The 60948-nt window shown below is 52.7% G+C and overlaps 21 protein-coding genes across 21 annotated transcripts; 6 read left to right on the plus strand and 15 right to left on the minus strand.

The window, feature by feature from the left end:
• Nucleotides 1-361: 361 nt before the first annotated feature.
• VFPPC_06056 (fungal transcriptional regulatory protein) lies at nt 362-3071 on the plus strand (the record flags this gene model as incomplete). The annotated part of the gene is made up of 2 exons (XM_018285155.1): nt 362-1289; nt 1342-3071. 2 exons carry the CDS (start codon nt 362-364, stop codon nt 3069-3071), a joined length of 2658 nt encoding a protein of 885 aa, XP_018142158.1.
• Nucleotides 3072-10558: 7487 nt separating this feature from the next.
• Nucleotides 10559-11326, minus strand: VFPPC_17943 (hypothetical protein; the record flags this gene model as incomplete). Its single annotated transcript, XM_022429611.1, has 1 exon — nt 10559-11326. One exon carries the CDS (start codon nt 11324-11326, stop codon nt 10559-10561), a length of 768 nt encoding a protein of 255 aa, XP_022285335.1.
• Nucleotides 11327-11371: 45 nt separating this feature from the next.
• VFPPC_17942 (hypothetical protein) lies at nt 11372-12047 on the minus strand (the record flags this gene model as incomplete). The annotated part of the gene is made up of 2 exons (XM_022429610.1): nt 11372-11763; nt 11804-12047. 2 exons carry the CDS (start codon nt 12045-12047, stop codon nt 11372-11374), a joined length of 636 nt encoding a protein of 211 aa, XP_022285336.1.
• Nucleotides 12048-12389: 342 nt separating this feature from the next.
• VFPPC_17941 (glutamine amidotransferases class-II domain-containing protein) lies at nt 12390-13932 on the minus strand (the record flags this gene model as incomplete). The annotated part of the gene is made up of 4 exons (XM_022429609.1): nt 12390-12703; nt 12779-13523; nt 13584-13679; nt 13735-13932. The coding sequence occupies 4 exons, from the start codon at nt 13930-13932 to the stop codon at nt 12390-12392; spliced, it is 1353 nt and encodes a 450-aa protein (XP_022285337.1).
• Nucleotides 13933-14747: 815 nt separating this feature from the next.
• Nucleotides 14748-17086, plus strand: VFPPC_06064 (WD domain-containing protein; the record flags this gene model as incomplete). Its single annotated transcript, XM_018285160.1, has 3 exons — nt 14748-15284; nt 15339-15443; nt 15518-17086. The coding sequence occupies 3 exons, from the start codon at nt 14748-14750 to the stop codon at nt 17084-17086; spliced, it is 2211 nt and encodes a 736-aa protein (XP_018142163.1).
• A 533-nt stretch (nt 17087-17619) lies between these two features.
• VFPPC_06065 (HEM oxygenase-like, multi-helical) lies at nt 17620-19056 on the minus strand (the record flags this gene model as incomplete). Its single annotated transcript, XM_018285161.1, has 1 exon — nt 17620-19056. One exon carries the CDS (start codon nt 19054-19056, stop codon nt 17620-17622), a length of 1437 nt encoding a protein of 478 aa, XP_018142164.1.
• Nucleotides 19057-20509: 1453 nt separating this feature from the next.
• Nucleotides 20510-22053, minus strand: VFPPC_06066 (thiamine-repressible mitochondrial transport protein THI74; the record flags this gene model as incomplete). Its single annotated transcript, XM_018285162.1, has 4 exons — nt 20510-20773; nt 20828-20869; nt 20955-21716; nt 21772-22053. The coding sequence occupies 4 exons, from the start codon at nt 22051-22053 to the stop codon at nt 20510-20512; spliced, it is 1350 nt and encodes a 449-aa protein (XP_018142165.1).
• Nucleotides 22054-22787: 734 nt separating this feature from the next.
• Nucleotides 22788-23728, minus strand: VFPPC_13952 (periplasmic binding protein-like II; the record flags this gene model as incomplete). The annotated part of the gene is made up of 2 exons (XM_018291724.1): nt 22788-23410; nt 23467-23728. The coding sequence occupies 2 exons, from the start codon at nt 23726-23728 to the stop codon at nt 22788-22790; spliced, it is 885 nt and encodes a 294-aa protein (XP_018142166.1).
• A 790-nt stretch (nt 23729-24518) lies between these two features.
• Nucleotides 24519-26253, plus strand: VFPPC_06067 (major facilitator superfamily domain-containing protein; the record flags this gene model as incomplete). Its single annotated transcript, XM_018285163.1, has 3 exons — nt 24519-24924; nt 24981-25236; nt 25293-26253. The coding sequence occupies 3 exons, from the start codon at nt 24519-24521 to the stop codon at nt 26251-26253; spliced, it is 1623 nt and encodes a 540-aa protein (XP_018142167.1).
• A 5977-nt stretch (nt 26254-32230) lies between these two features.
• VFPPC_16265 (hypothetical protein) lies at nt 32231-32694 on the minus strand (the record flags this gene model as incomplete). Its single annotated transcript, XM_018294018.1, has 3 exons — nt 32231-32421; nt 32471-32582; nt 32635-32694. The coding sequence occupies 3 exons, from the start codon at nt 32692-32694 to the stop codon at nt 32231-32233; spliced, it is 363 nt and encodes a 120-aa protein (XP_018142169.1).
• Nucleotides 32695-34124: 1430 nt separating this feature from the next.
• On the minus strand, nt 34125-35561 carry VFPPC_13953 (hypothetical protein; the record flags this gene model as incomplete). Its single annotated transcript, XM_018291725.1, has 1 exon — nt 34125-35561. One exon carries the CDS (start codon nt 35559-35561, stop codon nt 34125-34127), a length of 1437 nt encoding a protein of 478 aa, XP_018142170.1.
• A 1120-nt stretch (nt 35562-36681) lies between these two features.
• On the minus strand, nt 36682-38445 carry VFPPC_06069 (MFS multidrug transporter; the record flags this gene model as incomplete). The annotated part of the gene is made up of 2 exons (XM_018285165.1): nt 36682-36992; nt 37047-38445. 2 exons carry the CDS (start codon nt 38443-38445, stop codon nt 36682-36684), a joined length of 1710 nt encoding a protein of 569 aa, XP_018142171.1.
• A 3298-nt stretch (nt 38446-41743) lies between these two features.
• Nucleotides 41744-43955, plus strand: VFPPC_06070 (hypothetical protein; the record flags this gene model as incomplete). Its single annotated transcript, XM_022428491.1, has 2 exons — nt 41744-43872; nt 43949-43955. The coding sequence occupies 2 exons, from the start codon at nt 41744-41746 to the stop codon at nt 43953-43955; spliced, it is 2136 nt and encodes a 711-aa protein (XP_022284298.1).
• A 174-nt stretch (nt 43956-44129) lies between these two features.
• VFPPC_13954 (hypothetical protein) lies at nt 44130-44504 on the minus strand (the record flags this gene model as incomplete). The annotated part of the gene is made up of 1 exon (XM_018291726.1): nt 44130-44504. One exon carries the CDS (start codon nt 44502-44504, stop codon nt 44130-44132), a length of 375 nt encoding a protein of 124 aa, XP_018142173.1.
• Nucleotides 44505-44989: 485 nt separating this feature from the next.
• Nucleotides 44990-45940, minus strand: VFPPC_06071 (L-threo-3-deoxy-hexulosonate aldolase; the record flags this gene model as incomplete). The annotated part of the gene is made up of 1 exon (XM_018285167.1): nt 44990-45940. The coding sequence occupies one exon, from the start codon at nt 45938-45940 to the stop codon at nt 44990-44992; it is 951 nt and encodes a 316-aa protein (XP_018142174.1).
• A 1101-nt stretch (nt 45941-47041) lies between these two features.
• VFPPC_06072 (NAD binding Rossmann fold oxidoreductase) lies at nt 47042-48396 on the plus strand (the record flags this gene model as incomplete). Its single annotated transcript, XM_018285168.1, has 3 exons — nt 47042-47065; nt 47114-47276; nt 47333-48396. 3 exons carry the CDS (start codon nt 47042-47044, stop codon nt 48394-48396), a joined length of 1251 nt encoding a protein of 416 aa, XP_018142175.1.
• Nucleotides 48397-48628: 232 nt separating this feature from the next.
• VFPPC_17940 (initiator tRNA phosphate transferase RIT1) lies at nt 48629-50036 on the plus strand (the record flags this gene model as incomplete). Its single annotated transcript, XM_022429608.1, has 3 exons — nt 48629-48948; nt 48995-49029; nt 49075-50036. The coding sequence occupies 3 exons, from the start codon at nt 48629-48631 to the stop codon at nt 50034-50036; spliced, it is 1317 nt and encodes a 438-aa protein (XP_022285338.1).
• A 251-nt stretch (nt 50037-50287) lies between these two features.
• Nucleotides 50288-51090, minus strand: VFPPC_06073 (HAD superfamily hydrolase; the record flags this gene model as incomplete). Its single annotated transcript, XM_018285169.1, has 2 exons — nt 50288-51028; nt 51082-51090. 2 exons carry the CDS (start codon nt 51088-51090, stop codon nt 50288-50290), a joined length of 750 nt encoding a protein of 249 aa, XP_018142176.1.
• Nucleotides 51091-52165: 1075 nt separating this feature from the next.
• VFPPC_13955 (dnaJ heat shock family protein) lies at nt 52166-53546 on the minus strand (the record flags this gene model as incomplete). The annotated part of the gene is made up of 3 exons (XM_018291727.1): nt 52166-52459; nt 52542-53283; nt 53467-53546. The coding sequence occupies 3 exons, from the start codon at nt 53544-53546 to the stop codon at nt 52166-52168; spliced, it is 1116 nt and encodes a 371-aa protein (XP_018142177.1).
• Nucleotides 53547-54519: 973 nt separating this feature from the next.
• Nucleotides 54520-57426, minus strand: VFPPC_13956 (ubiquitin interaction domain-containing protein; the record flags this gene model as incomplete). The annotated part of the gene is made up of 7 exons (XM_022428898.1): nt 54520-55008; nt 55061-55326; nt 55387-56709; nt 56782-56940; nt 57011-57086; nt 57145-57201; nt 57325-57426. The coding sequence occupies 7 exons, from the start codon at nt 57424-57426 to the stop codon at nt 54520-54522; spliced, it is 2472 nt and encodes an 823-aa protein (XP_022284299.1).
• A 701-nt stretch (nt 57427-58127) lies between these two features.
• VFPPC_13957 (hypothetical protein) lies at nt 58128-58758 on the minus strand (the record flags this gene model as incomplete). The annotated part of the gene is made up of 4 exons (XM_018291729.1): nt 58128-58244; nt 58408-58424; nt 58488-58613; nt 58668-58758. 4 exons carry the CDS (start codon nt 58756-58758, stop codon nt 58128-58130), a joined length of 351 nt encoding a protein of 116 aa, XP_018142179.1.
• Nucleotides 58759-60948: the final 2190 nt, after the last annotated feature.

Below are 60948 nucleotides of genomic sequence, written 5' to 3' on the forward strand. Positions count from 1 at the left end.
GCCTCTTTTCAATATACATAACCGCGTTACCACCCGTCTTCTTCCCTCTGCATAAGCCTTCTGCATCAGACGGTTCACCTCGTTTATAAGTGGCAGATTTGGACGCTCTATTCTTGCAAACCATTCCTGACCAAATCATCCTCGCCCTCTCTTCTACATCCTGACTTCACTCATCACCGCTACATCATCAACCTCAACCCTTCTCTTACACACTGCTTCTTGTGGAGTGTTCACTCTAAACGTGAACTCTTGTCACCTTTGAGTGTTGGTTGTTCAGATTACCTCGTACCTCGTACTGTTGTATATACAGGATCCGCCAAGACAGCAAAGGAGTGCAGATTCTCGGCCTGTGTGTGTGATCATGACAGCCCCTCTCTCGCAACAAACGGTGTCAGTCAAAGACGCAGCCGCCGTCCGCAAGCGCAGAAGACGTGCTCCTGCTGGGGGTGCCGCAGATGACTGCTTCACTTGCTCAAAAAGAAACGTCAAGTGTGACCGCCGGCGGCCGTACTGCTCTCAGTGCCTGGAAATTGGAAACGAATGCTCAGGATACAAGACGCAGCTCACCTGGGGAGTTGGCGTTGCCAGCCGCGGCAAGCTTCGTGGGCTCTCTCTTCCCATTGCCAAGGCTCCTCCTGTGTCCAGGGAACCGAAGAAGTCGCCTGTTGCCCGTGGACGTGCCAACTCGACTGCCGCTGTCATGGCCGCACACTGGGTAGAGCAGGAGGAGGCCCGGAGACAACATCGCGGCCCAATCGATATACCCTCAGTGGCCCATCACTCCGCCTCGACTCCGGCAAACTCATACCCAGGACCCGGTTACGACTATCTCTCCATGTCACACCCTGAAGGAAGCGGCGCAGCAAGTCTTCCTCACCATGGCTGGGGTGGTCTTCACTATCCTCCCAGCGGCCTTGTGCACTCGCCAGATGCCACACCGAAGTACTCCAAGTTTCCTCTTCCTCTCATCACCGACGGCCTCTCTTCGTCCGTCGACTCTGTCAGCGACGTCGACTATCTCTCACCCCTCAGCCAGACGTACTCGCGCGATGAGATGCCCTTTGGCAGTGGGTCGTCCGTCATGTACGATGGATACGCTGGCAACCAGCATTCTCCCGTGTCCCAAAGTCCTCCCTCGGGACTCGTCCTAGAACACCACGCTCGTGTGCCAACGTCGTGTCCCGGCTTGGTGTACGCCGCATCAGAACACGGCTCGAGTCTCAACTCGCACTTGGACCCCTTCGATGCGCACCTGAGCCACAAGCTGATGCGGGAGTGTGACAGCCTCAGTGAGCATCACATGGCGCCTTGTCCAGCCTTCCCATTCTAATGAGGCAGCAGGTGTTCCGCGAGTCGACGTATACCATTCAAGTTGCAGCTCTGCCGGCGGCAGCTGGACATCACCATCACAGCATCCTCGTGAAGACGAACTGCAGTCGCCGCAATCCGAGCATGCATCGCACAGGTGGCCAACGACACTCCGAGAACCAGAACCAATCCGCGTCAGCCCAGACCTCGTCGCCAGGATGCCATTCTTTATGGACTACTACAAAAACACAATTGCTCCTTCCATGGTGTATATTGATGGCCCGCAGAACCCCTTTCGCGACCACATCCTTCAGCTCGCTGGCCACAGCCAGAGCCTCCAACACGCCATTTGTGCCCTGTCTGCCTGCAACTTGCGGATGAAGAGAAAGCTGAGCCTCGGACAAGACACGCGGGAGCTGTTTGAGAAGCTCACTTTGGAGAAGAGCGCCCTCGAAAGCTTGGGCGACAGCCAGCCAGAAGATCCGGCCCTGGCTGAAGAGTTTCAACACAGGAACTTGGCAGTCAGCCTCCTCAATGAACAGCTCAACGACCCTGTCAAGTCCACGTACGACTCTGTGCTCGCCACCATCCTGCTGCTCTGCCACTATCGCATGGTGGAATCTGGTGTGGCCAAGTTTCACACCCAGTTTGCCGGCGTAAAGAAGATTTTGTCCATGCGGACAGAACAGTACGGCCCATCGAGGGGCTCGGCGTGGATCGAAGCACTCTTTACCTATTTTGACGCCATTTCAGCCAGCATCAATGACCGCGAGGCACAGCTTGCTTCTGCCGTGGATGACGCATCACCACTCTTGCCTCTTGGGGCGGAGAACCTCGTGGGATGTGACAGGGAACTGTTCAAGACGATCAGTAAGCTCGGCAGGCTGAACCTGCTCTCGCAGCATCGCCCGGTTCAAAACATGGCCTCCTCGCCTCGTCAGAGCGCGGATACCCCGCCACCTCATCAGATGGTCGGATCACCGATTGGGCACTCGTACGGTGCTAGCGTTGGCAGCGTTCACATGCAGCATGGCCAACAGCAGCAGCAGCAACAGCAGCAACAACAGTCTCAACAGCAGCTTGGTGATTTGTACGCCATGCCCGGACACCGCTTTGACGGCAACGGGTTTGGCACCACACTGGATGACGATGAGATACTCGCCTCAGCCATGTGCACGTCTGCCGCATTTGACGACAGGCGATCACTCTTCTGGCGCGAGTGGAAGGACGCACGGTTGGCACTGCAGAACTGGCAGTTTGACGCCTCCATGGTCGCGGCGTCACTGCCGGGATCTCCAAGCCCTTCGCAGATTCGAGATCTTGGATCCCTGTCGGAGGCTTTTCGATATGCTGCTCTCCTCTACACCGAGCGCCTGGCGGGTCCGAGCACGCCATCCAGCCACACCAACTTCCAGAACCTAGTCAGTCAAGTGGTCTACTACGCCACTAGCCTTGACGCAGGCAGCACGGCCGAGAAGTTTCTCCTCTGGCCGCTGTTTGTCGCCGGCTCCGAGTGCGTCAATGAATTACAACAAAACATTGTGCGGACCAAGTGCCGCGACATTATGAGCAGGTCTGGTTACATGAACAACCTCTCTGCTCTCGACATTCTAGAGAAGCTCTGGGCCGGTGACTTCAACTCCACCGCCGACTTGCGCGGCCACAGATCAGGCGCTGTCAAGATGGCTGGCTGCCGTGGTCCCTTCAACTGGGCCAAGTGCTTTGGCGGACCTGGCGCCGAGGCCGAATGGATCATGTTTTGATTTTCATCTTCCACTGCCTCGGTACCGCTTTGTACACACTTGACGTGTACCACATCTATACGTTCTACTACACACATGATCAAACATGAAAACACAAAAAGGAGGCCCACACAGAAGGACGGGCGAAAAGGAAGAATACGAATCACTTGGAAGAAACACTGCATATGGAAGGATACCCAACCGCACCTTGGCGGCATCGGAAAACTTGTTTATATTGGGACACATTTTACATAACAACACGAAGGGACAAACTCCTTTTTGGATGAGAGACGAAACAAGCATTTTGCAGGTAACACGCACGTACCAACAAAAGCTTAGGATGATGGCGCTGTGTACATGGATTAGGCTTATTTAGCGAAATGTTTGCATCTTGATTTTCTTTTTTTCAATTTCTTCATGGCATTACTCTACGGTGGCGGCTAGGAAAAGGGAACACGGCAAGCAAATACGTGCATTGGTCTGGTTGGGTGGACTTGTCCGCCATCTGTATCATTAGGGGATCGAACACATGGGCATTTTCGTTGTTTTCTTTTTACGTGTCATGATAGGCGAGAGCAATCAAAGCGTTCAATTGAAACTTATCACTTTGCGACTCCCTTCCATGGAGATGTCTGTACGATCAATCCACCTCATGACTTACTTTCGCAAGCCACGCACCTTGGTGGCGCTACTTGTGAGGTTGGCTTTGGATTGGGGCATCCCGTCTGGTGTCTCACATCCATCCGACGTCTTGGCGTCAAAGGTTGGGATGGAGATGAATCAGGAACATGTCCTCGGCAAACCTTCGCCGCCGCCGTGCCGCCATGTTGGAACGCAATGGCAACATGATTTCATCATAATCCTTCTAATCGTCAAATCTCGCTTCCGACCTCTGGGTTCATTCACAGGCCACTCCGTGTTGGCGGATATGGCCGAAACGAGTGGGCCCTTTATCATACAGGGACCATGCAGTGTGACGAGCTGTAATGTAATGTTATTGTCATGTCTTACGCGAGCCGTACACTTGCCCACTGACGATGAACAATCAGATGGATGGGGAGTGTGTGCTTCATGCCTCAAGGTGATGATAGTATTTACCACAACGGCCCTTATCTTCATTGATCCGCAGCAAGGCAGTGCCATGCGGCCGAGCTGGGGTGGGCTTTTTGTTCTTGAAGATGACGTGCTTCCTGCATTGAACAGTGGACTCGAGGAGTTGTATTTGGGTCCCCAGCATACGGAGTTTTAACCTTGCTGAGCCGAGAGATAATAGGAAGAGTAGTGGCATCGCATGCAGACCCTCAGAGACCGCACCTGCATGGCTATCAATCACGGGTGGTTAAGATTTTGGACGGTGCCCAACACAGCAACATTCTAGTCGTATACCAGAGATTTCGGCAGTCATCCGGCGTGCATGATTTGTAGTATTAGTGTCCATCAGATGGTACAGTGATTCCGGCCGCCTTGTCCAAGATCCTGCCCGCGTTGATACCCTCGTCAAACGTCAGTAGGCATCACGAGACGGACGCAGGGTCGAGTGGCTCAACGATCATGACCATGAATGCCTGCATCGGGGTGGAGGTATGTCTGTTCAGTGTCAGTGGTGGGGACTTGGAGTCCCTGATCTCCGTCTTGATTTCCCCGTCTGCGTGCGTATGGGCTCTCGCGCCGGAACTCCATGTCGCTACTTCAGGCTTACACCCCTCTGGGGCAAGATACGTGGCACAAGGTGAACAATGTCAGAAGCGTCCAAGGAGGATTTCGATATTACTAGGGAATGCACCGTTTCGCGTACGGCGCGACATGCCAAACAGCGGTAGCTCCGCCCAAGAAGCCACGGGCAAATTTTTCCAGAATCTGGTTCTTGCACTGGCCACCTGCGAATACCAATTGCCAGCACATCTGGCGAGGCGGAGCGCGTTTCCCGGTCAAGCTGAAGACAATGTGCTGCGGAGCCAGAATACCGAAAGGCGATTTAATCACCAAAGTGGTTGAAGAGTTTAGAGAAATGAATCAGCAGGGAGGGAGCACGACGGGCGGAGTACACACCTGCAATAACGCTTGTTATCTGCAAAGGTGGCAAACTGGACTCGACTTGGTTGATGGTTTGGAGGAGGCTTCAGGAACGGCGCACGCACCCCAAGACTTGGCGTGACCGGGGTTTCGGTGGAGGCGTTTTCCAGAACCACTCCATTGAGACCTCTTACCTCTGCGATCGGTCACTTTGCCCCGACAGTTCGATGGCCTGATTGCTCATTGGCTAACAATATGGGGTGTTCTCTGGCTGTGGCGGCAGCCTTTTCCCTCCTCCACGATGAGGTTCAAGAAAGGAGACAGACGGGCGCGTGTCGGTGGACAGAAGCGTGAGGAACAAGAGGCTATCGGGGAACCCAATACGCGACTTTTCGTTTGACAAGCTGACGGTTTCGCAAGCAAAGGGGCAAAAACTAATAAGGGAAAAACAGAAATAGAGAAACCATTACGAAGCCACAAATCCTTTGTAAGAAACGCCACGCCATTGGTTCGGATGAGGAGCAAAGACCTCAAATAAGAGAGGCAGATTCCAGCAGCGTAGTCACAGACAAATGCTTCGTGAGTGGCGCCATGCCCCCAAAGACTTTGGGCATTCATCAGCGTGCGACTATTTCGGCAGCGACTGGTTTCCCGACATGACCAGATTTTGTCCTGTGTGCACAGAGCACAAGGACCTCCTGTTGAATCAACTCCCATTCAATCATCAAAGTGGCTCCTGTCATTAACCAAACTTGATTGGTGCTCTTCAAGCAGCGCCTCTTGGCGACAAGTGATACGTACTCGAGGTGGGGGGGTGTAAAGTGATCGAGTGCTTTGGTGGAAAAACTCACGATTCGCCAAAGCTGTGGTCACCACAGTCAGCGTACGGACGAATGTACGGAGCATGCGGGTGAACGGTGCGGAACCTGGAGCTTACCAGCATATTTCTTACAACCACATCAGCTGGCAAACAAGATCGATGTATTGGGTGGCCAAGGTAAACCACTCCGACCTGCAATGTGGGTTCCCAGGGTTCAGTAATCATGGCTCAACTTGGGAGGCAAACGGAACGGTTTGGTCCGACTGGTGAACCCCGCGACGAAACTCTGCCAAACTATGTATTATTCCGTACGGGCTAGCATAGCATGCATTAGAAGAGGTCCTCCGTAATACCAGAAGAGGGCCTAGAGAGTACTTATTAGCTGAGCTTGGTGAGCGGCCATCTAATAGACGGCAAAGCCATTGGCGGAACACCGGGGGGGGGGGGGGGGGCATCAAGCCAGAGTCGACTAAGCAGACGACGATTCGGTGGGGTGGTCTGTGTGAAGCTGTCAATGTTGTTGGCTGCACGTTATCAAGGCAACGTTCGACACGGAGGATCAATGTCTTCCGCCACAACAAACAACTTACTATATGGCTGCCCTAGGAGAGGGCAGTGTTGGGGACCACATGAGTCTGAACTCAGGCTACTAGAAGAGGGGGGCGAGTTGCTCGTTTCCGATGTGGCTGATGGCTTCGCAGGTCGGTGAGCAAGGAGCAAGCGGCGCTGATGTTGCTGACTTGGGTTTATGAAAATTCCCAAGATTGCTGGCACACAATCGAAATGGCTGCGAGGTTGGTTTGGAGATAGTGAGTTTTGCGTTTGTGGCGTCACGGGAAAGAGCATTGGAGCAACTAAGCTTTATTTGCCAAGCAGGGAAAGAGCAACCTGAGACAACGCGTTACCGATCACTTTTTGGCCGATTGGCGACGTCTGGCTCTTTTCTTCTTTTCAACTCTCTACTGTTAGCAAATCCTTCCACGGCATATGTGCCATCGTGAGTGAGTCGAGATGTCATTGATGCCATTGATGGTGTTTGGTTCTGCGTGGACACGGTCTGTATCCCACATCATCCCTCTTCGGCTGATGTTGCTTCCCCTGCTGACCACGCAAGAGCATCCTTCCACCGAGCCACTGGGACATGGCACAGGAACACACCGATACTTGTCGAGCTGGGGGGGATATCGTTGAATGCTTGGCAGCAGACCATCCCAGACTCTCTGGCGTCTTTGTCTGGTCATCAATTGATCCGTCCTCGCGAGCCCCCAAAACGCCGCCCGATTGGTACCTTCTGCAGTGTTCATGCACCTCTCGTTCACATAGACTCACGCCCAGGGTTGCTCGTCGGTCATTTGTCGACTGGACTCACCCCCTTTCTCCACCAAACTAGCTACACGCTAGTTGGCAATCACACCTGGTCCGTGTTATGAACAGGGTCGCTTCTCCAACAATCTACACACCCCTCCCGTTCATGGGCAAACAGCCGCCCTCAGACAACGGAACTGTTTGACGGCTTCCAGCTGTGACAACCAATGATTGGATCATGGAGACATCTCTATTGGCTGTATCGTACGCATCGCCGCCGACAACAGACTGACAGGACCTATACCGTTTCGCTCCTCAGTAAACTGTCACAAAAGGGAGCCGGGCAAGCCTCCAACTTGCCCACAAGACACCCAGTCCAGAGACCCTGGATAATGATCGGCGGAGGGTTTCCTCAACAGCGAGATGTCTTCAACAAAGAATCCCAGCCTTGTTGGTCTGTTTTTTCGGATCCCTAGACTACCACTAATCAATGCTTCGGTGCGCTGTCACCAGCCAAGAGCCAAGTCACGTTGCCCCGGAGTGTCCCCCGTTTTTAATTCTTCACTGGGACTGGGAAGGAGAATCGGCAAACCCGCAATGACCATTTTGTGGCCATGGTCAGGCGGTGCGGCAATAGGAGAGTCGAATATGACTATACAATATCGCATTTACATACTCCGTCCGGAGTACTTGAAATGTGGATTCGGGAAAAAACGATGACGCCATGTGGATCTTGAGGGTCTTTTATCTCCATCATGAAATTTGTTCTTCCCGGATACTGTGAATGATGCTTGATTGCGTCTCATACACTGGCAAACTGGCAATCTGGCAAGCGGGAGATGCCGGTCGAGTCGGCTATCCCTCTGTGGTGATCCGGCCGTTCACCGAGATTGAGACAGTTCCTGCAGCGATTCTGCGGGGGGAACACTATGCGATTTTTTGCGAGTCAAAAATGATCCATGGACATTTCAACAACACTGGATTGGCGATTGATTGGCCTTCTTTTCTCCGCATGTCAAGCACCGGTGGGACTAGTTTCTCCGGCCGGCTCTCGTTCCCCCAGCACGCGTGGCAAACAGCACAAGGCACTCATTTCCTGGGTGAAACACTCCTTGAGTCGTCGGTTCAATTAAGCTCTTGCATGGCCGAGCCGCGGAATCATGTAATACTGATGAATGGTTGTCGTTCTTGCTTCTTGAGTCCCTGGCTAAAGACGCCAAGTTCTTGGCAAACTAGCGGTAAAGGCAACGACTCGGTATTGCTGGGCCATTGGCATCCCGCGTATCTATCGGCTCTTGCCCCCACATGCAAGCACGGTTTGCACGGGTTCCCGAGGTGAGTGCTTCAATGGGCCATCCAGACCGCTGGGTGCCACCAGACACGACAACAAGACCGGACTGAAAGAATGAGGCAGAGAGACCTGGAAAGTCGGCGGCGCGTGGTGTGGCATGACCGGGCCGGGCGCCAGCTAGCCTTTGCCACAGTCGGAACCGAGAAGAAGCATGCAAGGAACTTTGGCCGTAAGATGGGATCGATATCCTGAGGTCCGGCAATCTATGTTACGATATATGCTTATCAAGAAGTTGCCATTGAAATGACATTTCTTTATCTCTACCGCCGTACTCCTTACATCACCTGGATATCAAATTGGCCGCAGGTTGGAAATGGCTCGCATTGCCGAAAGGACTTTTGTCCAGCGGGGTTGCGTGATCCGGGCATCTTAACAAAACGGTGCATCGATTCCGGTTAAGAAACCCCTGGTCATATGTAGGACAATATCAAGATATGGAGGGGGGGCTACCCAAGATGCTTGGCGAAACCCACTAGATCATACTCGACTCAAGGCTGTCCGCTAAAGATGTCAATCGAATTACAGGCTGTCGCAGCGACGGGCAGCATGATTTCGTTTATCCGGAACTCTCTCCACCCCCAACAATGTCCCAAGAAATTTCTGGTGTTGGCAGCCCTGGGTCCCGGCTGCGGCGGCTGCAAGATTGTGGGAGGAATCAATACGTGACGTTACAATGGTACTGGTGCGGCGGTGGCCGACGCACCAGACTCCATCACGTCAGTTGTAGAAAGGGGCCTGTCTGGCACAACGAGTCACGAATGGCTTGGACACTTTCCATGCGGAATTGCCATCAGGGCTCGCAGATGTTGATCTGTGCATGCAAGAGAATCAGTCCGTTCTGCCACGCTCCCAATGTCTGCATGTCACAGCCTTGCACATTGTGTGGATTGAACTTCGGTGGGTAGTGTCAAAACCAAGGCTCTCGAGACGACTTCCATCTCCCCCAAAACTCGAACCAAAAAGCCACATCAGCAACAGCAGCCGTGGCGGATGCTACCACTGGATATCGAAGATCACGCGCGGGAACGGCCTTGGGGTTGTCTCATCGGCGCCATCGTGGGGAGCGAATGGCACAAGGTAATTGGTGGCCGGCAGTCAATGTAACCCATTAAGCTTCTACAGCCAACCTGCACGTTGCAAGTCATGAGGAGCCGTGGGAGCACGGAGAATTGACCCCCTCGCAAACCCCCTTCGTCTCACTCGGCAGCAGCTTTGGGGAACGAATGCTTGTGGGGGAATGATTGTTTGCCCATCTGGGGAGCACGATGTCAACTGTGAATATGCCACCCTGGCCGGTGCTTTTATTTTTTTAATGTTTCTGGTTCCTGGCCGGCCATGTTTATGAAAGTGGCTTGGGTCCAATGCAAGCGTTTTGTGCGTCAAGTCCGCTTGTCTATTGATCCGGGAGTTTAGCCACCTCCGCAATAACACAGTTCAATGGATAATTTGTCGACGGGACCTGGAACAGCAACACACTGTTGACATAATCGGGCCGTCGCCAACCATCAAGCTTTTGGTAGGGGGAAAGGGGAGGGGGGGTTGCTCCAAGCAATGTTCAGCCCAGTGGTAAAATTGACAAAACGCGATTCCTTTTTATTCAACTAGACTACGTATTAGTTGGCTTGCTGAATACTAGTCTATCAAAGACATCCCTCACCCGCTTGACTCGCTTGTTCCTGGCGTGCGATGTCAATTGGAGACGGACTTTACTCCCGGATACCATGGCACCAACCTAAGCCTGTGGAGTTGGCGGGCTGGTGCAAAGAATCCATAGGCGTTTGTCTGGAGAGGACAGGATGAGATGACAAGAAGGAGATTGGAGGCTTGAATGACATTCTGCAATATCCAATTGTTGTCCTTGAACCTCGTTCATCCGGCATTGATGATTGCTGACCAACTCCAATAAAGCTCTTTATTGTCCGCGCCGCCCAATCAACGAAATCTGGGCCATCGACGACAAGCCGAAACAACATCGTGACTCGTGCCGCATCATGACGCCAAGCATGGAGAAACAGCGATTCAGAGCCTCGGGTTTCCCACATTGGGCTCCCTGGAACCAGTCGGCATGATTGCAGGTTGGGGGGCAGCCAATGATGTCGGACTAGGAACCGCTTGGCTTTCGAGCCCTACACTGGCCCGCAACCACTGGGCAGTTCGAGAAGCGTCTCGGACACTAATCACATCAGGATGCCTCATCTCGATTAAACTGCTGAGTGACGGTGAGGCCTCAACAAGGCCAGGCTCTGGGACCGCCTGCGTCTGCTCTGCCGACTCGTTCTCGTGCCCGTTCCTGTCCTCTCCACTACGCTCTTCCTCCACCCCTTCCATCGGATCATGTTCGAAGGCAGCATCAGCGAATTGTTGCTGCTGTCGTCGTCCATATAGCATTTCAAGAACCGCCCATGCATACGTCCTCACCCAGCTTTCTATCAGCTCAAGCTCCAGCATCTGACGTTCTCGACGTGCCGTCAGCCGAGATTCCCAGAAATGTTGTTTCTCTTCCAGGGTCTCTCTCTTGATCATCCTCATCTCCTCTGTCACGCTGGCATCTTGGTCAATCTGTCGATATTGTGCCCCCCAGCTCTCGAAGCGGTCGTCGTCGTCCAGAGCGAAATGATCGTCGACACAGCCTCGGCAAGACCATTTGTATTTGGCCGATACAAGGACGTGCTGGAACTGTGGTGGGCAAAGTGACTGGGCATTGCAGCTCCTGGTCGTGCAGCAAAGCTTGAAAAGGTTGCAGTGCTTGCACCCCAGGTACTGCAATGTGGCAATGCAGCACGGCATTTCCGCTGCCTGTACCGCTCTGCACGGCAAGACAGACGTTTGTGTTTATCGGAATGGGGGACGAGACTCTGTGAAAATGGGTTTTCCGGAAGTGCAACAATCGCCACGACTGCTGTTATCTCCGAATGGTAGCCAAGATTGGGCAACCTGTAGTTGCAATGGGTCGTCGTAGCAGCGTGATGATGAACGTTTCAACACCGTCAAGGTTGCTAGTTCTTTCCTTCGTCCATGGAACGCAACGTATCTGCCAGTATGTATTTCGCTGCAGTCGGTTAGAGATACACCCAAGGCCAAGTCTTTGCCAGGTATGTGATACGAAAGATGACCGGTGATGCCAATGATAAGATGAGAAGAATGGAACGAAACGACATTGACAGGACAGACTGACGCGGGGGCATGTTCTTGCTTCTCGCTCAGGCACTGTGGCTGGCGACTGCCTCATCGCGAGGTCAAGCAGGAGGAATTATGGCTCCTGGCTACCGTTGGGTCTGCTATTGGCGATGAAGCAAGTTTTGCAGATGCGTTGCGGCCATGCGCCGGCCGGGTCTATCGTGCAAACAATCCACGTCAGTGTGTAAGTAGTGTGGAGTTTGTGCCCATCATAGCGCTGCCGCGTTGCTTTGGTCAAAGTATAACGACGATGGCGTGAATCATTTGCTCTACGGTTTGGCTCAAAAGGCACTTGCTCGTTGAGTTCGTTAACGTAGGTGAGCCACATCATGGTGTTCAATAGCGGCGACAAAGTGTGCCCTTTGAATTTCCACAGGCGCCCATCATGGCTGGTGAGCAGTCGAGAAATAATAGAGCCATTCTGTGGTCGTCACGAGCACAAGAGAGGAAACATTGAAATATCGCGGGGTTCAAACATTCCACGTATGAGAGGCATCACTGCCCAAGGGTATAAAGTCAATCTCTTGCACACTTTTTCACATGCCCAAGCCCCAAACCAAGATCCAACGCCGATATGCTCCAATACCGCAAATGTGCGCATGGCTATAAAAACAAGATCCAATCTAAGACACTCTAAAATCGTACACCGTCTCTTCACCCAGAAAGTAGCGTATTATCGCAACTCGTTCGCGGACAGAGGGGTCAAGGAACGCCTGCTCACGTCAGGGCTCAGACTTCGTGAGCACAGAGTCTGCGCAGCTAATTTCCTGTAGCCATCGAAGCTAGATGGCGTCGTGCCGCTACCAGGACTAATGGATGTGCCGCTAGGCGGCTTCTCGTTCGAAATGAGGCCCTTGGTCTGAACAAAGGCACTGGAGCGGACGTGATAGGGGTCTCGTTCGTAGTACTTGTCAAGGATGGGATGCACCATGACTGTCTGGCGATGAATGGTGAGGATAGAGTTTGTAGGAACATTCACCCAGTTTTCTAGTTGGAGCACAGGGGGGAATAATAGTCAGCCTCACTCCTCAACCACAAGCTTTGCTCGCGCCATCAACTCACCACGCTCAAAAGTCAAAGGCTCGCTAGCCACAAGCACGATATCAGCCCCCTTGTCCTTGCGCTCCATCTGATACTGCCTGTCGTTGGGGTCAGCGGTCCGCGTCACCCACTGCGTACCAGACGAATAGTACAGGCTGGCCGCCTCGTCCTTTGAGCTGCTAATATAGCGTGTGCAAATGACACTGTGGCCATCCGTCACAGCAAAGTTGAGCAAACTCCTAGTGTCGACATCCTCGTTCTGCAGCACATCCTGGGGAATCGCGTCGGTCAGCTCGTTGATCTGCGCAATAGTCTGCTCCACGGCCTTTCGCAAGACGGTCGGTCCGAAGCCACTCTCGGGCGATGAGCTGGGGTCGTGGCCGAGCCGCTCGAGGGTGTCGAGGAACAGCGCAAAGGCCCATTCGCTGTCGGTGCCGCCCTTGACCTCGAGGAACCACTTGTCCGCCAGGCGGCCGCCGAGCTTTCTCTTGATGTGTTTCCAGCCGCCGAGTCCGCCGTTGTGCATCCACATTAGGCTTGCGTGGGTAAAGGGGTGGCAGTTGTCCTCGCTGAGCGAGCCTTCGGTCGTGGCGCGGACATGGCCAAAGATGAGGCGTGAGGCCGTCTTGGAGGCGATGCGCTGGAGGTTTGTGCAGTTCCATGCTGGGATGGTGGACGTGAAGAGACAGGGCGCTGCCCCGAGCTTCGGATCCGTGTAGAATCCTATACCGAAGCCATCGGCGTTGTTTTGTCCTCGTCGGGTGTCCTGGGGTTGGTTAGACGGCGGCTCACAAAACTACGGCTAGTTTATGGCGTGGGGACTAACTAGACGGAGCCGCGAGTCAAAGGACTGTTTCAATATGGAATGCGTCGGGTCGAGAATTAGCTTGGACAGGAGGATCTCGTCGCTGCCTTTGTATACCTGTGGTCCCATACCGTCAGTTGGAATATCCGACCTCGGAGGACGTTGAACGTACCAAGAAGCGGCACATGATTCGCCGGGAGAGTGACAGTTCACACAGCAAAAAAGATCCTAGGACGAGGAGCGAAAGACTAAAAGGAATAGAATGATTGTTATAGTTGTAGGATGCAGGAACAGTCTTTGCGAGGTCGAGATGATGTCTGCTTCTGGGAGTCAGCGATATGGATGGGACGTGGCCAATTGTGAATCGCATCTCCAAATGACACCATACCTTGGATCCAGGGTTGCCACTGTGGCGTGCGGGAAGTGGATCTGAGTTGGATTTGATATTGATAAGGGGAAACGGGTATTTAAAGGCAGCGTGGACAGACAGTATGGAGCAGCCTGGACAAACAATGTGCCGGATTCCATCCGTGTCAAGGCGTTGCTTAGGGAGGGCGAGAGGGTTGAGAATCAATTGATGAGACTGGAAGAATGTGAGACACTTGTTGACCGGTTGACCAGTTGAGCTGCAACTGGGAGGCACATGGCACGTGGCCAATCGCTGTGGCGCCGCAGACGGCCATTGACCAAGCTGGCAGGGAAAAAGATGGGAATTGTGATCCTTCAAAACGAGATGATTCCTCACGATACGACGACCTCGATAATAAAATCTTTGAAGCGTTACATTATGAAATGCAACGTGTGCCGTGTCTGCTCAACCGTTCGTCTTGAGTTCTGTGGCTGAAGGTTCAAACGTTGACGGGTGTGGCTGTGCACCGTTTCGACTGCATTCTGCACTGCACATCACATCAACGCGACTTCCCATTTACACGTCCGCGACGCCAGACCGCGTCTCGCTTCACATCTCCACCCCCAGCCTCAACCATGGATCTCTGAATCCTGTACAAAACCGGCCCTGGTGCAAATGTCTTTCAAGCAGTCCTTTTATTCTTTCTCCCAGAAACTAATAAAATAATACCGTGCGAGCCTGTGCCGTAGAAATACTACCGACTCGACACGCCTGCATCTGATATTGGATATTCGATACACAAACTTCAGCTGCCCGCCCACCCGCCTGTGAGCAGAATGCAGCATCACCATGGCTCTGCTGTCCCTGACATGTTGCCCTCGAGCCCTCCGGCCCTCAGTTCTTCCCCGGCAAACCCATTTCTCTCGCCAACCCGAACCAGTCGCCGCAAGGAGAAGAGAAACCCGTCCGTCACGCCTAGAAGGTTTGGCCGTTTCTTCACGCCTCGGTCAACGTTGCCAACGGAAAGCCGGGCTGCCCTAGGACTCCTCAATGCATCCGCCACCAACCGTCAACTCATCTCTCCTCAATCACTGGCCGCTGACCCGTTGAGCTCGGATCCGATATGCCCTTCATCACCAACTGAAGCCCTGGGGCACGTGGATGCTAACGGGGAGAAGAGGAAGCGGGCAGAGCTCGGTGGCCAGACTGTTCCAAAGCGACGACGAGGTCTGCTCGTGGATGACACTTCTCCCCCTACACTTCGACTTCCCGGAAGAAGCTTCCACATGTCTCGGGACGGCAATGTACAAATGGTGGAACAAAGTCAAACAGATGCGAGAGACGGGCTGGACGACAGGCGGCGAGCTACCTTGGTATGCCATGTGCTAATGACCCTGAATCCGGTGACGATGTGCTAATTCCGGCAGAGTCACTTCTTCAAAGCTAGTCGCAGTGGAAGTATTGGTGGCATGGAGGAAAAGTCGCTTTCCGTTGCACCCAGTCTTCAGCCGTCCGAGTTGAGAACAAACCTGGTATGTCCTGACACTCCACTGTCACTGTCACTGTCACTGTCACCACACACAATCATCTCATCATTTTTATGCAGACCCTCGAAGGATATCAGCCGGAACCCATTCGCAAACTTCGCAACCGTGGTTTCGCTGCACAGCTGCTGGACAGGGAGCATGGATTCGCCTCTCACACTGGCAGGCAGTACCTCAGCTTTCCGGCCTGCGACCCTAGAACTCTCACAGCATCCTTTTACAGCGAAAGCCAAGACACCCACCTCTGTACCTCGTATACCAGTCCAGGCAACACCATCCCCTTTAGTCTCGCCAGCTGCCACGGTGCTCCTGTAACCGTCATTGGCGACGAGCAGGGCATTGTGCGGTTCTTCAACACCGACACGACACACGACCCGTTTGAGTCCAAGATTGGAGTCCACGTCAAGGTTCACGACAATGCCATTATGGATCTGGACCTGTCCGTGGACGACTGTCGGCTGGCAACGGCCAGTGGAGATCGAACGGGCAAAATCGTCGACGTGATGACGCAAACAGTTGCTGTCGAGCTCGCCAGTGGACACTGGGACTCTCTCCGTCAAATCGCCTTCCAGCCAGGCGCATGCAACGGCAGCACGCTCGCGACATCAGACCGAGCCGGCCGTGTGCAAATATGGGATTTGCGGTGTTCTTCGATGCCCACACAGTGCTTCTCGGCAGAGGGCGTCGACTACACAGGCGAACGCGACACCACGCTTGAACCCGTCGCCGCCAAAACCATCAACACCATCACCAACGCCCACGAACGCACCATCCAGGGAACCACATCAACAGCCTCCATCACCGCCATCCAGTGGCTCCCATCGGGCAGGGAACACCTCCTCCTCACCGCCAGCGAGGCCAACGCCTCCATCAAGCTCTGGGACACGAGATACATCAAGCCACGCCGACAGGCAGAAGAGACGCCCCTCGCCATAACCCCCCAGCCCACATCCCACGCCTGGCGATCCTACGGCATCACGTCCATGGCCCTCAGCACCGACGCCTCCCGCCTCTACGCCGTCTGCAAAGACAGCACCATCTACGCCTACTCCACCTCACACTTGATGCTCGGCCACGCACCCGAACTCGACGACTCCGCGCCCAAGCGCAAGCCCTCCGGTGCCCAGGGCCTGGGGCCTCTCTACGGCTTCAAACACGACTTCTTCCGCGCCTCATCCTTCTACGTCAAGTGCGCGCTGCGACACCGCACCCCCGCCAACAACTACCAGGAGGAACTCCTCGCCGTGGGCAGCTCAGACAGCTGCGCCGTGCTCTTCCCCACGGACGAGCGCTACCTGTACGCCAACTACGCCAAGCAGGCACACAGGCTCGACGAGCCCACACCCTCGCACTCCGCGACACCCTCGTCACCTCCTTCTTCCGTTCCTATTTTCCGGGCCGGCACGCCCCTTGCTCATGGTCATTCCCGCGAGGTGACGACCTTGAATTGGTCGCACCACGGCAAACTGGTCACCGCGTCGGATGACTACCTCGTTCGACACTGGCAGGCGGATGCCAATAGGGCCAGGTACCTGCGACAGGTGGGTGACTTTGGGCCCGACAGACACATGGCTGGGTGGGCGGACGTGCTGTCCGTCTGGGATGCTGATGATGATGACGATGAACATTGACCAACATTTGGGGACCCTGGACGGGGTTATAATGCACATTACCACAAACTGCATTTTGCATGGCGTTGGCATACAATACACAGATATCTGCACAGCATAGCAAGCAACAATGACATTTTTCAAAAGACCCCTGAAGGACCACGTATTGGACCATGTGACTACCTAGGTAGGTAATAATACTCGTAAACGCTACTAGCAAACTGAAATGCATGCCCACAGCCCACCTGTTGTGAAACCGCGGGTCCATCTCCAAGTCGAACGAAATCCCCAATATCCATGCCATGCTGACTCGCTTAACCAACGCCCCGAAATGTCAATGGAACAAAAAACGCCACGGATGCAGTAATCGTATACTTTTGTGCCTGCTTATGCAGGTCAATCATGATGAGGAGCGAGCGAGCGATAGTAAGGCTTGTACCACCACGCCGGGGGGGGCGACCACAGCCTGCTCATCTCCGTATTGAGCGTGTTGAACATGTTGAACGACCGGGACCGAGCCAAAAACAATATGTTGAGCCATCCGCATGTGCCATCTACTCCAAGGATGCGGCCCGTCGGCCCGAGAAGAGTGCCCCAACTATGATCATCCCGATCGCTATCCCCAATACCCAATTAGTAACTTGCTCCCGACGCAGGCGTTTCGAGGCCATCTTGAGGCTCTCGGCCAAGTCCGTTGCCGAGTCGCTCGTGCTACCGCCGCCGTGGCCCCTCGAGGGGTGAGGGAGTGTCTTTTCGAATCTCACCGATTTGGAGAGCCCCGGACACAACTCTATGCCTGTGGAGGAGGGAATAGTGGGATGGTTGTCAGGGTAGTGGGAAAGGGGTGTATTTTCTCGAATGCGGGCAGGGGTAGTATTGCTTTCCGGTGTCGACTCCTCGTCACTGTCACCGGTGGTATCGCTGCCAGACAGGCCAGAAGCCCTGTTTGATGAGCCTCTTGCGCTGCGTTCTCTGGTGACTACGACGCTGTCTCGGAAGCGATGAAGCGGAATGGGCTTTTTGATGATCGTGGCGACAGACCGTACCGAGACTGGGTTGTCAATGGACGGCTCGATGTTGTGTCCAGCGGCCATGACATGATCCAGCTGGGCAACGACGAGAATCATGTTTTCGAATATGCAAATCGCCTCCTGCACAATGTCATGCTTTTCCTGGTAGCAGAGCATTCCCTCGCAATCAGCGAGTTTCTGCTTAAAGTCTCGTTTCAAGTCTTCGCCGTCCTCGGGGGTGTCAAAGTGGAAAAATGCAAGTGGCAGCCTGCCGGAAGAGTTTCCAGAAGAATGCTGAGCTTGCTCCCCTTCCGCCGTCCCGTTTCTTGCATCTGTTGGCTCGCGAGATCTCCAAGCCGGCATCAAGGGAGGATTCGTGGCCACCTTATCCCAAAACTCCCTGCCCGCAGACTCAAGGGTGGCCCGTATGAATCGACCACCCGCGAAAAGCGCCATGTACATAATGTACGAGTACGCCAGCAGCACGTGCGGCTTGTTCTTGATAGCCCGACCAATGTGGTTCACAACCTCAGCAAGATGACCCGTCTTGCTCACAATGGCCATCTGCTCCCTCGTCTCGGCTGCGGTCCACCCCGTCATGGACTGGATATCCGCGACAAGACGATCCGTACGAATCAGCCCGGGCATGTGCAAGAGGTCCAGCGTTTCTCGCAAGCCATCCGAGACAATCGGTTTGCGAGGTTTGCGAGTATCTGGCTCCTGTGAATCATCATCTCCAGCCTGTTCCGCAGGTTCGTGAACAATCTCTTGCCACGATGATTCAAAGGTTGAGTAAATTGGCGCAATGTGCAGCAAGCCCGAGGCGTAGACATAGGAATCGCCTGCCTGAGGGGGCAAAACTAGCGGCAGCCTCGCAATAATCAGCTTGTTAAGCCGGGAGTGAATGCTCCTTGTGGCAACGGCAATCGACTCGGCCAGCGGTCGATCTTGGCGAAACGAATCAAGGGGAGTGGATGTCATTTTGATCCCGTTTCTTCTTTTCTTTGTAATTTGCTTTTGCTAATGTATCTTGTAATGATGTGATGTACGAAGCCTCATAACAATAAGGCCGAGGTCTTTATCAAGGAGAGGTTGATTGAAACCTCCTGTTCTCTAGGTGCGTTGGTATCTATAGGGAAGACGAAATGAAGGAGAAGAAAACGATCGATATCAAGATTCCCTCCGTCCTTAAGTAGACAGGCAGGAGTCGAGGCCGGAAAACAAGCCAAGGCAGGCGCATCCAGTCTCGACGTTCTCGGAAGGAGCAGCATCAACAGCAGCAGCAGCAGCAGCAGCAGCAGCAAGAACACATTGTCAGCGGCAAACTTGCGTCAAAAGCATCACCATTGGATCGTAAAGTGACGATATCGCCTCAGCTTGATGTAGTGATACGGTGATGACAGATCAGAAGACTCGAGTCTCAGCTGCACCATCCAGACAAGAGACGTCACCCAGACAATCTGCGAACCGTTCGTTGGAGAAAAGAAAGCAAGACCGAGGAGTCGAGCATCCGCCACTGGCCATTAGGCGAGTTTTGTGCAAAACCGGCGACTTTCGGCCTTATCGCAGCATCAAGGGTCCAGTGCCAGGTTTTTTGAGATGGCAAAGCGGAGATGATTTGACCAGGGTGCTTGACGCCTCTGGCTATTGATTCTGCTAGTACGTCTTGGTCTCGGGATGCATTATCGTCGGACAATGCATCATGTGGGAAGGGACGGGGAGATGAAGGCAGACCGGAGAGGTCTTGTCGCGAGGGGAACTGGCGAAAACACAAAACACGTCACTGCCCAGGCAAAAAAAAAAGCAGACGAGAAAAGAAACTTTGGGATAAAGAACACAAGAATTCCATGTCATCGGAGAATTTCCCATATTTCCCCCTCAAAATTTGCCACATGTTCCTGGGTTTTTGATGTTGATAACTGCCCACTTTTACGGAGTTGTCAGTTTGCTCCGCCGATCGAGGAATAGGCGTGCCATCGATCAGATGCTGCGTCCTCCACTCCGTCGTGAATTGCAAACCGGGTACGTGGTGCGCTGCTCTACCGTACTGTACTGTGGGAGAAGCAAAAAGAGAAAAATAAGAATTATAGACATTTTCGCGTATAGGGATTGGTCTGAAACAAACGCCGACTATGTGACTTGGCTCGAAAATTCTTGTGCAACGTCAGTTACTCAACGTGGGCAGAATGGAGTGTCGGCGATGAATCCGAATGGACGACCGGTTGGTCCACCAAATCAGCCAAATGTGACTGTTCATTGTTTGCTACAAGGCATGCATGCGTGTATGACTGCATGCTAGATCGGAGATGGGCACGCTGGCAGGCTGGCAGACTGGCGGCAGACTGGCGGCAGACTGGCGACCGATAAGAGATGTCCGTCATTGAAGCCCAATGATGATGCAAGTTTCTATCTCATGGTTGGAAAATTCCCAATTCTATACACTTCCCTGTTCTTGGGGGCCTTGTTCCCTTGTGTCCCCCTCCTCCCGGCTCTCGTTGTTTATAAAGACAAATGACACAAACACAACGGCTGCGCCAATCCAATACACAAAGCTCGAGTATTGTCCGTATTGTATCATTTCCCCCACCAGGGACAGAGGAATCGTAAGAGAAAGCCCAACCGTCACGACCAGCGGGGTGGTTAGGAGCATAGCAAACGCCCAAGAAATGTCGCTGACAAAGGATGCCAACGAATTAACCTGCGGCGTGTCAGTTGTGTATCAAGGTGCAAGCGTCGTCGCATGTCGACTTACGATGATGATTGTCCAAATCTTGCCGGTAGGAGGCATTTCAAACTACCCAAGTATTAGTCAAGAACACGCAGCAGTGCAGGCAATAGTCGGCAGGGTCGTAGGAAGGAAAAGGCAGCCCCCAACGTACCGGTTCAATATTCGTCCAATGCAAAATGAAAAACAGCGGCCACAGCAGCGCCAAATTAAACACGCCAACCAATCCAAAGAATAACCGCATGTCTACCTTGTCCTCATTGCCCACCCGTCTCTTCATCACCGTAACGTACATGCCGTAGACCACGGCGCTGAAAAAAGCCATCGAGTCACCAATGGCAATCTGCCCGGGTGTCTTGTGCGGGAACGACCCCCGGTTCTCGTCGCTCTCCCCCGACAAGTCGACAGTCGAGATCAAGACGATGCCGATGAGGGAGGCCATGACGCCAATCAGCTTGCGCACCGAAAAGGGCTCGACCCGGAACAGTGCGCAAAACACCAACGTCCACACGCTGCTTGTGGAAGTGAGGATCGTAACGCTCGCCACGCTAGTGTACTCCAAGCAGGCCGATGCAAAGTAGTTGGCAAAGAACCAGAGCATGCAAAACTCCAAGCTGAGGATGGCGGTTTCGCGAAACGTGAGCCTCTCGTCGCCGGGTTGCACGACAGCTTCCACTGCCGCCTCGTTGTCCACCATGAGGGTCTCCCCGTCGAGGTCGTCTTCGGTCGCCGCCTTGGTATATGAGCCCTGCTGCCTCTGCTCCGTCCACATTTGAACCAAGTCATTGCGTAGGCCGCGCAGGCCATGGCTGAGCAGGTATTTCACAAACATGGGCACCAGCGAAATCGCAAAGACGGAGGTATTGACGTAGACGAGAAAGAATGGCTTGTCGTATGTGTGGTCGGAAAAGATGAACTGTGTGCTCGTTAGTCCCGTTGCCTCAGAGCCAAGGCGGGTGATGGTTGCGTACGCTGGCTAGAAAGTTTGACAAGGTCCATAGGAACACCGTCAACAGCAACAAGCAGATTCCCAATGTCCGTCTCGCCACGCCTCCCAACCCCATGCTAGCCCAAAAGCCGGTGCGTTTCGTTGGCAATAGTGACGGGGCGGCCAGCGAAGCCGTCGACGCCGTCAATTCAACGGCATCTTCGCGTTCTCCGGGGGCGGATACCCGCCGATGATTTGCATCGGTCGCATCGGCAGAGCTAGCAAAGGCATCTTCGCCGGCGTGTCGTAGGTTTGAAGTCGTCATGTTCGTTCATTTGGCAACGACGGCGACGATGGCGTGCGACAATCGGTACAGGATCGCTGATAAAGATGTTGCAAAGCGGGACAGTCACAAAAGGGGAGGTCACATGTGAGACGTCAGGCACGAGGCCAACAGGAGACTTGGCTATGCCCGAGTTGCGCACCAACAGGAACAGTAAACGAAGGAATAAAACAATGGAATGCGTCTCCGGCGTAGACGTCAAACGGGCCCAGGGTCGGGCTGCATGAGTGATTGTCGTGATGGTAGATGGAAGTTGAAGTCGGAAGGATAAGAGATTGCGAGACCATCCCGTCAAAAGGTCAAAGTGGTTTGCGGGTGACGCGGATGCCGGCAGGGAGCAGGGTTTCATCTTCGCGGCGTCAGCGCCAAGGGGCCAACAGCCAATGGCAGACGGACTTGGCGTCGAAATCTTGACCAAGTTGCCGTCCGGCCAAGATCCGAACCCAATCATCAACTCACCAAAATGATATGAGATGCATGGCGTGCCGATGTGATAGTTTCACGGCATTTGTCTTGTGATGGTGAAGAATTGGCGACGTGTATTTGTTCGGAAATTGTCAGAACATCACCGTCCAACCTGGACGCCTGCAAATTCACATCTACGCCAAGATGCATCGGATGACGGTCCGGTCCGCAGGCATTCACACTATGGCCAACAGTCAAACGTCAAGATCCTTTATCTATGTCGTGCGCACCAACTTCCGCTTCACCTCCCATCATACCCTCACAACCATGGCACCTGCATCCATCCCCTTGCCTTCCACCAAAACACCAGCCTTTCTCAACACATTCACACAATTCCTCACAACCTCATCTTTTACCCCTTCCGTCTTGACGGGAAACTTGACCGTCTTGAGCCACTCCTTCGCATCAGGCTCTGTGTACCCCAGCTCCGTCGAGATGTACCGAACCGCCTCATCCTGATTCTCGGTAAAGTGCTGTACACCCCGATCCAGCTTCTCAAACAGCGTTTTTACACGATCATCCCGGCTCTCGGTCAACTTGGTCGACGCAACAATCTTCCAGCTGCTCCAGGGGGTGTAAATTTCGCTCACGCGTCGAATCTCGCCAGAGTCGTAGTACTTTTTGGACGTGAAATGTTCCCACATGAAGAAGTCGGCCTCGCCAGAGTTGACTGCGTTGCGAAGCTTGTCAAAGGTCTGGAGGACCACCGTGTCGGAGAAGTGGGTGTTGTCGGCGAGCCATCCCTGCTGGTCGGCGAGAACAAAGCCCATCACGTAGGATCCGGAGCCGATACGGGAGACGCCAATTTTGCTGCCTTTGAGAGAGGCAACGGACGTGACTTCGGGGCGTTGTGCTCCCGTGGAGATGGCCCAGCCTGTGGGAGTCAGCGGATTTCGTGAGACACACCGCAGCATGCGGCCGAATACGTACACAATGGGGTATCGACATAGGTGCCGACGAGGCGGTACCCTCCGTCTCCTTCAATGCCTTCTTTCCCGAGACCTGCAATCCACCCTTCCGTCAGGCCGATGCCAATATCAATTTCGCCCGCGCGAATGGCCGTAATCATGTGGCCGGTGCCGGAGGGAAAGGGTATCAGGGTGGCATTGAGACCGTAGTATTTCTGGGCAAAGTAGATGGGTGTTGAAAAGTGCTCCGGCACAAAGCCGATGCGCAGCCCTTCTGACGGCATTTTGGCGGTTGTGTTGAGAGCTGCAAGTTGTCACAAAATGTTGCTTCAACCGATGACGTGAGATATTATTGATGGTGGGGGAGGGGCTCCGGGTGGCTGCGGCAGAATCATCCTGAAGAATGCAAAGATGAGATGTCAATTCGGTTGAATTGAGCACGTACTGCGAGAATGTCTGTCCTTTATCATTTCTTAAGCGATAGACGATTTCGCTTCAATATCCTGGATAGATAGGTCAACTTTCATCTACCGGATTCAAATGCATGATGCCTCGGCTTTAGGGTAGTGCCGATCGATTCCAACAACTCTGCTTATCAGATGTGGTTTGGTTCATTTCGTCCTCCTTGTGCCAGAGACCAACGACTGCCGCTTGGACCCAATTGCAATATGCAGTCCGCGCGTCGATTACGTGCCGTTGCGAAACGACCCAATGGTGCACCGAGCATATGCCCAATCTACATCCGATGTCAAACACCAGGCCAATACGCGTATTGTGTCATCGGGTTCGAAACTGAAATACGATGGGGGAAGGAAAGGCAGGGCTGAAGAGGGCTTAGCTTGGCGGTGCTGATGATCCTGGGCGAGTCGGACCCTCAAATGACCCGCCGTTCCATCATCGTTGAGGATCCTATTTCCAAAAACTTAAAACTCACTTTATCAATCTTCTTGCTGTGGGACCAAATTTCATCCGTTTGGGTCGCTTCAATGGCGCGAACCTGCTCCTGTTGATTCTCGCATTTATTCTCGCGACTTCCCTCATGATCCATCGCCCCGTGTAGCTGCCATGTGTGCCATGTCCGACGTTGAGCTCGAGTCAGAAATGGAATGGGAGGAGGATGCGCCGTTCCTCAACGACGACGAGCGAGAGGAAGCCGACGCGGGCGTTGAACCGGAACTCGCCCCTCACGAACAGCCAGATGAGCCATTGCCGTCGAGACCACGCATCAAGGCGGCCCGGTGGCAGGCAAAGACACCCGGCACGATTGTCTTTCTCGCTGCCGTCTTGAAGTTTTGCATCACATCGAGCGGCATGTTGTTGCTCATCCCGATATACCGACTGATCGAGGATGCGCTGTGCCATGTACACTACGAAGACGATTCATACGATATTATTGATGAGATGAAGTGCAAGGTAGATGAGGTGCAGTCGCGGCTGGCATCTCTCATCGGCTGGTGCGGCTTGCTCACTTCTGTCATGAGTTTGTGGCATCTTCATACCCTGTGCGGTGAATGAAACCGACTGACAATGGCCTAGCACTGCTCGTCACCTTTCCATATGGCATGCTTGCCGATCGCATTGGCCGTAAACCTACTGCCGTCTTTGCATACGTCGGTCTTGCCATCTCGTTTAGTTTTACGCCGCTCCTGTTTGGCGAATTTCAAAACACTCTTCGACGGAATCCGTATATTCTCATGACGGGCTCTCTCTGGGTCCTGCTCGGCGGCGGTGTGCCAGTGTTGCTGAATACGCTGTATGCCATTGCTGCTGATGTCAGCACCGAGGAACAAAAGTATGTGCAGGTGCTACATCGAGATACAAATTTAATGCATCTAACAGGTGACACAGAGCGGCAAGCTTCTTGTATCTCACATTTGGCGCCACGCTTGGCGGCCTGCTTGGTCCCTTACTTGCAGGTTTGTTAATGTCCAAGTTTGGTCCATGGGTGCCAGTCTACGTCGCGCTGTTCGTCACGCCATTCATGCTCTGCGTCTTCTTCTTCATCCCCGAGACGTTAAATATCGAGACGAGGACCCAAAAGAACAAGGACCAGACATTCACCCAAGCCTTTAAACAGCACGTGAGCCATGGCCTGGATGATTTGATGCACTCCATGGACATGATTAAGAATGTCAATATCCCGCTGGTATTGCTCACATTCTTCTTCCAGTCGGCAAGATTTGCGGCGTACACTTCGGTGTTGGCGCAGTACATTAGCAAGCACTTTGGCTGGAAGCTGGCCGAGACGAGTTTGCTCTTGTCGCCGCTGGGCGTACTCAACCTCATCGTCCTGGTTGCCCTGCCCAAGGTGTCTGAGATTTTGGTGTCTCGTCGATTCAGATTTACGGTTTTCGGCAAGGACTTGTTCCTCACAAAGGTTTCGACGTTTCTCATTGTTGTGGGTGGCTTGATTGAAGCGTTTAGCCACAACGTGGTGCTCTTTTTGTTTGGCTTGTTCATTGGGACGTTTGGAGCAGCCGACAGTCCACTCGCCCGGGCTACCGTATCACACTATGTCGATGCCAAGTCCATCTCGAAACTGTATGCCCTCATTGGCATGATGGAAGTGATGGGGTCCTTCATTGGTGGGCCAGTGCTGGCAAAGCTGTTCAACATTGGCTTGGAGCGCAAGGGCATCTTTATCGGCTTGCCGTGGTTTTATATTGCGTTTTTATGCAGTCTGGCATTTATCGCCTTGCTCTTTGTGCGGCCGCCTCCCAGTGGCCTGGCTGCCGACGTTGATACTTTGCACCGCGAGGATGGGGTTGTGAATGAGTCGGCGACTGAAGACCCTCTGCGCCCAGAGTGAGGGATACACGAGGAATACCTGTATATAGGCGCTCGGAGCACAATCTATAGAGGCGTTCGGATTAGGAAATGTGTATTTTGGAATATACCACAACCGGTGGGAGTGTCACACAACGCAATTCCCACCAACGTGCGTCTGCAGCTGTGAATAAAGGAAGTTTACCTCGGACTAATTGTAAGTAGCTTTGGGTGTGCCTCGCGGCTAGTTTCTTCAATGATACAATTCTGCGAAGCTCAAGCCTGCAGACGTTGTATCAGCTCATCAGACTCTCGCGACGGTTCCAACCTGAATAAAGCTAACTCGTAAAAGCAAGGCTAAAGATGACCCGTTTGTTTGAGCTGGCCGTCGCAACCAACCGCAGGTCGACTGTTCAGCCCTGCACCGCTAACGGGGACTAGAACCAAGATTCCCCATGTGCTGACGACCCATCCGCGCAACCAAACCAACAAGCCCTTGCGTGGCGACAGCGACACTTTGCCGTATTTAGACCATGCCGTACGGGTACCATCACCGACATAACCAGATCTGTTGAGTCTGACCAATCCAGTTGGTTCACTCAGGGACTTTTTGTCAAATGGCTTGGGTGAAGTTGGGGTTGCGCATGTTTTGATAAAGGGCGCTCTCAGCCCTCTTGGGAACATGGACTTATTGCCAGCATCGTTTGTCGAGAGAATATTATGCGACAATGGCCAGCGGCAGCTATAACGCGACGGCCTGTGGTGATGGCCTCTTTGGGCCGGGTGTATGGACAAGCGGATGCAGAGGCGGATTCGACTTTTCTTGTGAGTGACCCGGGTCGAAGCCACAAAGAAAGCCGTCTAATAAGTGCAGTAACGTTTCAAGAAAGTATTTTGACCATATTGCCGGCATCTGTGTTTCTGGCACTGGCTGGTCCTCGAGCAGTGTATCTGTTTCGCACCAAGGACCGAACGAGGAAAAGAACCACCTATACCCCGAAACTGGTGCGTCTCCCCATCTTCTGTGTACAAGTCGACGTTGGAACTAAACGGTGTAGATGACGGCAAGCGCATTGGCAGGTCTGCATGTCGGTCTGGTTGCAATCACTGCGTCGTCAAAGACACTCAACACCAATCTATCGCTTGCGTCCGCCATTCTTGGTCTCTTGGCCGCATGCTGCATTGTAATTCTAGCCCACGTCGAACACGTCAAGTCGATTCGACCATCGTTTATCCTCACAATTTATTTGTTCATTTCTTTGTTGTTTGACGCTGCTCGGCTGAGAACAGAATGGCTGCTGTCCGTCAACAAGGCATACGCGGGATTGCTCTCCGCCGTTGCAGGCGTCAAGGTTGCGCTCATTGTGCTCGAGTCTGTCGAGAAGCGAAGCATTCTCATCGACAATGGCAAGACTCCGTCACAGGAGAGCACAAGTGGCCCGCTAAGTCGAGGATTTTTTGTCTGGCTGAATCCCCTCCTCATCACCGGATGGGCCAACATGTTGACCAACAACGACTTGCCTGTTATTTATGAAAAGTTGTCTTCGAGAAAGCTGGAATCCAGGTTCTCCACGAAATGGGACCGAGGTATGGACAAACCATGTGTGCCTGAGTTGCATAGTGCTAATCTGTGATAGTGGTTGCGAGGAGCAAGAAGCCCTGGCTCTTTTTGACGACGTTGAACGTTTTGAAACTGGAGCTCGTTTCTATTGCCTTGCCGCGGATTGGCATGATTGGATTGAGTATTTCGCAACCGTTCCTGATATCAAACGCTCTGCGATTCCTAAATATGGCAGACGGTCCTGCCACAACCAACCTCGGATATGGGCTGATTGGAGCATTTGCCCTCGTCTTTGTCGGATCTGCTGTAAGTGCTGCAAGACTCTATTGGACCTGGATACTATTGAACCTGAAGACTAAGGCGGATAGCTTTTGACTGCGTGGCATGAACACCTGACGTTTCGAGCCGGCGCCATGGTCCGAGGCGGTCTCATTTCTCTCATCTATCGGAAAATGCTGCGCATGCCCACAAAGGACCTTCAGTCGTCTTCTGCCGTTGCCCTCATGGGAAACGACGTCGAGACGCTCACCGAACGTCTTAGCAATCTCCTCGTCGAATCTTGGGCCAACACCTTGACTGTCGGCATTGCCATGTGGCTGCTCTATGTTCAGCTTGGCGTTGTCTTTATTGCTCCCATAGTCATGGCATTTAGTATGTGAACCAATTCATGCAAGCTCGGCAACCCCTACTAATGCTGCCCAGTCTCGCTCTCCCTCAACACCTGGATCGGCAAGCTCATGGTCCCCAAGCAAATCAGCTATCAAAAGGCGACCCAGGAGCGAATCAACTTTACCTCGGAAGTCCTAGGCAACATGAAGGCCGTCAAGATGCTTGGGTACACTGACAAGTTTTCGCGACTGGTTGAACAGAAGCGCGAAAACGACATAAACGCTGGCAAGAAGTACCGAACCCTCAATGTATGGACGAATGCTATTAGTAAGTGTCTCGTCTGCTTCTCAATAGGTCCGTCAAGCTAATGTGTGACAGCCAATGGAAACATTAGCATCACCCAAGCAGTCACCTTTGGTGCATATGCCATTGCAGCCAAAGTCAGTGGCCGTGACAACTTTTCCACAGCACAGGCAATCACCGCAATTTCCATTCTCAACGTCATGATGATGCCCCTTGCTAATTTGCTGGGCAATATTCCAACCTCGTTCTCCGTGTTTGGGTGTTTCAAGAGAATCCAAGACTTTCTACTGCTCGAGGAGCGAATCGACAGCAGAAAGTTTGCAGACCCCCAGGAAAAGGTGGTTGATGCAACGTCGGATGACGGTATTTCCGCCGCAGGCAGCGGTGTTGAGCTTGAAACCCTGGAACCCCAAAAGCGAGACGGCTCTCCCGTCACCATTACCGGCGGAAGCTTCAACTGGGGCGAGCGAGCGGTTCTTCAAGACATCAACACCACGCTTCCAAGAGGTGAAAACGGTTCTCTAACCGCCATTGTCGGACCAATTGGCTGTGGAAAGTCGACCTTTCTCAAGGCTATTCTGGGAGAAACGTCGTCGTCCTCTGGGGCCATATCACTGCGCTCAGGGGCTATTTCGTTTTGTGACCAAACTCCATGGGTTATGAATGCCACAATTAGGGCCAATATTGTTGCCGAGACAAAGGGCTTCGACAAAACGTGGTTCGACACCGTTGTGGAGGCATGTGATTTATCCATCGATATGGCTCGCTTCCCCGACGGTGCAGAGACTGTAGTCGGAGACAAGGGCTTGAAGTTGAGTGGCGGCCAGAAGCAAAGGATTGTGAGTGAATCTGTTTCCTGAATGAGGCTATCAGCTAACGTCCGTTGTAGGCCGTTGCTCGTGCACTATACTCACGAAAGAGAGTCGCCGTCTTTGACGACGTCTTTAGCGGCCTGGACAAGGTCACTGAGCAAGCCGTCTTCACGCGCGTGTTTAGCAAGACGGGTCTTTTGCGACAGAGTGGCACAACCATTATCCTTGCGACGCATTCAGGTAAGTATGCGTAAAGGAAGATGCGGAAAGAAAGGATACTAACGTTTTCAGTTCATCATTTGCCTGATGCCGACTTTGTGATTGCCCTGGATGCTCAAGGTCGGATCGTTGAGCAAGGGACCTTTGCCGATCTCCGCTCTAGGGGCAAGTACATCCAGAGCCTCGATATTTCAGAACCTGATTCCGACTCGGATAAAGAGTCTGTCGCAGAGTCCGGACCCAAGGCTGCAGACGAAACCGTCAAACCGATCACTGCAAAGGAGGAGGTCGAGCTCAAACGGTCGAGCGACACGGCAACGTTCAAGTACTACCTTGCCTCGACTCGGTGGTTCAACCTTATTATTTCGGCAGTGTATATTGTACTCCAGGGCGTTTTGATCATGCTCAGATGTAGGTTGTCGTACCAGGAGTGACGGATGTAGTCAAACTGACAAGTGTAGATGTCTGGATCACGTGGTGGGGAGACGGCAAGTTCAGACCGAGCGACGATGTCGGCTTTTGGCTGGGCCTGTACACTTCAATGAGTGTTGCAGAGACGGTCTTTATATCTCTAGCCATAATGTACGTTCCTGGATTTTGATCCCGAGTGAGATGTGTTCTGACATCCTGCAGGCAAGCCATCATCATCATCGGGCCAGTGAGCGGCAAGACTCTGCACAACCGTTTGTTGAAGGCAGTCATGGGGTGAGTTGATGATACACTCCCAGGAAACGCCATCTAACAACCGACAGGTCGCCTCTGTCCTTCTTAGCCAAGAACGAAACAGGATCTCTAGTCAATCGGTATGGTCCTTGCCCTTGGCCTGGGAATGGCCTCTAACTTGAAGCAGATTTAGCCAAGACTTGCGATTCGTCGACATTGTGCTGCCCATTTCCCTTTCCATCTTTCTATTTGGTAGGTTAGCTGCAATACATTCTCCAACTGTTGCTAACGTCGTGCAGAGGTTGTCAATGTCATCAGCATTGCAGGCCTGGCTGCAGCAGCTGTCAGCTGGTTTGCCATCGCCATCCCGTTTGTTGTCGTGGTGGCTGTGGTCATACAGAGATTCTACGTCAAGACGTCAAAGCAACTGCGTCTCCTCGAGTTTGTCTTGTCATTCATAACCGCAACCTATTCCAAGCTAACCCGCCCTTAGGATTGAGCACAAAGCGCCCCTCTACTCCCACTTCCTCGAGTCCATAAACGGCCTGCCGACCATCCGTGCCTTTGGCTGGATGCAACCGTATTGCGAAAAGAATATGCGACTCCTGGATAATGCACAGAAACCATCGTATCTGTTATACTGCATCCAGAGATGGCTGACTCTTGTTCTCGACTTGGTAGTTGCGGCACTCACCCTTTTGCTGTTTACGTGCGCCGTGGTGCTTAGAAACAAAGTCAACCCGTCGCTCTTGGGCATTGCACTTGTCAACATGATGGAGCTTGGGAACAACTTGAAGGGCATCATTATCCAATGGTCCACGTTGGAAACATCCCTTGGTGCAGTCACTCGCATCAAGGAGTTTACTGAAAACGCGCCGGTCGAGATTCAGCCAAAAGAAAACGTGGAACCCGAAGCTGCGTGGCCATCTCAGGGCAGCTTGCAGTTCCAAAATGTGTCTGTTCAATACGAGTGAGTTTGCCTGCGTTTTATTCACAACAGAGACTAATAATGTCCAGTACCCTCGAGGAGCCTATTCTCCGTGGCGTCACCTTGAATATCAAGCACAAGCAAAGAGTCGGCATTTGTGGCAGAAGTGGAAGCGGCAAAAGCTCTCTCATTCAAGCCCTCCTGCGTCTAGCTGATGTTGTCCAGGGACAGATCCTTCTGGACGGAGAGAACATCACGACGGTGCCTCGGTCGCTGGTCCGGGAGAAACTCAGCTGCCTGACGCAAGATCCATTCATTTTCACAAACACCATCAAGTTCAACGTGGACCCATTAGAAACACACAGTGACGATGAACTTGTCAATGCGCTGGAAAGAGTCGGACTGTGGTCCGTGATCAGATCCAAGGTTGACGACGACAAGGATCCCTTGCAAGAGAAGATGGACGAGACATTCTTTTCACATGGTCAGAGGCAGCTACTCTGTCTTGCAAGAGCGCTGCTTAAGAAGAGCTCGGTGCTAATTCTGGACGAGCCAACGAGCAGGTATGTACTCACAGTCTGTGACATACGGAAGTGCACTAACCTCCCCCCAGTGTCGATAGCCAAACAGACGCCAAAATGCAACAAGTCATTCGATCCGAGTTTGCAGATCGCACCGTCATCATGATTGCGCATCGATTAGACACGTTGCTCGACTTTGATGCGATTGCCGTGCTAGATAGCGGCGCATTAGTAGAATTCGGCTCGCCAAAGGAATTGCTGGGAGACGCAGACGGATATTTTTCGAGGCTATACAGAGCGGACCGATCAAAGAGGCGAGAGGATTCGTAACCCATCTTGGTGATACAATGCAATACAAATTAATTACCGACTCAAGTACATCCCGCCATCCACGCATCTTTTGACTAGATAGTAAAGGCAGAATAGCCCTGCAAAGCACCAATAGCTCCCACAGCAACAGCATTGGCAGCAACGCCATTCTTTGCATACCACCACCCGCTAGCCCACATAATGGCAATCATGACACCCGCAATCGCCTTGTGCACAGGGTCCCGCAACAGTGCCGGGTTCTTAGACCAAGCGTAGTTGATCAGGGCTGAGTTTGTTAGTCGCGAGAGCGAGCTGGGCGTCACGAAAACACGTACCGTTCATGATGAACATGCCACTTCCCTGGTACCAGCCTACCTTTGCGCAGGCCCATGCTAGACGGGGGAGGGTCTGGAATTTAGCATTGGACTGCCAGTCTTTGGCCGAGGTCTGGAAGATTGTTAGTGGTGAGATATTCGGACGGGTTTGGTTGAAGGTGTACCGTGTGGCCGAGCGAGAGGAGGAGCCATCCTGCCGATGTGAGTTGGAGTGCCTTGGACATTTTGATGAATATGATGGGACTTGTTGATGAGATGGAAGTGATGGAGATGGGTCGAGGTGTTTATATGAGATGGATTAGTTACCTCGGCTGGCTGGCTGGGGCAAAGTTGCTCCGCATGGTCCGCTACGGAGCCGGGGTAATGGGGGAATGTGGCGTTGGAGTTGGTGGTTTCAGACCTTCAACATGAGTTGCTTTGCTAACTGTGAGAGTGATGGTCATAAAATGGCATATTCTTGGTGGTCGCTTCTGCAGCCATCGTGGTGATGGTTGACTTTGATTTGGTCCAAATTTGCGGCAACCATGAAAGGCCAGCATCAACACCAACAGATCATCGGACGAGACCTGTCACAGCACGCATCCAATGCCCCAAATGCCAAACAAATACTTCCCAATTGTTCATTGTTGCCCTATGGTCCTGCGTGACAAAACTTATAGCACTGTCAAAGTGACATCCCCATGAATCCTTGCGTGCACATAAATCTCAACCTCCAGATTCAAGTCCAGCCTTACCGTCAAGAGGCTCTTCTCGCCCTTTTTTTGAACGGCTGGGCGAATCTGTGATTGTCGCACCGGTACTTGTTGTTGTCGAGGTATTATTTGGTTTCGCTGGACCTCGACCTCGCGATCTGTCTCAGGTTCGCCGTCAGCTTTCACGGTATCGTCTGTCTGCCAAGGCACAACGAACCACTCTCTGAGCCATCGTCTTGCGCTTTGTCTTGATGTCGCCGTTTCTGTGCTGCTGGACGCTGTCGTAGTTAGGGGATTGAGCTTTCAGTGGCTGGTGCACTTACTTTGGACATGGTGCAGCCGAAATTATCAATTCACGATGCTGCGAGATGCGATAATTTCTGACGACAAATGCTCAGATCAATTGTAGAGATGAGTGCAGGATGCAGTGTTTCCTGAGTAGCGATGCGTGATGTCATTGGCGCCATGGTTGCAATCTTGCGGCGTGGCTTTCGACAACCCTGTTTGACGGGACGAGAAGTTGGCAGAAAGCATCTGACATCCGCGAACACCGGAAGAGACTCGCTGGTGCTGGATGACAGTCGCTGCACATTCACGCTGGGCATTGAAAGTAAATTTGAGGTAATATGATGGGGTGCGCCAGGTTTGGCAATTGAATGTTGCTGGTGTTTAGTTTGCAACTCAGCGGTGGCCAGCAAATGGAATTGTACTATTCTCGATGGGCAGTTTTCCCAACTTCGAAAGACGGGTTCTGAATTCTCCACGGCACCATTTGCTCCAAGAACTCTGCGGATCACCTTCGACGACTTATTCGCTCAAGTTTTCTCTATTTCTAGTCAATTTGCCTTGCGGTCTACTCTGTCTACTCTATCCGATCTATCCACGGTCTAATCTAGTCTATCCCACGTCTATCCAACCAGCCAAGCAAAGACCAGCTTCAGAATGGCAGTTCACCGTCCCCATCAAACGTATCCTCGGAGCTTCTGCTCAACAAGAGCCGCCATCTCGTCCTCATACACAGCCACCAGCACAGGAACTTTCCCGTCATCCTCATCATCCACCTCAGGCAACAAACGAATGGTTCCAGCTGGGCAATCCTGGTGAGCGTGGGCCAAACTCGCCCGAGGATACTTTTCCACGTCCATCAGACCCTCCATACCTTTGTAGTTGTGGCCGGTCCAGTTCTCGAGCATGATGCCTTCCCATTCACAGTTCAGCGCACGGTCGTACGCATCCTTGGAGGCCAGATATGTGCCGTTAACTCGCTTTTGAACAAAGTTGATGACCATGCCCTTGTCCACGCGACGCAGGTTCGCTGCCACCATCTTGACGGCTCGGGCGAGGGTCTCCTCGTTTACTCCCGCCGTGGGCCAGTTGCAGAACGACTTGCCGGGCATTCTGCTGACCAGAGGGAATTCGGTATTTCCAGGCCACCTCGCTTCAGGGGGGGAAGGGCCGTAGTCGCGATCCTCACACACATGGCACCCAGATGTCATCATGTCCAGACGGACTGTGCCGCCTTCAGACATCTCGTCGTACAGTTCGTCGCGCAGCTGGATTCGGGCTTCTATGATGGCCACCCACAGAAGGGCAGCAGTGGCCATTTGGGCTTTCGTGTACCCCATTACCGTCTCGGGGACACCTCCGAGATACCTGGACACAACCTGGTCGACCCTGTCCTTTGACAGGAGAAGCTTCTTCGATCGAACAGCTTGTTCGATATCCTCATCATAAATAGCCCCAGGCGAAGGCACATACACATCGTGAAGCAGCTTCATCGCCGTCTCAACCCGCACCTCTTCCGCCTGGGCCTCCACTCGGAACGGCCCTGCAGGCAAAGCAAAGTACATGGCATCATCATCAGCCAGGCCGTCCTGAAAATTGAACTCGTCCAAGATTCTCAGAAACTTATTGCGCGCCTCAAGCCCAAAGATGGGTCTGAAAAAGGAAAACGCAAGAATCGTCTGTGTCGGACACACAGTAACCATCAACTTGACGGGAGGTGTGCCAACGCCAGCGGAAAAGTTCAGGCCACCCTTGAGCAGATAATCGCTGTGGACATTGTCCTTGTCAAACGGTGGGAAGGCGTTGCCGGCAAACTGGCAACCGTAGACGTCGTTGATATCGAAAGGGACTTCCCGAATCCAGAGCTGGGAATCCCCGAGTTGCGGCAACTGTGGGTTGGCGTTAAAGACTCGGCCCTTGAGAGGCCCGAGATTACGTAGGACGGCTTTGAAGGTCTCTCGGGTGACATATCTGATTTGGTTGGCTTCTTCGCCGTCTGCGTTGCCGGCGAGGGTTCGGGCATAGGGGATGACGACGTGGTAGTATTCTCTTGGGATGCGGTTCTCGAGGCTGGAGAGGCGGTACAGGAGCCGCTCGTTGTTGACGAAGGACATGATGGGAATTGGAGTAAGGTTGAGGTGAATCGTGCTTATGGATTGGGTGGTTTGTGATTGATGCGATGGCTGTTGAGTTGAGCATGATGCTGATGCTGGATTCGGTGACACTTATATGTTGAAGGGATCTGATACACTTGCATTGAATCAGAGCAGGTGTAAGCATTAGATTTCGTCTGTAACGGGTTCTCTGATTCAAATTTAATGGAACTGTCGTGAATATCAATCTCAGGGATGTAGATGAAAAGGGATTCACAAGACCATGTGATGGGACTGTACCTTGTGTCTATCGTGTTCAGTTTTCGCATCCAGAAATGTGTTCATCTTGAACTAAGAGAAAGCTTCACGAGCGGAAATAAGAGGTGAATTTGGGAAATAGAAACACTAGCAGTGGAAATGCTCAATGCATGGTGGCAAGCATCGTCAAGCATAATGTGAGTTGACACGATGAGAAACGTGCCGGCCAGTTCACTGGGAAGCGATACTATTCACAAGACAGCATCACGGCATCGAAGCTCTGTGAAGACGAGCGCGGGAAGCCGTCAATGGTATATCAAAGGAGTGCTGCAGCAGTGATGGTGGACATGATCATGGTGTGCGTTTCGAGCCTGCTGGGACACCAACGCCTAGACGACCTACACAACCCTGTCCGTTGCGATTTGCCACCGGATATCAATCTTGTAATGTTATGGACATAAAAACAATATACGCCATATATGCAGAGACCTATGTACCGCACATGGCTGGGAACGTCCATGTGTAGACCTTGAGGCTGGCTTCACACTCGAAAGTAGCTTACTTGCGCAACATGATCTATTGCTAGTCTTGAAACTCCACTCGTCTCTTCAGTGACACATCCATCTATGACCGTGACAGACAAATCGCCATCTTCACAGTCCACCCACAAGATATTGTTCATACATTTCTAACGGCCACATTCGATCCCACCAGACGCCCAACATGCATGCCGTTCTGAATCAGGAGTACTGGTATGCATTATGGCCCGGTGAATAGCATGTCTATAGCTGTGATCAAATCTATAGCATCAAGAACGGACGGTGCTTTGCCTCCGCCATGCGCTAGCGGCCATTCACCTGTCCATATAGCCCCTCACTGCAATTCATCGCCTATCCAAAGTCGAGTGAAGAGTGTGATGCTTCATCAGGGACACACAAATCAGTGCTGCAACAGCCAGCCCCAGCATGGTCAGCCAAACACCTCTAAAGGCTTCCATAAACGAATCTATCACGCCGTCGTACCATCCCTCAGGGAGATGCTTCAATGCCTCCAGATCATCCCTGATGCGGCGAATTTCTTCCGCGGCGTTGGGCTGATCGCCAAACCGGTCCCAGAGACGGGACTTGAGAATATTTTGGTAGACTGCAGAACCGATGGTGATGCCAACCGTGCCTCCGAGACTCCTAGCCAAGTCTGCGTCTGTTAGCGAAGAGTAATATACGACGATGTACTGGTTTTGGTACTTACACGTTGCAGATGTGACAACCGCTTGCTGCGAATGATCCACAGCGGCGATGCAAGCGAGCAGTGTGGTAGTCAACATGGCGCCATAGCCGCCTCCGACGAGGAAGAATGCAGCGCTGCTAAGCCAAACAGATGCCTCACGGCCCATGAGCGTCAACAAAACAATGCCCACGCTGACAACAACCATGCTGGTGACACCAAGGGTGACGAACCGCCCGGTCTTCTTCATGATATAGCCAGCCAGGACCGACGAAATCGACACACCAATCGGTGACGGCAGGATCCGCAGGCCAGCATCTGTGGCCGAGTCGCCTAGCACTTGCAGGTACATGGGCACGTAAAAGATGAGCGTAAGGACCACCATTGTAGCAAGCAAGTTGGTAAAGCACGCGGCCAAGACAGTCCGGTTCATGAGCAGCCTCACAGGAATGATGGGCTGACGGGCACGACTCTCCCACCACAAGAAACCCACAAAGGCCACGACGGACAGCGGGATCGTCGTCAGGGGAAGGGGATGCGTCCAAGGAACTTGGTTCCCTCCCGAGTTGAGGCCAAGGAGAAGCAAGACGAGAAACGACGAGGTCAGAAAGACGCCGGGGAAGTCGATGCGTGCGAGGTACGACTTGTCAGACTGTTTGGGCGGCACCTTGACCAAGAAGTGAACAGCCACGGCGGACAACAACACGGGCGGGACTTGAATCAAAAAGGCCAGTCGCCATCCCAGTTTTGTGTGATCGTTAATCAGGCCCCCGAAGACGCCGCCTAGCATGGCGCCTGACCCGTAACAGATGTTGCCAATGCCTTGGACGACACCTCGCTTCCTCAGAGGAATCAGATCTGATCCCAAGAAGGTGGAGATGCTCATGAGACCGCCGCCGCCAATGCCGGCAACAACGCGACCGAGAATCATCATCTTTTCATCATGAGCCAGTCCGCAAATCAAGTTTCCTATCGCAAAGAAGACGTTGCTAAAGACGAGACCTGGGCCACGGCCGAAAATATCCGTCAGGCGGCCGGAAATGGGCTGACAGGCAGCATTGGAAATGAGATATGCCGTTGCGAGCCATGACATTAAGCTCAGTGACTTGAACTCGCTGGCAATGGGTGCAGACAATGTGGCGATAATGGTTGAGTCGATGGCGCCAAGAAACACTCCTACCCAGGTGGTTCCCATGATGAGAGCCAGCTTGCCAAACGACTCCTCCTTTGCCAGGACGGTCTGCTCTTCCTCTTGGTCGCCGGGAACACCGGAGCCATTTTCATAGGGGACGCCGTTGGAAGGTGCTTCGGCGTGGCCATGGTCATCATCGTGAGGCTTGAGTAATGGCGTGTGCTCCGTGATGCCACCGCGAGCGGCTTCTTCGTCTGGACGGCTTGAGCTGCCGTCCCTGGTTCCAGCCATGATTGCTGATCCGTCCACTGTGCGGGGAGATGAAAGCACAGTTGCGTCGGCAGTGGTGTAGTGGTGAGGTGAATGGGAGAGAATGGTGAGGCGGAACGGTTTCTGCTGTATGCGATATACGGAGCAGTTTAACGCGGCCTTCGGCACGGGAGGTCAATTAGTCACCGAGTTGTCGCCAGCGTGAATGAATTGCGGGTAGGGAACCGTCGTATTTCCTTTTTGGGTCGCCTTGTCCCCAGTGGCTTGGGGATGAGTTTGTTGCTGTCAGCTTTGCCTCATTTCCGGGCTCGGCCGCTAGATATCCCTCTGATAGGCGTCAGCCGAAATTCGTTGCCAGCTCCCCTCTTTTTCTCCCAAGCGAACACAAAGTTGAATGATTCAATTGCAATTGGCCGTCACTTTCAAGCCTGTGAGATCCGTACAAATTCGCAAAATCCAACTTCTGGCGCCACAAATGAACGGGGTCCGCCGGGTGGGAATGAGGGTATCGGGGCCGGTGGAGATGATGCGGAGAACTGCAATCCCAAAATTTGAAGCCACACTTTGGTTAGCCATAAAAATTAATTTTGAATCACAAATTCTTACTGACTGGTCCGACGACTGCCTGGCTTCACGGCATTGGCACGAGGAAAAGTTAGTACTTCATTTTTTGCCGTTTGGTCCAGGTTCGACTCCCGCCCACTCGACAAGTTTTTTTGGGCAATTATTTTGGACTTTCATACTCTGTCAGCGTGCTGAGTATGTCTCTTTCCTTCTTGTGGCCGCAGGCGAGGCCAGTATTTATTAGAACCAGCCATCAATGCCATAATTTACCTGGATAAGCAGCACCATCGTTTCGTGGTTGCGTCAATAAATCCAACGCCCTTATCAAATGTCTGGAGATATGCTTGATGGAAAGTAATCGTCTCAGCCTTCTGTTGCTCGCCTTTACGGCCGGAATAGCTTCTCGCGGGACGGTAAATTCGGAATTGGTAATCCGTAGGTGGCTTTCGAACGACCTGCTGCAGTTCTCTTCAGCTAGAAACCCAACTTGGAGATGGGCAGGGTTCTAGCAGCGATACCCAAGGCCATAAACGATAAGATAACGAAGCGGCCTGTCGTCTGGTATCCTAATGTGCTATACCTCATCAATGCAACAATACCATTTCCTCTTGCTTAGCACGCGATTCTGCAGCAACTTCGCATGTGTTGCTTCGATATCAACGTGGTGAGCCAAGATCGTACGTTGTCCTCCCACAGGACAGAGGTTAAATTCTCACCGAAATTGGTGGCCATCCAGTTTGCTCTCTTAAAGCCGGTTATGGATAACCTGCCCTCCGCGGATATTGTCGCTGTTTCTGAATTGCATACGTCAGAGGTCAGAGAAATGTAGGACTCTGCAAGTCTCAATCTGATATATGTCTTGATGAACTGGGGTCTGATGAACCGTGGCGACTTGTCGAGCTCTGAACGTGGTGTTTTGCCTCTGGGAAGGCGCTACCTTGGACATTCGCCACGTGTGGATATGATACCGTCACGACTCTCAAGTGCTCCTGATGACCCATCACCTATCATACCTTGATATGTCCATCGTCAACAGCAAATGCATCCGACAGAATGCACAGCGATATGTTCTTCACGTCGTCCGACGCAACGGCAATACCCACACTGAGCATCCTCAACTCCGGGTATTCGATAAGTTACTGCGGAAATATCATGGGAAATGAGCTCAGGGTCAAGCAGGAAGCAGTGAGTCTTGAATCGTGCCAAAGTCCACGCTTTATGGGCGGCCGTACCGAAGTATGAACCTATATTCAACGCTGAAACGTTGCTATTTACGGTCTGTCTATTCCTTTCACATGGCCTGGAGCTTCTGCGTGAATTGTCCTCGGGTCAGGGCACAGCGCTTCGGGTGCTGAATGAGTTCGGAAGCCCGCAGAAATGGTCACCTCGTCGAGACTTGGGACCCATAATCGCAAGTCGGTCCTCGGGATTCGTTGGTATCACGTTCACTATTCACGCGTATATACCGACACAGGAATCGCTGTCGTTCGTTGAGAACAGACCGTCTACTATGCCAGTCTAGTGATCCGCAGATCTAGATACGCCAAGCAGGGATATGGGACACACCATGTGGTTGCATCGGCCGAAGTTTTATAAACGAAAACACTGTAATGGAATGAATTACTGGATAGTGCAAGTTAAGCCATTGCTCTGGTGCATATCACGCATGGCTCATTTTACAGATCGTCGTCAGGATGCCCGTTGATACCGGAGCCGAATGCCCCGTTCCTCGACGCGTGTATCAGATTCATGGATGGTGGCGCAGCCCTGCAAGGGTCACTTAACCATAACCACAAGCATTCCGCCAGTGGTTGGTCAGAAGAGAGGGACAGGTTGAGTTGGTGATAGAAGCCACACAAAAGTGGTGGAAGTTGCGGTAATGTCGTCGTCGAGGCACTCACCACAGTACCACATCGCTTTAAGCATCAAAACATCCACAGTTCACCGACTCGACGAGTGCTCGAACCGCAACTATTTCAAACGGCTACCATTAATTGTCCAGGCACAACACAAGCAGCCTGTTATTTAAATACTGTCCAATACTTCCCCAAAGCCCCTGAGTCGCGAGTGCCAAGACGACAGGGTCCCATGTCGGCCCACACGTTACCACTAAAATACGAACCTCAAACCAACAGCCGTACCACCAAGATCCGCTTCAGAGGCTGTTTCCAATACAATTCTCATGCAAAACCTGCTCCGGAGACTTTCCCTAACCCCAATGAGGCATAACCAGGCACAGGTGGCCCTTGTCAAGAATGGGCCGAAAGGGTCGGTTCTGTATCCGGAGCATGGAGGCGCAGCAGCCACGAATGTGTCGCCTTGTTTGATCTGGATGAAATGGACTGCCATCACGTTTGCTTGCACGTCACTCTAATCTCATCTTTCTCGTGTCTTTCTTTCTGCATCCATTCTGTCTAGGTGAAGCTGACGATTTGCCGCTGTACTCTGCGGTTTCCTTCTTTTCGCATACATTTGTTTCATTGCATTCGTTTCTCCCTTTCCTTTTTGAGTAGGCCACATTTCTCACGCCCCCTTTACCGACCTCAAAGCCATCAAGCCGTCACGCGACGTCCTGTCTCGACATTCTCTTCGAAATCACTTCAACTCGAACATTTTGTGAATATTCCCATGTCGATTTCGTAACTACACGCACATCACCCGCCGTCGACGCCGTCGGTCTACTCTTTCGGGCTGGCTGGGCCAACCCTGCAATCATCACCGCCATCAGACATCACCACCCATACTCGCGTGCATCATGCGACTCTTCAAATCACTGGCGACGGTCACGGCGGCCCTGGTGGCTCTGCCATCACTCGTCACAGCCGAACGAATGCTGTTGTCCACTTCGTTGAACTCGTGTCAAAAGAACTCCAGATTCGAAGCCAGCCTTTTCAACGTTGTGTACACCCCTTCGAATAACTCCGCGTCCATCGATGTCGTGGCCACCATTTCGGTGCAGGGCAAGGCGACATTTAGCTTGGCCGTGTCAGTCTACGGCTACCAACTCATCCAGCAAGACCTCAACCCATGCAACATGGCCGGGCTAGAAGGAATTTGCCCGTTGGCTCCCGGAAAGCAGCAATTTACATTTACCGTGCCCGTCCCTGCGAGTTCCGTCAAGGACGTTCCCGGTATTGCCTTTACCATCCCCGACTTGGACGCCTCGGTGCGTGTCAAGATGAACTTGATTGACACCAAGGAGCAAATTGCCTGTGTGGAGGCCAGGATTTCCAACGGCAAAACCGTTGATCTAAAAGGCGTCAAGTGGGCGACGGCCATTATTGCTGGGCTGGCGCTCTTGTCGTCGGCTGCAGTGAGCGGGCTGGGCCATCTAAACACGGCCGCCCATGTTGCTGCCAACTCCCTTTCCCTGTTTGGATACTTTCAAGCCCAAGCGATTATTGGGTTGACTGGCGTGCATCTTCCGCCTATTGTGCAGGCGTGGACCCAGAACTTCCAGTGGTCCATGGGGATCATTCACGTTACGTTTATGCAGAACATCTTTACGTGGTATCAGCGGGCGACGGGCGGAACCCCTTCGACCTTGTTTTCCACGATTCGCAGCATCTCGGTTCAAGTTGAGAAGCGTAGTGTCGACATGGCCCAGCGTGGTCTTGCGATGCTCCCCGACAAGGTGTCCAGCTCGACGGGTCCCTTGATGAAGCGCGCAGGAAATATCGTTAATGAATCCGGCTCTTTTCTCGTAGTTGGTATCCAGCGAGTGGCCTTCCGCGCCAAGATTGAATCGACAAACCTCTTTTTGACCGGTTTCATCTTCTTTTCGTTGTTTGTGATCTTCACTCTCATCGGCGTTGTGGCCTTCAAAGGCATCCTCGAGCTTTTCGCATCAAAGGGTCTCATGGCAAAGGACAAGTTTCTGGAGTTTCGAAAAGGGTGGCGCATCATTCTCAAGGGCATCATGTTCCGCGTCTGCCTCATTGGCTTCCCGCAGGTTGCCATTCTCTGCCTCTGGGAGCTGACACAGATTGATTCCCCGGCGCTGGCCGTTTTGGCCGTGGCCCTCTTCCTGGCCGTGATTGTGACACTTGGTTGGGGTGCCAGCAAGGTGATTCGAATTGCGCGTCGGTCGATTGCCATGCACAGGAACCCGGCCTACATTCTCTTTTCCGATCCGCAGGCCTTGAACAAATGGGGGTTTCTATATATCCAGTTCCGTGCGTCGGCCTACTTCTTCGTGGTTCCCGTCTTGGGCTACGTGTTGATCAAGGCCATGTTTGTTGCCTTTGGGCAAAGGACCGGTCTGGCACAGGCCATTGGCTTTCTCATCCTAGAGTTGGCTGCTCTGATTGCATGTTCCGTCATGCGTCCGTGGATGGACAAGTCGACCAATTCGTTCAACATTGCCATTTATTCGGTAAACTTTATTAACGCTATTTGCTTGCTAGTGTTTTCCAACGTTTTCGGGGCTCCTGGTCTTGTCATTGGTGTCGTGGGCGTTGTATTTTTTATTCTTAATGCTGCCTTTTCGCTTGTTCTCTTGCTCATGGTCATCATATCAACCACCATTACCTTCTTCCGAAAGAACCCCGACGCCAAGTATCAGTACATGGCTGATGACCGCGCCTCCTTCATGCGGTCCCAAACTCACTTGACGACGACGACGGAGCTCGACGCCCTGGCTGCCACGGCCCGCGGTGACAAGGGCGGATACAAGTCGCGACTCGACCTGGAAGACGACGGCCAGCATCTTCGCCCGCATAGCAGCGGTGACCGATCGGCGAGTCCTGCTTCGTCCCTCAACGCGTCCGTGCCAATGTTCCCGGCCAGCAGGGAGCAAAGTCCCTTCCGATCTGCTTCCCCGGTTCCGAGCATGGAATCACATGGAGCCGCACCACCCTCCTACCGGCAGGTCAACAATTCAAGGTGAGCATTGTGTACGCCTCCAACATGAGCCCTCGACTAACAGGTTTCATTTCCAGTCCGTGGAAGCGCGGGGCAGGCTATGAGTAGTATGTCGAGTCGGACAAGGGCTCGTTGATAGAGGGAGTGTTTGAAATGTACATTAAACAGTTGACATGCACAAATGGGATTTCATTTAGGTTCAGCGTCATATAGGAAACATGAAAGCGTAAAGTATAATGTCTTGTCATACCCCGCCAAAGTCCAACCAGCAACCGTCTCTACACCCTCATTCCGTCAAAGGCCATGGTCACCTTGTCCCAAAACTCGAGCTGCAACGTCTCGTCCTCGTCCTCGTCCGCTGTTAGATAAAACTTGACAGTGCCCGCAAACGCGTCGCCTGCTTCCGATTCCAGCATTGACAGGCCACAGTGAGAAAGGAGCTCGCTCTGGACGCCGTTGACTGCCGTACTACGGGGCCGTTCCTTCCGATCCAGTCCCAACACAACGTGAATTGGTTTCCACACCGCAATCTCGAACAGCACGACTCCTAAACTGTACACATCATACCGTTTTCGAAATCCGTTCCGCCCTTTGCGAGGCACATTGAACTGCGTCTTGGGGTGTCGGTACAGATCAAACCACGGGTTCTCCATTGGCGGCCGCCAAGTTGCTGCACAAAGATGGCCCTGACGAGACACTGCAAAAGCTTGGTGAAGAAGTGACAAGTGCACTGCGCATCAACACGCTGAAACCCTCACTCTTTGCGTCAAGCTCCATGTCAGACTGCGGAACACGAATATTGACCATATCGCGACTTGGGTAGAAGGGTTGCGGCAGGTTAAGAAAGCAAACGACAACGCGGCGTTGAACTGAGCACTTTCTATGCTGCAGGAGGAGCAGCAAAGACGACCTACGGCGGCCAGTCTATGCGAAGACATTGTTCGCGACTCGATGGCTTGCCGTACGGCAATTTGCGGGTCGTGCTGTGACGAGCTGGAGTCGACTGAAGACGAAGACGATGACGGTGATGCAGCTCTGTGAGACAACTAGACGACAGTATGCTCGCGGCAGGTGCACCGACTCAACGAGACACGATTTTGATGGCTGACAAGTCTATATTACTATAAATGAAACTCGCCTACAAGGACTTTTCAACTTCCATGACCTCGCGGATGCCCTCCTCAATGGCCTTTAGCCTAGCCTCATCCAACCTCTTCAAAGGTCGCCGAGGGTATCCACCATAGCCGAAATTCATTTGGATAGCCTGCTTTGTGCCAGCAATGGCTGCCTTGGTCAGGGGCCAGTCCCCTCGGCTCAGAATCTTTTGCAGAGCCTGAGCCTCGTCCTTTTTGCCCTCGGCATACAAGTTCCATACGCGAGCGCACACTTTGGGCATGACATTGGCACCACCGGCAATGATGCCGCTTCCGCCGCTGGCAAGGGTCTGAAGGGTAAAGTCGCACATGCCACCAAAGGCCATGTAGCCGGAGCCTTCTTGGAAGGGAGTCTTGGCATTGGTGCCGAGGGCAACGCGAGTCAACTTGCCAGTGTTGCCGCAGGTGAATTTAGTGCCGACAATGTTGGGGTGCTGTCCAAGCTTGATGAGAACGTCACTGTCGAGGTCGATGCCAGACACGGCGCCGGGGTAGTTGTAGATGATGACAGGCAAGGGGCTGGCATCGGCAACGGCAGTAAAGTAGTTGACGATGGACTCTTCGTCAATCTGGGCGCGGTAGTACGAGGGGGGTAACAAGAGGGTGTAATCAGCACCAGCCTCAGCAGCCAGCTTGCTCAACTCGACAGTTCCTCTCACACTGCCTTCGGTGGCACCCAGAATGATGGGCGTCGAGGTGAAGCCGGCCTCGTCGAGAGCTTCACGGGTTGCCTTTGTGACGGCCAGCTTTTCTTCTCTGGTGCAGTGGACGGCTTCACCATTGGACCCCATAGTGACCAGTCCAACCAAGCCATCCCGGATGAGGCGCTGGGCATGCTTCTTGATGGTGGGGATGTCGAGGTCTTCGGTTTCGGGGTTGAAAAAGGTCATTGTGGGTGCGTAAATACCGCATGGTAAAGGTCGTCTTGCCGCCATTTTGAAGTATACGGGATGAGTGAAGGAGAAGAGTTCAGAGGTTGCAATACGGGAGCTGTCAATGGAATCACAGCATACGTTGGGACTCGCCTCGATTTATAAATGCGCGACGGAACTTGGAGGGGCATCGAGGGGCAGTCACGCCCCAGTCCGTCCGTGTAAGTGGCTGCCAATCTGGGGTCCGTCGGGGAAGAGGACGCCGGGCTCGGGGCCAGCCCGGGCCAGACGCCGAGCGGCTCCAGATTCGACGTACGACACAGCGTTGCATTGAATGCCCAAGTGCCTAGGTGGTTGGTTTATTATCCTGCCATCTTTGAGGCTCTGAATGTATACATGCATACATTTCATTCATTTGCAGTTCAGTGATTTCTTGAGTCTGAAATGCAGCTCGCGCAAAAAAGCACCGAAGCCGGAGACAGGACTCTGGCAAGCAAAGGCATGGCTGGCGCATAATAGACGGAGGAATTGTTCCACCAGTCACAGCCGTCCAAGAGTCTGTGTCAATTGCCGTGCTTTATGCCGTCGGGTTATTTTGAGCGAGCTGCCATGATGATTGTTGAGAGAAAGCGAGTCGCTTTGAACTTTGGAGATGAAGATATGCCTGACGACAGTCGGATATTTATTCCGTCTGTAGAATCTCAGCTGCAATCTAGATGCCGTCATCGAAGGAAACGGCATCAATAGCCGCCAACCTGAGATGCACAGCACCTCAAACCCTGTCCATCACACCATGGACGCCACGAACAAAATGCCGCGCAACAACAAATCCCAAAATCAAATAAACGCCCGTGGTTGGTGTGGTATTACATCCGTCGACGGGGGTCGTATTATGCTCTTTGTGTTTGGTTGATGCGTGGGATGGGATGTGATGGCCTGTGATGGATGGCTAATGCCCCGCATTGGTTGTGCCCCTCAATTCCTCCGTCTGGAGTTTCATTTGCCATGAAGCTGGCTGGACACTTGAAGTTGGGGTAGCTCAAATATTGGCTTCACCTTGGACGTTTGCTGTGCTGAATTTCTTTTCATTTTTCACAGCTACCAAGTCCATTTGTCGTAGCATTACCAGATACCCATTTGCAAGCACACTTGAACAATTTCACAATGGCGCCTATCAATGTGTTGATGGTAGGATACCCCTTCTCATGACGACTGTCCGCTAGCTAACGAGATCAGATTGGTACCGGTGAATACACCACCGGCTTCGTGGGCACGGGAGCATCAGGCTCGGACAAGAAGGTTGGCGTCGTGGGACTCACGCTCTTTGATCTTCGTCGTCGCGGAAAAGTAGGCAACCTGGGCATGGCTGGCGTCAATGGCACCAAGTTTCCCGCCATCCGTATGTTTTCCTTGCCACCCTTACTTCTTTCTTACTGTCTCCTCTGACAAACATAGGCGAACACTTGAACAAGAACATCACCCAAGTGTACAATGGCCTCGACACCTCCTTCGACAGCTTCCCAGGCAACGACCAAAAGGACCCCGACGCCTACAAGAAGGCCATTGACGCGCTCTCCCCCGGCGACGCCATTACCATCTTCACACCCGACCCCACGCACTACCCCATTGCGCTGTACGCCATTGAGCGTGGCATCCACGTGCTCCTCACCAAGCCTGCCGTCAAGGAACTCGAGCACCACCAGGACCTTCTGCGACGGGCGCGGGAGAAGAACGTCTACGTCTTTGTCGAGCACCACAAGCGCTTCGACCCGGCCTACTCGGACGCCCGCTTCAAGGCCAAGAACCTGGGCGACTTCAACTACTTCTACAGCTACATGTCGCAGCCCAAATACCAGCTCGAGACGTTCAAGTCGTGGGCGGGCAAGGAGTCCGACATCTCGTACTACCTCAACAGCCACCACGTTGACATTTGCGACTCCATGGTCCAGCAGCTGGGCTACCTGCCTGTCAAGGTATCCGCCTCCTCATCCAAGGGCGTCGCCACGGACCTAGGCTGCGTGGCCGAGACGGAAGACACGATTTCGCTGCTCGTGACCTGGGCCAAGAAGGGCGATGCTTCAAAGCGCGGCATCGGTGTCTACACGTCTTCGTGGACGGCGCCGCAACGTGCTGGTGTCCACACGAATCAGTATTTCCACTATCTGGCGTCGAATGGAGAGATTCGCGTCGATCAGGCCCACCGTGGCTATGATGTTGCGGACGATGGGGTCGGCCAGATTCAGTGGTTCAACCCGTTTTACATGCGGTATGCGCCGGATGAGGACGGCAACTTTAACGGGCAGACCGGGTATGGGTATATTTCGCTCGAGAAGTTTGTGGACGGGTGCACCGCCGTGAATGAGAAGAGGGCCACGTTGGATGACTTGGATGGCAAGGGTCTGCCGACATTGAAGAATACGGTGGCCACTACGGCGATTCTGGAGGCCGGGAGGAGGAGTATCGATGAGGGGAGGGAGATTGGGATTGCGGTTGAGGGAGACACGTGGAAGTTGGTGTAAATGGTCAAGGACTGATGACCGTACTCGATGGCGGCCGGTAGATCAAAATATTCTCTGTAGCTGGAATCAATTTTGGGTTGTAAACGACTGGCATTATAATGCTTCTATATGTAGGTGATCTGCCATGAGCAGACAGTTGACTTATACTATCTGCAACAAATGTGGATCCACTCAAATTTCACTCAACACCATCACCATCTACATCAGTGTTCACCATCTCACATCCATCAACATGTCCATCCCCATAAACGACATACAATTCCCCTCCCAACCATCCATCTCAACGCTCCTCACATCCCTCAAACGCTCCACCCTCAGCATCCACAACCGCCTCACCTCCATCCTCTCCGACACGTCCTTCATCCTCGACGCCGCATCCACCCTCAACCGGCCACTCATCGCCAACGAACGCTGCGGAAGCTGGTACATCCCGCCACACGCAAAGCACGCATCCGCCTACTTCAAAAGCACAGACGGCCACGAGCGAGCATGGAAATTCAGCACCCGCCGTCTCAACCTGCACCTCATACCCATGATTGAATCCCACGACGGGTACGCCTCTCCATCTTCATCCCCCAAACACCACTAACTCATCCAGAGTAATCATTGTCGATTCTACAAGACGCGGAAAACGTACGTACTGCCCTCGTTCTCAAAGAACCAAACTGACACCCCCAGGCATGCCCGACGCCCTATCCACCACCATCCCCATCTGGTGCGCCGTCCTCAACAGAACCCTCCTCCCGTCTCACCCCCTCTCCTCGCAGCTCTTTCTCCCGCCGCACCTCCTCCCCACTACACACGCCCAAATCACCGCCCTGATACCCCAGTTCGTCAAGTCCCTCGAGGACCTGAACCTGCAGTCGTTGCCGGTCCTCACCAAGCCCCTTCGCCCGTACTGGATAACGCAGGACTCGGCGCTGCCGTCAGAGGACGTGATATACGAGTCCTACAGACCGGTCATATGTCTGACTGCTTCGCGTCGCACGCCCACCAGTGAAATAGATTCAAATGGATACATACAGGGCGCGGCAGACGATACGGAGAACTGGGCTCACGGGCTGACGTCCTCGCTGTTCTGGGCACACAAGGATGAGCTCTTATCAACAACTGAATCGGAACTCCCTGACCTGATAGCATCGCTGATAGATGGTGAGACCACGACGGCAGATACAGTCGTGCAATTGACGCCGTTTCTGGCCGTGGCGGCACTGCCTGCGCCTAAAGCAGAATGCCTCGTCTCGCTGACGAATGAGACGACGCCCAAGGAGGAATGGATACGGTCAGGCACAGAGATGGTGGTAGGGCTGGGCAAGAATAAGACGGCGAGTAGGAATCTGAGGACCGCGCTGCCTGATATATGCGACTTTGTGAGTCGATATCTGCAGGGGCATCCGCACGGCAAAGTGACGATTGCGTGTGCGTCGGGGACGGATACGTCTGTTGGGACGGCGCTCGCTTTGTCGTGCTACTTGCTTGATGAGGAGGGGCGGTTCCGCGTGCCGGATGGAGAGGCGAGGGTGACAAAACCGTTGGTGAAGAGGAGGCTGGGGTCCATGATGACGGTGTTTCCGGGCGGGAATCCGAGTAGGCAGACGTTGCAGAGCGTGAATAGCTTCCTGATGGATTGGCGGAGGTAATTGGCACGGCATGGCGGGGGTGATGTAAACTGTCACTTGCTTGGATGCTTTGACTTTGTAGTGCGACTGACAGCTGTACATGATTGACGGCATATTCCATGAGGACACCAAGGTCATACATCATACATGGCGACGAGTGTATTCCACAAGGACATGATTGTCATATATCGTCTACGGCTACGTGTCGCGTTCCATTCCAAATCAAGGCTCACTCGCAAAAAAACACACTCCACGTCCAAAACGCCTCACTTCTAAACAGCCCCAGACTCAATCTTCTCCAGCAAAGCAGGGAACTCGCTCCAATCACGCATCATGACCACCGCCCCAGCATCAGTCAACACCTTTTCCATCTCCGCCTTCCTGTCCTCGGCGTACGGCCCAACATAGCCAATTGTCTTGATGCCAGCCCTCGTGGCACTCAACGTACCACTCTTGCTATCCTCAATAGCCACAGATTCCCCAGCCGTCTTGCCCAGCACCTTCAACGCATGCAGGTAGATGGCCGGGTCAGGCTTGCTGGTAGGCTTCTCGAGACTCGTAGCAGCAGAGTAGATCAGGTCCTCTCCGTTAGCGCCCTTGAAGTACTTGTCTTGGCCGACCTTGTCCACCGACGCCTTGACACGACGCAGCGCAGACGAAGAAACCACGGCAAGGAGGTACTTGTTGTCGGCAGCCAGCCTCTCCAGCTGCTCGTCCACGCCGGGGCACGGGCGCAGCGACGCCTTGAGCTTGGCAATCACGGCGTCTTCCTCCATGCGGACATACTTTTCCATGTCATCAGGAGCAATCTCGATACCATTCTCCTTTTGAAGCGTGGTCAGCATGCCACGGAAGTTTTGGCCGACAAACTCCACTATGAGCGATTCGCCTGTAAATTCCTTCTTGATGCCACGCTCTGCGCAAATCTTGTTGATGAGGTCGGCACACGCTTCGAACGCAAGTTCCTCTGAGAGGACGAGCGTGTTGTCGCAGTCAAAGAGGAGGGTGTTGATCTGCAGTGCCGGTCAGCATGACTGTTGGGGATTCTGTTGAGGGAGTGGCTCACCTTGGCCATTTTGGCAGTGTATACACGCTGAACTGGTGCAGGATTGCAAGAAACAAAGGTGCCAAAAAGACTTGACGTTATTACAGCTCGCAATGCGTTGCCAAAGGAAATCAATCACGGTAGTACAGTAGAGAGAAAATGTTTACAGGTTCAAGTTGTCTTCCCTTGCTCGAGGGAGGGTGGAGGTGTGTTGTCAGGGAGCTACAAACAAGGCAAGCGCCCTGCCGCTCCTGCCAATATCACAAGTAGCTCTCTCACTCATGCATGCACAACGTAGCACCGAAACAGACATCTGGAGCCCAAATCCAAACCTGGCATCATGCTCAGCTGCAAAAATACCTCAGCATTTGCCAATAGACAATCATGTCCGCAGCACATCCAAAAAGCAAGGTAATCTTCGATCCAGACGCCCTTGGACAGGCCAGTACCCCTCCCCCTCCCCCTCCATCCTCAACGGGCGCCCCTGGCGTCATCGAGATTGATCCTTGTCGGGTGAGTCGTTGTATTACCGGGTACTTCCGTGGCGTCAACGGTTTCGATGATTGTCCTCCACTGAACAATAAATGACTACAGCTGGATGGCTACGGCTAGGTCACATAAATTAGAACGACGTTTATCAAACTACATAAATTAGAGCTACAGAGTGCCGTTCTGGCGTCTACACCCATGCCTCGTGTCGGCCCATGCATCAATCACCTGCATTCTGTAGCGAATCGGCCCGTCGCGAGGACCAGGCCCCGGCAATGCCATGTCAGTGCCCATATATCACTCACCACCCATGGCATGTCCTTCCCCTCTGCAAAAGAATTGAAATCACCTGAGAACAACTTGATTATTATATCTACCGTCATACAGACGACTTGTCCAAATGCAATCCTGCTATGCATGCTCGGCCACCAAAAGACCTGCCAGCAATATGAAATAAATAACACGGACCATACTTCCTTCAACGCCGTGAACCCAAAGCATTTCCTTTCTGTCAATTGTCATCATCATCAAAACCGTTCAGCAGTATATAACACTACACTCTGCCGAGATTTCCAAACACGCTTCCGCTTCCGCTCATGGTATCGTCCACTACTCCTTACAAAATTTCCCGCAATTGCTGCTTCTGAGTCGGTGTCAGGGTCGACGGGAAGTTGACCTTGTATTTGATGACAAAGTCACCCCGCTGACCTGGCTTCTTGGAAATGGGCATTCCCAGGCCTGGGTACCTGTCCTCGCTTCCTGGTTGCGTCGGCCCGCCCTTGTCCAAGTTGATTTGCTTGCCTTCAATGGTGGTGACGGTTCGCTTCCACCCTGTCAGGGCTTCCTTGAGATCCAGCGTTACGGCATGGATGAGGTCGTTGTCTTCACGCTTGAAGAGAGGGTGCTCTTTCTGCAGAATAGTTAGTATCAGCACAAATGACTTGAGTCGGGAAATCCCAAGTCGGGAAATCTGGAGTCGGGGCATATCTTACCTCTTCCACAATAAAGTGTAAATCCTGTCGACCACCCTCGACTTGATCCCCCACACCATTAAACTTAATCTTGGAGCCCTTCTTCAGGCCCGGTTTGATGGGAACCTCCAAGATTTGGTCCGTTTGCACCCGTTTGCCCGTCTCGTCAAACGTCTTGCGCTTAATCTTCATCTTCTTGGTCACGCCACTGTACAGTTCTTCCAACGTCAACGGAAGAGGGCGCTCCACGGTCGTGATTTCTGGCGTGTGCTCCCGGTGTCTCGGCTCACCAAAACCAGACGATCTCATCCTCGTACGGCCAGAACGTCCCCCGCCGCCGCCACCACCACCGCCAAACGACGAGAAGAGGCCGGGCATATCATCATCTTGCATGCCTCCGCCGCCTTGTTGCCGCATAAACTCGGCAAAGATGTCTTCTGGGTTGTTAAAGTTGAATCCGCCTCCAGGGCCGCCGCCCGTGCTGAAGTGGAATGTTCGAGCACCTCCTCCGCCAGGCATGCCTCCCCCAAAGTCAAATCCGCCAAAGCCTCCTCCAGGCATACCGCCGGGGAATCCGCCAGCACCGCCCTCGGGAGGGGGGGCTCCTCCTCCCCTCAAGAGGAACTCAAGGCCATACTGGTCGTAGACTTTGCGCTTCTCGGGATCGGAGAGGATCTCGTATGCTTGGGAGCACTCTTTGAACTTTTCGGCTGCGTTGGGATTGTCCTTGTTCTTGTCAGGGTGCCATTTCAAGGCTGCTTTTCTGTTTGAAGTCACGTTAGTACCAATATCAATTGTAATACAAGAGGGTGGAAGTATCCATGCCCTGTCACCAACGAGCGGTCCCGGTCACTGGTCTGTCCAATGAAGCGCCAAGGCTCAATTGAGACACACCGACAATCCAATGGCAACATTGACTCAGGATCACCAAAAGGATAGTACATACCGATATGCCTTTTTAATTTCATCCTGGCTGGCCTCTGGCTTGATGGCCAGTGTATCGTAAAGCTTCGTCTCCTTGACCATGTTGTGTGCCAATCGATGACGTTGGTTGTTCCTTTACAGGGTGCAGGGGCTTGCCACCATGTACACTCCAATGTCGTTGTCGTGCGTCTGATTGTATCCGGAGTCTTCGATTTGATTGAATTCCTGTTGAAATAGGGTGGATAGGGACAGGAGAGGAGATGGAGATGGATTGACAGAGAGTGTGAGAGAGAGAGAATAGAGGTCAAGGTTGAGAAGTTGGTTGCAAGAGGAGCAGGAATGCAAGAGGGTCAACCATTCGATGCCAGGCTTTAGACAGGTGCGTGGTGTTTGGCCCTTCGGCAGGAAGAGTGGGAAGAGTGGGGCAAACGCAAGCCCATAACCTGTCGAGGCGGGCAGAATGAACCAGAACAGGCTATCTGAGCCACCAGACCCGTCTCGTAGTTCGTAGGTTCGTATGACGCAAACGTGGGGAAGTGAGCACTGGTCACAGCTATTTCCAGCTCTTGATACCCTGATGCTCTACTGTACAAGTCCGGAACAATGGCAGCGCTGCCAGCTTTGTGAATAGTGCTCAGAACGAACAATACTTTATTCACCGTCTGCTTCAAATGCTGCCCTTCACCTCCAGTGGCCACAGGGTGGAGGCAAAGGTGCGCTGGCAATGCAATACCTTGAGCTTTGCAGAGGGCGGGGCTGGTCAGTGCTTTCCAGTGCATGTGGAGTGCTAGAGTTTACTTGAACTCATCTGGCGACCGCAAACAGCCGGCGGGGCATCGTCTCACGTAGCCATTGTTTGCAAATGACAAAAATATTGCTGCCATGACTCCAGATTAACATTAAACAAAGGCACAGTCCTGTATAATTTTACACTTTCCAATGCTGTCAATGCATCCTTGAACGCTATGATGTATCCTGTAATGTGTTTGGTATCGCTGGTTTGAAGCTCTTTTTGGATGGAACCTTCCAGAAGCTTCCATCAAGGCGGCTCCTCATTGGCCATGGTTGAACAGCCTCACGTTTTGTTAGCCTCACTGTCCAACTCCTGCACAGCCATGGCCTCTGGTGAGGCTGTATCCATATCCACGCCCGTTTCAACAACCGTCGTGGCTGCCGGCGTTCCTGACGCCGTCATGGTGGCCGTCGACGTCTGTCCGTCGTCAAACGGATTGTCAAATCCATTCTGGGCGTCGTCGCTCCCAATGGAGGCACGATTGCTATCCATAGAGTCTATGCTATCCGCTCGGTGTTTCCTCTTGGAAGGTGAAATGGGGTCTATCGATCCCGATGAGGGTATCTTCTTGGTCTCGTCTGGTTCCGTGGCCGCCGTAGCTTCCTGGTGCAATTCATGGCGGAACGACTTATTTTCCGCTCGCGCAAATCGCTGCAACGGCGCCGTCAGGGGTGTTGGTGCAACATTTAGTGCTGCTTCTGTGGCGTATATCATCAACGGTGTCTTGGTTTCTTGCCAGACGTCCCGTAGTACACGTTCAATCTCTACTTTCTGGCGTGGGCGTTAGCAGGCAGTATCAAACAGGCGAAACTGAAACACACACCTCTGCCGTCACGGGCCGCTCGCCATCCTTGGGAGCGTAGGCCAGCCGCCACCACTGATCCAATTGCTTGGGATGCTCGCCCAACTCAATAAGATCCGGCTGAGCTCGCTGGCAGACATAAGTGACATCTGATGGCGTAACAACTCCCCGCAGCAGAAATTCTTTGCACGTCATCGGTTTTGGTCTATCTGGCTTCTCGGGCTGCGTGAGCAGCCGGCCGAGGAACCTCTGCTTGGCCACGATTTGGTCCATGTCTGCGTTTAGTGCTGCCATTGGGTTAGTTTAGACGTCAAACACAACATCATCTGTCCCGTGAAAAGACTTACAGTCTAGTCGCTTGTCAATATCAGTGAGCATGTGGAGGAGCATCTGCAGCACCTCGTCCACCCGCTCCGATGCAGCTCCCTCTTCCTCATTCATCTCGCAAGGAGCCATGCGGTAGTCTGGGTACTTGTCCGTGTCAAACCCGGACGCCTCCATCCCTCGAAACCTGCCCAAGCTTTGCAGGTACTCGTTGTATGCCTTCCACTGGATCGTGGCCTTTTCTATCATTTGCTTCTTGTCGAACATTTGATGGTCCCAATCATTGCGCCACCCGTACAGCTGCTGCTCTTCATTTGCAATCTTCACAAGGGTATTCTTAGTTTCGCACCATGATTTTTGGATGCGTCGCGCCTCGTCTTTGCGGTTTGCCTGGTACTTTTCCAAGTACAGCTTCTCAGGGATATCAATCGAGTCCTGGGGTCCATCTCCATTAACTTTGATGGCTAGCACCTCGCCCATCTCCTTGAAAATGGCCATCTTGGACCCTTCGTGTAGCTCGTTCCACGACAAGACGTCGCTCCACATGGTATGGTCCAGTGATTCATACAGCGTCTTGATGTATGAGTAGTCGCTACGCAAATGCTCCATCTCCAAAAGCCCAAACTTGGCCTCCTCGTCGCCCAGGTCGTCGCCAAACACGGGAGCAAGCGCCGCCGCGTGTATCAGCGGTTTCAGCTTTTCCTCGTTTCTCGGTCCGAGGTACTCGTAGAATTGCTTTTCGGGCCCCAGGCTGGGGTATGGGATGAGGTCGGTAAGAACACTGACGCTTCCATAGCTCCGCTCCGTTTGGTCCAGGAACGCCATGAGTCGATGAATCTCTTCCTCGACATCCGGCTTGCTTTCTTGTTGATGTCCCCATTCCAGGACTCCGGACTGCAGTCGTGCGAGCACATCCGCTGGCAGAATCTCCTGACCATTCCACCATTCAGTGTTGAACCCGTACGACGCAGCGGGTGTGCCAGTCTCCAGTAACGCGTTCCTCGCCAGAGAAATCTCGTGTAGCACCGTCAAAAGGCCGCCAAGTCCATGGCTGCCCACCGTATTTATCCCTTGTATCAAGAAAGCCGGCGCTCCATTCATTCGTTTACGCCGTGACGGTGCCGGGGCCGACGGCACTGCAGACTCCAAGGGGCCTGCTGGGACCATAGCCCAGTTGCCTTGATCGTAATCGGTTCGATTCGCAGGTCCGAAATGCGGTGCTGACGCCGCCTGTGTGTCCATGACACCCGACTGCTGCTCCGGCAAGGCAATGCCAGCTTCTTCGGCAGACTCTCTAAGGGCCCTCTGCATATCTTCGTCTTCTTTCGAGGGTCCGTTCGATCCAGCTGCTCAAGGCAAGAAAAAAGCATCATGGTTAGCTTTCTGGTCGGAGTCGGTTTGGCCCATGGGGCACTCACCGGGAGCATCGCCTGCTGCCCAGTCCACCATTCTACCCAGTGGCGATCGTCCGGTTGATCTTGACGGCGGCCGCGACGGTGCCGTAGGCCCATACGCCTCGGGCGGTGGTGTGTTGCTCTGGACGCCGTCGTTCTTGTTCATCGATTCGATATGAAACGCTGTGATCCACGGACCATGAGCTTTGCCAACGGAAAATGAAGCGGCTCCCGCAACGTGACGCACAAATACCTGTTTGGTTTACCGTGCCATCCCTATCCGCCGAGAATAGGCTGTCGTTCCATGCACTCATAAACTTTTGTCTAAACTATAGCTCGACGTCAGCCATGCGCTTGCGGGGGCGAGGACCACCGCCTGGTGCGTACCGACTGGGGGTTATCAAAATACTGCATAACCACTGCTTCGACATTGCCGCCGTTGTCCTAGAGTCATTAATTCACGTCAGTCATGCTGTTGTCGGGCCATGGGCGTGGTACCCGATGGCTTGGGCGAGCACAGAACGAGGGCAGGGGTGGTGACGGCACCATCACAGCTAGCAGACGGACCTTGAGCGCCTGGATTACCATGGTTCGGTCATCGTGGGGGTTGAGACCTGCAAAGTCAATGACTTGCGAGATCTGCTCCTCCGACGGTGCCGTTGAAGCCATGTTCGGCGACCTTGATGCAGCGATGTCGATGTTTGGGGTAGAAATGCTGGATGCAATGTGGTCTGGGGATGAATAAGAACAGGGTCTGGCTTTGGGATGAGACAGCTTGGGTGGCTTTAGTGCATGATCTGAGTGGTCGCAGCAACAACCAGGTGTCATCGGTGCGCTAGTAGCTCAAGTGGAAGTCGCCAGCAGCTATTGGGCAGCCGTGGAAGGTGGAACCATTCACTGCAACATGCAAGGCTACCCTCGGCCGCCGAGAGCCGACCAGTTGACATCAATTGATGGATTACTACCAGTACTCTGTGCAAAACGCCGGGTCTCATCATGTACAGTCCTCGGCGTCGCTTTTAATCTTGCTCATTTCATGTTGTTTGCGGGATGAATAACCCGAAGCGGGAAGTGAATTCATCACAAACATGAAACAGTCTTCGTTGGGACCACATTGTGTTGCCGGTGTGCTCAACGCAGAGACACAGACAACCCGGAATCTGATGTTGCACTGCGCTCTAATTCACAAGATGACGAGGCAAGGGGACACAAAATGAGTCCAATATCGCGCAGTATATTCTGAATGCAGGAAAGCATGACGTGTACTTGGCTACGGTGACCGACCTAGGCTGCTTCGCAAATACATGCTCCCTCATTCTGACCGGCCTCCTGTCTAAAGCCTCAATTCCGGGGTAATCATTTCCCCAGAGCTACTTTTCGCCCTCTTTGGGAGTCTCATTCGTGTCGCCTGCAGCCGCGAAAGCCGCGACTGCGGCCTCGTATGCCGCATCAGCGGCGGCGATGCGTTCCTCCCACGTTCGATTTGGCTGATGGCATGTTAGCATGTGCGTGATTTTCGTAGATGACTGATTAAAGGAACAAAGCAGAGTGCGCAAGACGGTGATTTCATGTAGGCGAGGGTGCCAAACGTGTAGGTTGTTACAATGAAGGGAGACATTTCGAAAAGGTAGGGTGCAAGACGCGACTCACAAACGGCGGACCATTTTCTAGTTGATGTTAGATATAATCATGAAATGAAATGGTTCGCCGATTGAAAACTTTGGACATACCATTGGAAACTGGCACAGCGGCAGCAGGTTCTACTTTCTCTACCTCCTTGTCTGATTCCTCGGTCTTGCTCTCCTCTTTCTCCCTATTTTCCTCTTCCGCTCTGAGTTTGGCGAGCGTTTCTGCTGCTAGAGATTGTGGCTGTCAGAATACTTTCGGGAGATGTAAAGAGAGAATCATACGGTCAAAATTGACCCATAGATGGTCATCTCCCGTAAAATTGTCAGACCCTCGGTGCACACCGTTGGACGAGTTGGGGGTGTGGGAGCTCATGATGCTTGGAACTTGATGAGAAAGTCGATGATTTCTTGCAGTGAAGGTTGTAAGAACGGAAATATTGAACCGTTTATATAAGTTTGAAATGAAGTTGACCTGCGACTCAGTTGAATGTGAAAGCACAATAGCTAATGCCCCGATCAATGGGTCATTGTGAATTAGCCGTGTGTCGTTTATATAGCCTGTGAAAAGTGTGAGATGTACAATAGAAAAGCAACCTCCTTGCGTCGATCCATCATCAGGTGATTCGTTTGAACCATAGACCTCTGGGGATCGATACGGTGAGTAGTTGTGGATTGATGTTTCATTGGTATTATGGTGACCGGTGAATCAGTGGGTGCGGAACAATCCTTAAGCAAAGTTGCCAGAGGTTGGTAGGAATTCGACCATTTTGATGCCACTGAATTCAGTGATGACGTAGCCTCTTCTTGTCGACTATGTATCGGGCAAACGACATGAATGTATCCGTAAACACATTGGCTACAAGATGAACTAGTTGCAGCGGCCTACAGTGGGGGTCAGAAGTATTTGGACAATGAAAGGTATTGCATATCGCCTTGTATGCTGAGGCATATTGGCCTGTGTTAGTGTATACTTGGATATGTCCAAATACCTTTGGCCACAGACTGTACATCTCATGTACACAACGTGGGTAGGTGTACACGTTGGCATTCACAGTGTTGTTATCAGCAGTAGAATGCCATGACCCTGACTAGGATGCAACCCATGGACAGTTCAACATTCAGCACCATGTGAGTGATATGCAGGATTGAGCTTCTAGCTCATGAAGATGGGAACTCAAAGCTGCACTGGTGCAACATGTCTTGTCTGGACCGAGTCTTATTCTGTGAATCGTGGCTCGAATACGGCTTCAACTACTGTAAACAAGAACTTGTATTAGACAGAATGAATGAGATTATTCACTGGTAATGATTCACTGGGCACCTTTTGGCTATTGTGCCCTCACATCCAATTCACAGCTACCACATTGCTCGATCCACTTCCAGCTCACCTGACCCAGCCTCGTCTTCTATAAAGTTCCAACTTGCTCCCAGCTTTATTCTTCCATCTTTACAACCTTTCCTTAACTACTGCTCTCCCTGGTATTCGCCTCAGTTCTGCCAGTATTCGAGTGTTGTCTCGAAACACGCATCCCGCCACGCTACGTGGTGAGCGTCGCCATGGCAAGTCTTAAGGTTCAATTTAGAACCTTTCGAACTTTGAGTGACGAACTCAGGTCTGCCAAATCAAACTAACATAAGTTGATTTCACCCCAAACAAGCAGCTTTGCAGTGATACCGCAGATTAGAGCAATTTTAAGCCAGACTAGGCCAGTTGCTCCTTCACAGCCTCATGTCAAATTCGACGTCAATCTTGCACCAACCGCGCGTACGGTTCAGGGCAACTCCGGGGCTTCGCTTCTTCGAACGTACCTTGGAAGCTTTTATGCTCCATTGGGTAGAACGGACAATGATATCTCCCTCAACTCGCTTGATGTCGCTGATGGGCTTTTGGAACCATGGCAGACAGCACAAAGCGTAACGTCCTAGCAAATGAGATCATCCGAGGTAAGTTGCTTTACGACACTTGGCGATTCAAGCCACTAACAGAAACTTTTTAGGGATGAACATTTGCCAAGCATTCTATTTCTTTCGCCATGCATTTCCCTCGCTCCAGGACATTTGGAACGGATGTACCGCAGTTCGGACGAACTGTGCCGTTCCAGCGCGATTTGACAGGCAAGAAGGATGCTACATACATCTCATTTGCTATTTCGGGGCGAGGAATTCAATCACATTGAAGTAGGTTGGGTTCACTGCATGAAGGTCATGGCAACTTTGCTTCGGTGGACTTGGGCCCCGAGCAATGACTTTACCAGGCATGTCCTTTGCCCTTACAATGGTGAGATACGAGTTTTCGACTTTGATCACTTTAACCAGACCATTTCTATTTCTGCCGCTGTTCGCACTCAAAAAGCTACACCAAGACTTCTCCGTCTTGACGAAACAGCAAATTTGATTGAACATCGATTTGGTCTCGATGTGCACATTGGGTATTTCCCAGGCTGGCAGAGGTGAGCGTAGGATTCCAAGCGCATCGAAACAGATGCGATTTGTGCCTGGTACGTATTTTCTTTTCTTTCCCTCCGTGGCTTTACTGACTGAGCTCATCTCAATTAGTCGGGCA

Source organism: Pochonia chlamydosporia, chromosome 5 (assembly GCF_001653235.2).
Source record: "Pochonia chlamydosporia 170 chromosome 5, whole genome shotgun sequence".
Lineage (NCBI taxonomy): Eukaryota > Fungi > Ascomycota > Sordariomycetes > Hypocreales > Clavicipitaceae > Pochonia > Pochonia chlamydosporia.